Genomic DNA, 71,896 nt, shown 5'->3' with positions numbered 1-71,896 from the left:
GTCTTTTTAAGTTTTGGTTTTGGCTTCACACCCCCAACTTTACTGTTATGATGATTCACCCTCACGACACTCATCGACACAGTTTCCACCAGCAGCAGTTTTCAGATGCTCTGATAAACCCTGCTCAGAGCTGAACTAAAGTGAACTGCTAGCTGGTGAATATAGCAGACAGTTTAGCAGCTAAAGAGGCTTATTTCTCTCAGGAGGTGGTTTAAAGGAGTGTGAATATTGGACACCAAGTGGCCACAAACACGACTACACACATGAATGCTATTGTTTTTCCATTTCAGCTGGATGTGTAAATACTGGCTTTATTAAGGGAGAACTGGATTCAGTGTCGGGGGTGGCGCTCCCTTCATTCCTATGCAAGCTGCTCATTGGAATGTGTACAGTAAATAAGCACCTTAAAGGTAATAATGTGTTTGCGTTTACAGCTTGTTTCCTTCTGCCTCCAAGGGCCTAGGAATTCAATGACTAGTTCAGTATTCACTTTAGCGCTAATGTAGACAATTTAACAGTGAATTAGGTGCAAACTAGACCGTGAGATCATTGAGTTTAAATGGTTACACTGTTTCCAAATGTCAGCAATGAACTTCCATGCTTGAAGAAGTCTGACATTTTTGCCTTAAATTCAGAAATAAGTGCGTCAGAGGCATTTCAGCATTGAACAATAATGTTTATTTCTCAAGCAGTCCAGCTGCCATAAACTTCAATTCACATTCAACACATGCAATGTCACAATATTTACAACACATAACATTCTCATAGGGATTTCAGGCCAAGGTCTTCAGTTGGAACTGTTAATATTATAAATAAAAAATCCACTTTTTTGTGTAAACAGATGCAAATCCAGCAGGGGAACATGGCAGTGAAAACCAGTGTCACATAGGAAGTCCTGTGTTTATGACAGCTACAGGCTTACAAAGTCTTCAAGTGGATATCAGTGCAGAAATACATTCTAGCATTGCCGGTTAAAGTTAGTGTAAAGTGTTTAGACAGACAACAGTTTCCTCAGCTTTGAATGTATTTGCATTACAACAGCTTTTCTTGAACTGCATCATTGCTCAAAATACCAAATTCTAACAGCGTAGTAAAGAAAGTGCAGGTAATGGCCCAGTGAAGAAAATGTAACCTTAATCCCATCTGGTGGAAATGCTTTGTGTACCGCCTGCAGCAGCGTATAGCACCCATCCTAATCATCCCAGCTTCTTTGTTGAAAGCTCTCAGCAGGACGGAATAAAAATGGCTTCAGTTTTGCATTTTCCACACTCGCCAGTAATGTTTATGCTCAGGATTTGCATTCGGGTTTATTATCCCGAGGCGATGCCTGGAATGAAACATCATCAGTGGTCTATTCACACAGTCACAGCGGTAAACAAATGACTTCAGGACTGGGTGGCTAGTTTGACTAGGACTTAATGTGCTTGCCCTCTGCCCTCGCAGCTTTACACAGTTCTTTGTAGAGGTCGGAGTGGATAAACCTCGGGTAGGAGTTGTTCTCCATCAGGCTGTAGACTTTCCTCTGAGCTGCCAGGAAGCTAGTTGCAGTGGGTTCATGGAGGCTCTGGGTGATAGCATTTTTGGTGTGGAAATCGAGGTTTATCTGTGAGCAAAGAAACAGCCGTTATGAGCCTTTGACATCCATTTTTAATAATCTTTTGTGTATTGTGTATCCATGAAGCTAAAATCAGTTCAAATAAACTAATCAAATAACTGATTTATTTGGATTAAGAGCAAATGCATCTGTTAGCTGTTACCTCTTTGGGAGCTTCGCTTTTAATGAACTCCTCGTAAATGCTGTTGGCCTTGGACACCAGCTCTTTGTGCGACGTGTGGTTCCTGAAATCCTCACAGGCTGTCCAAAACTCAATGTTCTCTTCGCAGAACTCAGACTTCAGGAAGATACAAAAGGCAGCTTTCCCATCTGTGGGAGGGGGCGGGGAAGAGAAAGAGTAGTGTTAAAGACGAGGCCGGTAACATAAGCCCAGAGACACATTGCAGTTTGCCCATTAATGTTAAGTAAAGTAAGTGCAAAGTCATTACAGCCTGTGTTTTATTGAGGCCAATAAACAGCTTTCATTTAGCACACAGTTACCGTGTGACCTTTGAGACTCTTTTATGTAATCGAGCACCAATAGTGTGATGAATGGTACTCACATTTATGACTGAGTAGTGTGTCAAGTGACTGCGCCCATTGATTCACGTCATCAGCAGTTGGCCTGAGGGTAGAGAAGAAGAGGGATGAGGCACGGCGCTTTAAGATGCGAATTGGAAGTAACAATGCACAATCCTTGAATTGATTATCAAAATGCAAAGATAAAATATATATTGTAATAAAATAAGTTCAAGAAGATTTAAATAAATGAAACTTAAACAAACAATAACCAGCAAGAAACACAAACAATATGTGCATAAATGTGCATTATATGCATAAAAGTGAGATGTTATGTAATATATCCATAGCATTAGGTCTTACCTGTAAGGTCTGTTTCTCATTAGATGTAATATTGACTGGGAAGACTTTGTCTTCAAGAGAAATCCTATTCTGTTTCTCCAGTTTTTCCTCCTGGGAAAAAGAAAAAAATATTCATTAGTGTTTTATGGCAGAGTGTAATTCTGAGTAATATACTTTACAAGGTCATCATAAGCAGAAACATTCTTATAAAGCACCACATGAACTTACTTTATCCCCTTCTTCTCTGTGGACAGGTCAGTGGGTTTCATACAGTCAGTGAACGCCATGTTTTGGGATGACACACTAGCAAGGTTCTCTCTCATGGTTCAATCTCTTCTCCTTCTCCCTCTTGACTTGTCAGGCAAATTTATAGTTTCTCTCCAGGCACGATCCGGAGTGTGACAGTCGAAAGGCGGGCCTGGAATGACATGTCTTTAACGTGATTGGCTCTCGCTGTGTAAACAGTTCCTTGCCCTGGTATGACTCTCAGGGCCCGAGGCAATGATAGGCTGTCACTGCATAAACATTGCCTCCCTGAGTATCCTGCGGGATTTCATTTTTAAGCGTAAGGTCAAGATGTGAGGTACATGGCAGACTCAGTGCACTTATTCCTAAAATAAAGTTCTGTTCGGGAGGGAGGGATGGAACCTCTCTCTCCTTTTATTGTGTGTTTTTCTTTCTTCTTTTACATTTCAAGAGCATTTTTCAAAGTTGCAGCTGCTCTGATCGGAGTCCAGAAACATTCACAAAGCATTCAATGCAATACTTTGCACATTTTACAATTTCCAAACAAATATTATTCCTAAATAAAGAAAAAAACAAAACTACAGCAGCCACCACAGACACGAGCCATAAAAGTGGGTTTTCCTGTTGCCAGGAGCTGTTGTCACTCACATGTCACAACCTCTGATGAACAACTGATTCATTGTGCTCTGGTGACACTACCTGCACTGTTCATAATCAATGAATTACTCACAAGGGGTGTGAATCCACAAAGCACTACTCGACGTGATGGCATGTTGAGATATGACAGGTTGGTACAGAGATGATGACGCAATATCCTCTTATCTAAAAAAATAAATAGATATGTGCACTGCTGAATGCATTGTTTTACATTCCTTTGAGATTAACTTCAGTCTAAAAAAAACTTTCATAGTATCAGTTTGTTCATCAGTAGTTAAGTCTAGTGGTGATTTTAAGGTCAAAATATTGATAGATTTATTGGTAAAACTGGTTTCAGTTTGGTTTAAAAGTGAAGGTTTCTGTTTAAGGTTAACTTGTTTCAACAGCACCTCAGTAACTATATTTCAGAGGGTAGTAGAAAACCTGCTAAACACTGAAATGTGGTTCAGTCAGTCAGTAACACTTCAGTCAAGGAATTGACCATTTATAGCAAAGAGTTATACTGTTAGATTTGGCGGAAAAGGCTTTGCTCTTTGAGTGAGCTCAAAGAATCCGTTGCTGCTAGGAGAACTGATCCCCCTTCAACACACACATGCGTGAACATAAGATCTTATTAAAGTCAACAATACCAGAAGCTTCATCACCATAGGAGGAGGTTAGAGGGAGCTTCGGCAGCAAGTGCGTTGGCATGAGCAGTGATAGTGAGAAAATGTACACCTGTATGAATATAGCTACTCGTCAGCTGGTAGCCAAGCCGCTGATTATTGATAAAGCATGAATGAAGCAGTTGATACTGATCAGCTGACGCAAGCACAAGTTTATTGCTCTGTCAGAAATCTTTGTCATGTTAGTTTTACGTAACGTCCCAAAAATTGTTAACCAGTTCTCAGTTTCAACCGCATGTCACATGACATGAAAAAATTTCCTACTTCTACTTTCTCTGTAGGTTCAGCATGAGACGTGACTCCCCTGAATGACCCAGATCTATATAATGATATAGATGCATTATATATTGAATGCTGTAGCCTTCTTTTCGGGAACAAACTAAATAACTGCCAGCGTCCCAAAATGTATTCTTTTGGATTGATTATTGACCAGTTCATTTTGATTCAAGCACAGGTGAACAGTTTAACTACTAAAAGTGCCAGAAAGGGTGCAAGTTTAACACACCAGCAATTACCAGATGTGGTGGTTTTTGCGGAAAAATAAATTGGGATCACCAGCTAGGTGGCCGGTGAATATTGGCAGATAAGCTAAAACGTTCATTTTAATTTTGTACCCATGTACAGACCTGCTTATTCTCATATTTACTATACACAAGCACCCTGTTGCTTTTATTTTTTTAAATAGATGTAGCAGGATGTCATTAAATGCGTACTCACTGTGCTGCTAAACCTGCAGGACTGGTTTTTATGCACAGTAGATGAGTAACCCACACCATTTTTATTTGGCACCATCACTGCCATGTTTCCATTCAGTCACTGTTTGTATGCAAAACTGTGTTCATGGAAATGTTTGTCATTCTGTTAAAGGTACAATTTGTCTGTGTAAAATAAATGAATACGCTCTATGTTATGATGTATAATTTAGCAGCACTTAAGTAACAGAAGTGCAAAAATGTCAAAAACAAACATATGTCAAAACATATCTGCATATCATCTGGAAAGCATTGAAAGCAGTTTTGGAAGTAATTTCCTATCAGTCCCTGCTTGAGAATCTTACCATTTAAGCACTTTGAACCCCTTACTCCAGTAAAGACATCATATCCCAGAAACACTAAAAGGGCATTTGTTGAGGAACAGGACACGCGTGTATGTAAAGAACAATCACAATCTGTTCTCGATTATCTGAGCTTTAATGCATCTGCGTCACCTGCTGTGTTGTGATTACCACTGGCCTCCCTCTCTTTTGCACCAGTTTGAAGCTCTGCTGGGTGAAAACACAGCGTTCACCTCGTCTGTTTATTATGATGTGCAGACTGTGTGTAAGCAGCCGTCTGTTTAGAAGTGGATGAAGAGCAGAGCCAAGTTTCCATTAAGGCACGAGGTCTGTCCAGAGGGCCTTACGCAGAAGGTGATTCCCAGCACTGGCTTGCAGAGTTTGTCCTTTTTGTGTTTGGAAGTTGTGGTATTCACAAAGCACTCTTAAAACATTTATGGGCTTTGTTGTTTTTTTTGCTTAGTGGCAAAACCATGTGCCTAAAGGTAGCATGAAGCTTCAATTCAACATCATGGACGTCAAAGGAAGCCACCAGCATGGCTTTTAAAAGGACATATCTGTGTGTATAAAGTGTTATAGAAAATACCCAGTGCTACGTCAGATTACTTTGAAATGTAGTCAGTTATTGAATACAAATTACATGGTAATTTTTGAATTAGTAACGTAATACATTGGATTACATACAAAATGTAATGAATACTTTTGGATCACTTCAAAATCGATCCAAAAAAATGGACACTGTTTCATAATTTTAAAGATTATTATATATTGAAGACATAATCAAGTAATCTTTGATTATATTAATTACAATTTATTTTCAAACTTGAATATAGTTACTTATTGTAGTGTTAAAGTGCTTTGAGTGGTCGGAAGACTAGTAAGGCACTATACAAGTACAGTCCATTCACCATTTACTATTATTTTTTGTAATCTGATTACATCTAATCAGTTACTATCCAACACAAAAAACCCATATGAACCACTTTGGCTGCTGCACATTAACTCATCGCAATTAGGAGGTGAAGATAAATGGAAGAAAAGCAATGCTTTGTAACCACTGTGAAATTTACTTTTCATTCTGGCAGCAAAGTCTGTCACGATTAAAGTTCAACTAATAAACGTGGGATAAAACCCCGACAGGACAGCTGCTCCTGACCTCTGCACGTACATTCTGCAGAGCAATACAACTTCTTCTCACATGGAATCCAGGTCAGAGCTGGGTGGATTGGTTCAGAAACACCTTGTTAAACCTGACTTATCTATTAGGATTAACTGAGGGGACAGTGGAAATCTTAACAGAACTGTTATGTTTTAATGCAGGTGTTGAGAATGATGGTTCTGTTCCATTCTGGTCAAACAGAGTCAGGGTGCTGCTATTATGCATGATGGCTCACTGGAAAGGCTCTGCTACACTAAATGAAACAGAACCTTAATTGGCGTCATTGGTGACACCTGTGATTAACCTACTATGTCATGTAAAAATGGCTGCTGTGAAAAAGGTCTGACTGATGGGGATGCACACAGTTTGCACACAGTTGCACCATTCATTAACTTCCTGTGTCTCACATTTACATAGCCACAGAATACAGAGGGCACTGTGTTAGAGAAGGAACTGAGTGATCTTACTAGCTGTGTCCCAGTTGAGCAGTACAAGCAGGTTTTAGGTGTGTAGTGTATAAAAGAAATTGATAATTCTCAGAGAATTGTTACGCATAAAAAATCTGCTTCAGTGTGCTTCTCACTGACCCTGTTGTCCCATACTACAATGCACAAAGAAATGAAATGAAAACAAATCTTAGTGTGGAGAGCCAGCTCCAGGAAGAACACAGAAAACAAACAAGGAAAGTATATAGCAACTCTGAAGTTGCTTTATTGTTTTAACATTTATTGTGTCTTTCCAAAGTCGGAGTTTGATTGATGTGTGTCGTTTTAAACCATTTCCTGTTAGTACAAAATCTCGCCATGAACAAACCAAATGTACACTAGTTGACACAACAGTATACTATAAAAAAATTGCATGTATGGATCCTGAAGAAAATATGTAATTTTTCCAAAGAGCATACTGCCAGCACCTGCATTCTCATTTACATGACTGGTGAAGTGTGTAAGCTGCTTAAAACTGCTGTGAGGGTGTGTCTTTGTAATGGTCATATGTTGGTTGATACCCCAATAACCTAAGTGCTTTTTTCTTCTAGCTTCCTCCTGTGTACATGTATACTGAGACCGGCAGTGGTGAAAGATTGTGTGTTGACTGTGACCTTCCTTTCCTGTACTTTACAATGTTGGGCAGGCTAAGACAGGAACAGTACACACTGACTTTCCTGCCCAGGGCAATGCTTGGTCATGAGTTGGCAACACGTCCTTATGAAGACTAATACATGTTCTTTTATGTTGGGTTGTTTGGGTGTTTCAGCATGCACTACAGTAGCTGCCTTTGCCACTTTTCTAAGCACCCTGAGCCTTTTAGGGGCCAAAGTGAAATAGAGGTACAGTTACATACTGTGACAAGCACAGTGCTCTAAGCTTGTCACCATAATAGCTGACTAGGTGGAGGCTGAATCAGGTCCCGTCTCATATGAAGGTTCAACTGCAGAATAATACTTTTCCTGGCTGACTGAGAAGGTTTGCAAGTTTCAGCATGCTTTAAGCTTTACAGTGGAAATTTGTCTATCCTGATCCTTGTCATTTTTCATCCTCTTACATCATACAATGATAAAACTCATAGTTGGCCATGGACTGTGGTAAAACATAAACTTCACTGATCCACAGGGGGTCCTTTGGTCAGTCAACTACACATAAAGGACAGATCACACCCATAAAAACATACAGAAAAGGAAATACAAGAGGATATTATATTGCTCTGGGGCCAGCCAAAGCCAGTAAAAATGTACTGTTTACTACTCTACTCTACTTTTACACCCATAAATATACAGTACTAATAAACACAGAACATTTACTAAGTTAATACAATACAAGCCCCTATTTAGCCAGTCCAGAAATACAAAAAACTTCTCAGAAATACAAAAACAAGGCCTATACAGTCCATATCCACATGCATACGCAATGAAGTCAGCTGAAAGTGTAACCCACGTGTAGTTAACAGAATACTCAAATACACTTAGAACCAGTGTCCAGGCTCTTAGGAGGAGTTGAAAGAGTATGACAGACACAATAAGCAACTGGAGCCACAGGGTACAGTAACTTCAAATGTGAATGTATTGGAAGTTGTATAATGAAAAATAACAAAGGTTCCTTTCTTAACCAGGAACCTGGAACAAAAAAAGCTTCACAGTGTTTTAAGAAATTAACATAAACCACCTTAGAAATATAATACCCAACACAGCTCAAATCCACAAAAAAATTGGAGGAAATGTTCTCCTTCGTCAAGGAGAATCCAAAATCCAAATCTAAGGGTGTCTCCAGGGAATCTCAAAAACCTAGCCTGTATGGGAATAAGGCTATTACTACATTGAGTCAATGAAATCCCACTTCACTATGACAATGGTAAATGAAATCACATCAAAATACTACTGCACACAATAGTAATTAAATTAATGAAATATTTTTAACGGTACAGCATTTCTCCTATGGAGTACTTTATCATCCTCACACCACTCATGAACTATTTGTAGCTTTTTTAACCATGAATTATGATTATTTAATGTTTTAACCATCAAGTTAACGTAGGACTTCTTTTTTTTTTTTTTTTTAATGATAACATGCATATTTATGTATATAACAACTCTTTAAATTATGAAATAACCACATTAGGTATTTTACACACCTTATATTTTCTTATAAAAGGTGATACCTTAAATGCACATATCCAGTATTCTTAAACATTACCTATTATTATTAGCACTAGCAGTGAATAACAGTGTAAACAGTTAAGTACAAAAGTAATCTTATACACCAAAGTAAAAGACTGCTATAACTCATAATTTTAATATTTACTAACAGAGATATACTGCTTTAACTCTCAAAATCAATACATATACAATGTAAAGTTAACATAACACTCTTTGATTGACACATTTTTTAGCGAACAGAATGTAAGAATGAAAATAAAGCCAAACTTATAGTGTCTATCTATCTACTGGGTTACAAAAGCATATACGGCTGTGCATCCAATCCTATTTTTATTATTTATTATAATGCAGTCAAAAAAACAGTTAAGGAAATCCACTTATTTGCTTCCCTGCAGAGCGTTATTGATACCGCTCTCATATCTGTCTGTTAAGGATGAAGCTAGAGCCATAAGACGTTAAAGGACCAGTGTGTAGGATTTAGTGGCATCTAGTGGTGTACTTGTAGGTTGCAACTCTCTCGTGTCACCCTCCCCTTCTAAGCACAAAGGAGAAACTACGGTGGAAATGCGCAAAAAACACATCGGCCCTCTCAAGAGCCAATGATCCATTCTGGGCTACTATAGAAACACTGTTTAATAATTGGTTACCTGCATTCAATGTTTATGCAGAAGGCTATAGCGCTTTAGAAACTCTAAGACTGCTTTTTGTGTCATTACACACCCATAACACTGTACTGCTACTTGTATCACCATCACCCCCGCTGTTATCATCATTATTATCCTCTGGGCTTTATGCCACAGGTGTGACCTCAAAACCTTTCAATATGTTCGTAACATATTCATCCCCCTCTTTTGTTCTGTGCCTTTTGTGTTCTCCCCTGGTCCTGCCTCAAAGGATCATTATTATAAGTAGACTAATTGTATTATAAAACAAAGCTGAGCTCTTTCTATCGCATCCAGCAGTGTATAAGGGCAGAGTACCAGAAAGACAGCAGGGCCAGGAGAACGAGAAAACACACACACACACACAGCAAGTACAACAATGATTAATTACATTTTTTATATTTCGATTTCTGAATCATCGCTGGCTTGGATCCCCTCTGGCATCATCTAGGCATTTCAAATGGATGTTTTTCATTGTCAGCATCAGGAATGATGGACACGCATGGCTGCCAGGGATCTGTAAACTTTGGGAGTGACATTATGTTGGTTACACTTAAGCAAATTTAACTAAGGGCATAATTCCTCGCCACAAGGCACTTATCATGCACTGAAGACAGTTGCTCATTTAGCTGAAAACACTCTCAGACCCACCGAGTCATTTTTGGCCATCTCTCCTGGTGGCTTCAGCCAGTTGACTCACCAGTTGGCAAACCTCTTCACCTGCAGAACCATCAGCTGCTACAGTGTAATAATTGGATGGACAACAGGCTGCATTATTTATATGTTAGCCTTTCTTTTCCACTCCAGGAAGAGGTAAACGTGATCGATTTCCTCAAACAGCCAACAATGACAAGCAATTTGAAAAACGTACGTTTGACAGCGAAGCTGCGGTGCGTTCCAGAGAAACCTGATAGGGTTTTTCCAGGAAACAACATGTGCCAAAGCTGAAGCTATCAAATTACCCATTAAATGTGTTATATATTGGCTTCTTTGAAAATGAATGTAAGGTTTTCCAGGTTTAGTAGCTTCAAAGCTTAATTACTTTAATTGACACCTTGATGTTGGAGATTTGTGTAATTCACATATATTTAAAATAGCACATGGTTTCAAACAAACAGGGGCTATTTTCCATCATTTCCTAGGTTGGTAGGTAGGAAGGTGGTGTGCAAAGGGAGACTGTCAACAGCTATAAATCACTCTAAAGGCATTAAACACGTGGATTCTCCAGCTGCATCAATTGTGATCCAATTTTTGGAGATTATCAAATGAAAGCAACTAGCAATATTAACATTTACTTCATATTGTCAATTACTCATAAAAACATCAGCCGTCAGTGTCCCAGTTAACCTGTATATGTGTTTATATGAAGAACTGCAGCCAATCTAACATCTACCAGTTGTATTCTAACCATGTAAAGGTGTGCGTGTGCGTGTGCGTGTGTGTGTGCGTGTGTGTGTGTGTGTGTTGTATGTGGAAGTTGTTACAGAAGGTACACACACAGGGAACTAGCCTCCCTTTTAACAGAAGCTGACATTCAAGAATCCACACCACCTGTACAAGATAGAAAGATTAACACATATTAGGACCGGTTTATCTGTACATAGATGGAGGCTACACCCCATCACAAATGTAGAGACCTACTAATTACAAGAATGCACCATATAACAAGGATGTTTTTGCAACATTTTTGCTTATGTGAGGCGTTGTCCCCATTTTGTTGTGTTGTTTATGGGGGAGCAATTTCATCAATCACAGATTGTACCTGTACTACAGTAAATCACCTGCAGCTGTGCTGACAGCTGCTGTCCATCCCACATGTCGCGTGTGTTTGTACATACAGGCACGTTTGTGAGGAGAAAAAAGTAGTTACTGTTGCTTTCCTGCTGTTGTTTGCTTAAGCATGTGCAGAGGTTTACAAACTGTCAACACAAGCATGGGCTGTGTCTGTTTATGTTTTGATCCAATGGTGCACTATATACACACTTCTACCAATTTACTCTTTCTTTCTTTGAGCATTTAAAAGGTGGAGGTTAGGTCCAAATTCTGAAAATGTTTTAGTATTTTTGCAGAGTTGCCATTCAGTTTATACTGTGATGTAGGCAATGTAGCTACAGTTAGCCACATGAGCTAATGTTCACCAATGCATTGCTGTCTGTATTCTTAAAACATCAAACAGTACTCTCATTGAGCCTTGTCTTGCTAGCTACTTGACAGTTTTTGATGGAATAATATGAAAGTTGACGTGTGCCTGCTACTGATAATGCATTAAACATCCACTACCCTGAATCGTTTTTTGGAAGAGCTGGGAAATTGTGCAGTTTAAATAGACCGCCAGATTGAAATTGTGTGCTCGGTTAGTGATTATGGAGTGAGGCATGTCGTCTGTATAGCAGTGCAGCTCGAGTTGACTGCCTGACCTAGCTCGCAGGCTTCACTCCATTAGTTTTACTTTTAGATGAGTAAGTGTCAGTAATGTAACAATACTTCTACTTGAGTATATATTTCTGTTACTCTTTCCATCACTTGGTCTCCATCTCACCTTAGTCTTCTCTTTGGTAGTGTGGAGATTACCGTAAAACCTTAAAATGGGGGTTAACACAAGTTATATACTTTTTAAGAGATTCAAATCCACGTTTCAGAATAAGATACAATTTAGCATTTTGAAAAATTAAATGAGGCAGTGCTATAATTTGTTGATGTTTTGTAGTATTTTCTACCGCTGGAATGTATAATTTGCTTCACATAGTTCACATGCAGTCTGGAACCAGGCTGTGGATTTTTTTTGGTTAATCTGTTCGAATGGAGCCTGTTCAGCTGGACCGCATTCCAGTAAGTAACAGAGAAAGTACATTGTTCGGTTGTTTCACTCACATTTCAAATGTCGGAGTCTCTGTGTTTGTTTATTTGTGTAGTTTGTGAGGGACACTCAGAATGAGACCAAACAGTATTTAACAAGTTCTGTCATTACGTTCTTGTATGAGTGATCAGAAAATGGAGTCTGTCCATCCTCTTGCTTGTGATACCACTCCAATGTGCTGTACTGTTCAACAACAAAAAAACACTCATTGAAGCACTAATTGCGGGTTTCCCATTCTGTGCCAATCCTACAGCTTTGAGCCCAGTGAATTCTGGCTAATCACAAGTGCAATTTTGATTTCTTCCACTGTTTTTTTGACCCAAACGCAGACTGACTCACACACACAGTTATGTGCCCAAACTCATAACATTACTTTGTTCTCCCTTCTGTTACATTTGAATGACTGTAAGCTAAATAAACTAATAGCAAAAGCAAATCTTTTTAATACTTCTGTTCAAGAGCACAGTGTTTCATTATGCCATGTGATTGCATTTCAGAGAAAATCTCATTTCTCACAATGACTGATTTCATAAGAAACTGGAAGTCCAGCCCTTCCTGTTTCCAAAACAGCATGTATCACTTATGCACTTAATTTTCAAGTCAACAGATGCCTTTCAGTGATAAAAAAGGATAACAGAAAACTCCAGGCATCCAATAGCTTTAATATTACAAGGATCATTTTTATTTTAAATTCCACATTAAGTTTAAAAATAGAAGTTGAAATTCAAAGCCACAAGCTAATGTTGGATTTTACTGAGTGGATTATCTTTATCTTATTTGGTGTGAATGACCTGAACTCACTTTCACATATTGAACCTTCTTGATGATGGTAACCAATGCTGAAAATGTTTGATATGAGCAACCAGGAGCTCTATTTATAAAAAAAATATACTGTATATATACTCTGTCACTTAGGAAGATGGAGTGTTGTATCTTGCCAACAACTGCACTGTAGTTGCTTCTCCATAACTAAAAGATAAGTCTTCAGCCCACCAGAACTTGGCACAGCCTTTATGTTTCCAAACTTATGCGGTGGAGTATTGCTTCAAACATATAACAGACAATCATTATGCAAACATCCCATTCATTTTCTAATGCAGTGTTTTTAGAACTATTTCATTGCAAGTGTGTTGCTGTCTTCTTTAAACAGACCATGGGACTAAAAGCTGTACGGTGAAAAACCAGAGAGCAGAAACTACAGACTTTAGTGTGTGTGTGTGTGTGTGTGTGTGTGTGTGTGTGTGTGTGTGTGATACAAAAAAATTCAGTTTGTCCCAAGTTGGCAATTTAAATAATTTAATGTCATTCAAATCACTAACAGTTTAACAAGCACTTCAACACTGCAACAAACTTTGTACTCAAATGGTGATAATTAACAATAAATAAAACATTGTTTAACTTTTAAGTTAAATGAACTCCTAAGAATACCTAAGAATACATTCAAACAACATGCTTTAGAAAGCAGGAACAAGGCATATTCTCAGGGTACACAGAGTTTTAACATCCTACCATGCAAGGTGAAACATTCTATCTCTATGGTAATTCCACTCAAATAGTTTATTACATAAAATCACAACTCTTGACACTGCAGTGCTGTAAGAATTTGGTTTAGACTAAGAGGATGGCCGATAGTCATAGGAATTAAATTTGACGTCACCGGCCGTAAATGGGAACTTCTTGGTGCAGAACTTTGGTTTGGTTTCCACACAAAAAATATATTTATCCTAGAAAGTAAAATAAAAAACAAAAAATAAAGTACTTTTACTTTTTGTTTTAAAACGATAAATCTCACAGGTATTGAATATAGGCACAAAATATTATCCACAGGCAGCTTAAATCTAAAATGATCAGTATCAGTTTTTAAAACCCCATATTGATCAAATTTAAAAAATAAAAGTGTCTCAGAAGGCCTCTTCCAGAACTAAGTGGCCTGCTGCAACCCTTTACTCTGGATGACATATCACTATTGAGTCCTGTGTCTGCTATGGATTTGTTGGCTTCTTAAGTGCTGTCATTAGGTAATTGGTCAACTCTTATTGCGACAGCTTATTCTGTGTCAGTGACAATTAAAAGCTACAACTAAATTATCGCTCTCTCTCTCTCTCTCTCTCTCTCTCCCAGACGCACACACACACACACACACGCGCGCGCACACACACACACACACACACACACACACACACACACACAAAAAATCGAGTGTGGCTGTTGCATCTTACATCCTCTATCTTTATCTGCACAGGAAACACCTCTGCAAAGAAGGCCAAAGGAGGTCCGCTGCCTGGTTTGCTTACGCAGCTCCACCGTCAGCGCGGGCGTCAGTCACCCCATTGATTCATTCATTGTCAAAAGTGGTCAGTTCGCCTACGTACATGGACTTATCGTCCAGTGCAAACACACACTACAGGGTCATTATCATTAAGGCTGGTCTTGTTTCGTCCACGGGTGAAGTGCTCTGTGGGGGGATCCTCCTGTGATGGGACTAAGGCACAGTTTGCTTCTGGATCTAGTGATGCCGCTGATGTGTGAGGCCTCTGTATGTGTCCGTGTGGCGCGCAGGTCGACCCTCCTTCCTTCTTTGTTGTCAGTCCTTCCTCCTGAAGGAGCTCAAACATTCCAGTTATGGATTTTATGTCCTTTGTCTCTCCCCAGTGAGCACGCCTTCATCCCTTCGTGGCGTCAGCGGCGAGGTTTTCCAGGAGAGTTCTATAAATGTCCGAGCGGAGGAACCGTGGATACGAGTCTCTTTCCATTAGCCCGTAAACTATCTTCTGAGCATCGTCAAAGCAGTGCATGGTGGGAGTCTTGACGTTCCTTTTGATCTGCTCTCGGGTGTGATAGTCAATGTTGATCTGAAATGAGGCAGATGGATAGGAATGAGGGGATTTGAGCCAAGAGTGAGGATCTGAGATTCAACATTTGAGCAGGCACTTTTTCCCTTTTTGACACTCACACACTAATCTGATACAGCAGTATAAAGATGTAAGTATATGTATGAGGGACAGAGTGTCTGTGTCTGAATGTAAAAAAGTTGAATTTACCTCTTTAGGAGATTCTGCTTTGATGAACTGCTCATAAATCTTCTTGGCTCTTGAGGACATTCTGAATGAAGACTTGATCTTCTTGTAATCCTCACAGGTGAGCCAGAACTCAATATTCTCATCGCTGTATTCAGATTTGAGAAAGTTGCGAAAAGTAGCCAGTCCATCTGAGGAAAAGAGGAAACAGGCCAAGCATGAAGCACAGATAACACCCTCTTTCAGCTTTACTTAAAAAAACAATTATCCTCTTTAAAGTCTCATTCCAACAAACATAATTTACTGTTCTAGCAGTATTCTTATCTCGGGGGAAAAGCAACCTACATTTAGACTCGAGAAGCCTTTCCAGTGACTGTGACCATTGTTGGGTATCTTCTAAACTTAGCCTGCTGGGAGAGAATGCAAGTTAGATTACTCAACCAGAATCAAATTTGGGTAAAATAACGCAGGGGTGAATCGCAAGGGCTACAAAGACACAGAAGCAGTCTAATTTATAAAGCAAAGCAGATGTGCTTATCAAATTCATACAAAAATGTCAAACCATGGGATATGTTGGCGTGCGTGTGTGCTGTGCCAAAGCAAACATGGTGTCTCTAGTTCATTTGAATCCTTTCATGATGCCATAGATGGAAATGATAAGAGCAGGCTGGCTATTTTAAAACTGAAATGTATGCAAAACACTCCATAAGTCTCCTTACCTCTCTGAGCTTGATGAGTGTGAGAACATGCACTGGAGTCGGCACATAAAGTTCTTTCCACTGTGTAGAGATAAGAAATACATGAGTATATCCCTGATGGATTTACTGCTGTTAAATTAGCTTCAAGTGAATCGGTCAAAGCATGTTGGGCATGTTAGTAATTAGAAAAGAGAGCATGTGGTGTAGTAAAGCTAGATGACATTATTAACTCAAACTATTTTCAGGAGATACCATGAAGCATCCATAATATTCCTATGTGTGCTCTTGTGTCTGATAGGTTTGTCGTGAGAATTGATCTTAAAATCAAACAGATAACATTCACTAAGAAAGATTTTTCACCAAGCAGCATATTTACTGGAAACCCTGGCTTAGCGTTAAAGTAAAGGTTTCACTCACATGTTCTTGTTTCTCTTCCTGTCATCTCTGTCCATGATGAAGTGCTGTGTGTTGAGTGGTTCGACGATTAGGCTGGGCATTGTTTTGTTAAGTCCACACTCTCAGGCTCTCGGTCCTGGTCATGCTGTGGCTGAGAGACACTTAGGAGGGTTCCCCCTGCAATGAGGCTTTTTATACCAAGGTTTCCTGTTGCTACGGACCGGGGCTGCTGGGATACATCAGCAGCTCAGCCCAGACTGAAGAGGAAGCACCCCTTCCTCCTCCTTCTCCTGTTCCTCCTCTCCTCCTACCTCACTGTTAGAAACAACACATACTCACACTGTGCTGCATGCATGCGTCCCCTCTCTTAATGTCTTACTCCCTATTATGTCTCTCTGCTTCCTTTCTTTTTCTCTTTTCCTTCTGCTGTTGCAAATCCTTTCCTCCTCCTAACTGGATGAGCAAAATAATCAGCACTCTCTGTGGCTGAAAGCATGCTGTGTTCACGTTATTTTTATTCTGAGAGCACATATGCAAATTACAGTAACAGTGGCTGTGATAGGCAAATCATGACCTTTGCGAGCTGTATGTTTTGGTAGTTTGGAAAGTTAGGCCTGCTTCAGACAAATGGTAGGATTGTTCTTCTGTCTCGTGTTGATTTTTGTCTTTGTAAGGAAACAGTTATTTACTTCAACATTTATTGATTCCACAAAGGGAAATTCAAAAATGTGGCGTAAATTCATGCAACATGAAACTGCAGCCATACGTGAGAAAGAGGAAACAGCAAATCTATTGCAACAGAGAGGCTCTGCAAGGCGACAGGAAGTTGTCAGAATGTCATATCATGACCACTCTTTTGTCTCAACCACAAAGTTATTACTTTATTGTTAAAATTTGCTCAAACTGAAATCCTTATATGGAGGGTAACATATGCAAGTATGCGTGTTCAGTTTTTTTCAAATGCCAAAGTTTAGAAGTTAGTTAGTTAGTTTTGTGGCTTGGGAGGACATTTTGCAAACTTTCACATTCTCTGAGTGTAAGGTTTTTATATTATCGACACTAGGGTGTTAATAAAAAAATAAAAAAAATTGTGGATTTTATAAATATATTATTATACACCCTTAAGACTCATTTCTGTAAAACTAACTCACCTCAATTTGAAGAAATTGTGACATAAATGGGATGGCCGACAAGGTCAACTACTACAATAATGAACATGGATCCCAATGCCAATGTCAACACTGACTCATACACATTTGATGGACTACAGCCTTTTATATTTGAGCCTGTTAGATGTTTAAGGGACTGGGAGCAGACAGGGGTGAAGAGAAATAACCGAGTTTGGGCCAGAAATCGAGTTGTGGTGTGAGAACTTGTACTGAGCTGGACAGTTTCTTGGCAAGTGACTAGAGTTAGCTGAAATTAGCATTAGTAGCACTGACCCTTGACATTTTATGTTTCCTTCAAATCTGCCCTAAGACATATTTTGTCTGGCGTTGAAGTAGAGGCTGCCACAGATGATTGGAAGTGAAGAACCAGCTGTGGGAATTAATAGGCTTCAGCATCCGATCCTGAACTTCTATCTTATCTTAAAGGCGGGGGCAGATGTGAGAAACGTCCACATTTTGATAACGGCACACACTTTTCAGATAGTCTCTCCTCGAATGCATTCTTGGTGTTGCACTTGGTAGGACACACAAAAAGTGTTGTGTGAAGAATTAAAAAAGAAAAATGAAAGAGAAATTTAAACCCAGACGACTTTCACACCTCCGCACACCGAGCCAATCGATGCATTAAGTGGGTGTGAATGTCAGATTGTCCTTTTCAAGTTAAAGAAATAGTTGGAAGCAGTCCCCAAAATTCTGACACCGGAAATTGAACAAGCACTTCAGCTGAAGCATACTGACACACAATAATTTTGCATAAAGTCACTACATAAAAAAGCAGCAGTAAAATTTTGTCTTCTCACAACTCAAAATTGACTCTACAGATAGTGCCGTTATTTTGCCTCCTCCAGTTAGTAGATAATGACAGAGAACTGCGGCTGTGCTGATGAAGTGCTGCTCTCACTGCAGGGCCAATAAAGGTATCATGTTGAGGATTAAGGTTAAGGCTTGGGGCTAGGTGTTGAATCTAGGCAGCAAAAGGTCCTAAGTGTAGTAATACAGCTATAAATCCTCACATGGGAAACACCAGGGCTAAAGCTTTAACCCATGGCCTTCTGACTGTGTTGCGACAGTTACGCTGATAACTACTGAGCCAACATGGCCCCCACCAAATCAACCATTTTAGTCCAAAAGCAATTGCGTTAGAAACTCTTGCGCCGGTTGCAAAATGTCAATGTCAAAAAATCTTGGTAGTTTATTTGACTTGATCTGCTAGGGGCCCTGTACTGAACTGATAATCCAAGACTGCGCTGTTGACCTTTTGTTTCCTTCTATTAAAGAGTACCACAGCATACATGCATCCAATAGAGGTACAGTCACTTGGGGTAAAAATCATGTGTTTAATCTGCTATAAGTTTAGAAGGAAAGACTTCAAATCCCTGCAAATGTAACTACTTCTAGCCAAAGCTTAGAGTGGAGTGAGGAGAACAGAATCACACCATCTGCCTCTCACTTCACATTGGGCAGATGGGTTTCTGCAAATTTTACTGCGAGAAGCATCATTCTGCTCATTCTTGGCCACTTAACAGATCAATTTATTTTAATTTTTTCCAAATAAATGTCAAAGTCAATAAAAGCAGCTTTATAGGCTCACAAAGCAATCGTGTAGATAGACAAAAAAAGACAAGAATGGTGTCACTGTCTTGCTGTCATGTGTAATATTTGGTATTGTGAATAAATCTGAACATTTACCGCCAGAGGTGTGCAGGTCCTGTGCAAATGTAACATGTAAGTGTCACGCTCAGCCAGTTTCATGGTAGTGGTCATAGAAAACCACAAGGATTTAAGATCTATTACACTTGATCTAAATTATAGAAAGATAAAATACTTTGTTCAGTCTATTGCAGTAAAGATGACGTCTGATTCAAACATATTGCTTTTTTATATCCTCAAAGAGCTTCTTAAATTGACAAACCAAGAAGAGTAAATGCAATCCAACCTCACCTCTGTTATGTTTAATTTCCCTACCAATATAAGTTACAATAGGTTTAGAGAAGAGGGCAGATTCTGGCAGAAAACTGAACGAGAAGGAAAAGAAAAAAGGATTCAGAAGGTAATTAAAAATATTTCACAGGAGTTTTGTGATATGTTTTTAGTCTATTGCCTGTCACTCCTGCTCACCATCTGATGCCCCAGGCCATTCTGTTAAAATCAGTCCTTTGGCTTGGCTTCACTGATGCTGCTCTTCATCTTTTGCCCAAACACGGTTATAAGTACTGAGGCATTACGAACAGTCACCAAACACTGTGAACTGAAAGCTGTCCCTTTATATTTTATTGGGTTACTATATGGAGGAACAGCAGTATAGAAAACACCATGCAATACATGAGCCTGTAGTATCCAGATCTGGTAGCGAAGTTCCCCAAGTGTGACTGTCTTGACTAACACCGTGCCATCGACAGTACTCACTTCCTTTTCACTACCATGGTAACTGTGCTGGGTTGTGAGAAAACAGTGACAGATTGTGTGTGAAGAATAGTGAGCCATGTGATGTGAGACCTCTGTCATGTATCAGGAACAGCCCCTGACATCCCAGAGTACGCAGAGTTACTGACGTTTGACATTGAAATAACTGTGGGGCTCGGCATAATAAAAGCTCACATAGCTGTTTATTGTGATTCCTGCAAATAGTTCTAGCATGCACTCTTAAAAATGTGCATTTACATGTGACTGTTTTGCAACATTAAATGCCTGGATTACACTTTTCAATCAACATCATTTTGTTAAAAAAAAACAACTTTATCCTACAATACTCGCTCTTGCAATACAGTATCTGCCCATAGCAACTAAAATATTAAAATAAAAATTGAAAAAGCAAACTTGACTTGAGGTACAAGACTGAAGCAAAACCACATTCTCTCACTAATCTTAACCAAGGTCTGTTTGTCTGTCTGCCTATATCTCACCACACAATTCAGGATGCAGACCTCAGTCCCTGAGATTCACAAAAGATGTTTTTCATTGCCAGGAATTTCTGAATGAGTGAAGTTTTGGGAACATTAAGAAGAGATGGCAATGGGATGGCGCTAAAAAAGATTAGGATTTCCACCTCTTTCACATCCATTTTCTTTTATCTCTTCACCAGAGCAGGTTCAATAAATATTTTGAATTGCAGTATGTGGTGCTTACTTGTGCTCAAAATATCACTTATATTCCAATTTCACCAAATTCTGGAGTGATGCAGGGGAGTGTGTCATGGGCACAAAATGAGAATAAATGGTCTAAAGTACAATTTAAGCTTCCCTTATATTTCATTTTTGCAACATGCCATTCATTACGCCTGGATAGACTGCTTAGAGGTAAAAAAGCAAGCTTCCAAAGTTAGAACAAGATAGGGCAAGGTAACAACAATCCATACCATACATCAATCTTTATTTAGGTGAAATATAAAAAGCGTATTCTCCACTTTTCACATTTTTATTTGAATGTAAAGCCTCTACGTAAAGCAGTTGTGTATTCTCTGCCATCATTGTCTGTGGGTGATGAGATTATTCCCCTAACAAGGCAGCACATTCAGGCTGATCTGTTACGCATCAGGTTGTCTGATGACTCCAGTGTTGTCGTTTAAGCCCCTGAGTTATTATTAGCTGCCTCAGTACTCCTTTTTAAGGCACAATTTTTAGGAATAAGGCCATTTACAGAACCGAGCGGGATCAAGGGTTACCAAGGGGTTACTTTTTTCCAGTTTGGTAAACCCTATTGCTGGTGTGTGGAGTCATCTCTGCACCTAATTAGAGGATATATCAGACATGTGACCAAAAACAGAATCTCCTTGCTGGGTGAGTGGTGGAAACTTCTCTTTTTTTGTTTTTTTTGACCCATCCCCACGCCTTCAGTGAGACACTCAGTCAGATAAATATGAACTCAAAATATGACTATATGGAAATAGTCGGAAAATTAAGAATAGTCATAGACTATGAGTCGAAACTACCACAATCATATGCTCAAATATATCCATGTAAGTTAGTCAAGAACTTTGCATTTATTGCCCATTTATTAAAACTAGGTCATTTCATTCTGCATGTCAGAAACAATTTATCATTCCTCATTATTTATCATACTGTACACTCACTATCTTAACTTACAAAGACTTTCAGTTAACATTTATAGCATTTCAAACAACTCCAAACTCTGCACAATCAAAGTACATCACATACCAACAGCATTCTTTCTCCCCTACATTCATCTCTTTCCACTCACATTACTTTTCTCTCACGGTGTTCATCAAATTGCCCACAACATTTCATCAAGACATCATCTCCACCTCTCATACAGCGTGAAAGCAGCAGCATTGATGCAGTGTTTTGATGACCTTGTTTCTCAGCTAAATGTACCAAAGAGTCTTGGATTTGTGCTTGAGACTCAGGTAGGCATCTGACTGCAGGAATCTGGGGCAAGAGTCTCTCTCCATCAGCATGTAAACATGTTTCTGGGCCTCTTCAAAGCAGGAGAGGCTCGGCTCCTCCAGAGACTTCTTAATCTTCTCTCTAATGTGGTGGTCAACATTGATCTGGAGAGGAAACAAAGAGAAAGCATGCTGTAAATTGTGTAGAATACAGCGGAATTCACAGCAAATATATTATTCACACAATCACTCATTGTTTCAGTTTGCTTGGTCATTTGTGTACCAAGGAATTAGGAGCTCGAAATTTGTGGCTTTTCCTTCCAGAAAACTGCACTGTACCACAAGAGTGAACTAGAAAACATAACCCTTAATACACATAGAATGACTGACACCCTATAACAATGCTTATATTAACCTATTGCTTTTCGTAAACTGTAGAAAAATCTTAACTCAAGGTTTATTTACTAACGTTTTTTCTAGAGCTTTCAACCTTCCTTAGAAAATTTATGTGTTTAAAAGCTTTGAAAAAGCTGGTACAATTTGTTAAGAAGTGTTTCCAAAGTCAAGAATTAGCTTTCACGCACATATATTTTTGAGCCCTAGTGTTTCGTCAAAATTGGCTTCACGTCCTCACTGTTTGGGGTCCAGAGTATAACACAGCAGCATGTGTAACAATTGCTTTTTCCACTTCTTCTGACCTCATGAAAAAAACAATGAATAGGAAAGTGTTGAAGTAGTAATAAAAAATTCCCTTTGCCACAAACTGGACATCTGGTGATGTTACTTCTGATGTTACTTATGTTTCGGGTCAGTCTTAGACCTCTGTATTAGACCTCTGAACAAACTGTAACAAAACTCCCCTAACATAAATCCTTATTTGAGATCTCATGGGAGGGGAGCGCTGCATAAAAATGACTGTCAGCACCAATCACAGATATAGAGCTTATGAACATCCATTGTCTTTAACCCCCCAACAGCTAGGGTCTCTAAGGCCTCAACCAGAGCAGTACCTTTGATCATGTATGCATCATACACATATACTGCAGAAAAAGTATAAAATGCCAACAAGAAATTCATTGTAAAAATGGCACATTTTTGTTTAGCTTAATTTGTGCATTTTTAGTCACAGTCACTGGATGGGACCTTTAAAGTCACACTCACTGACCCTGTGTGTGTTTTGTTCAATTAGCATAGCATAATGTACAAAATATTCAGGTATCCTTTTAATATGCCTGAAAAAAAAACCCCAAAAAAACTTACAGCACAAAAGAGCTCTTAAATATGAAGTTACTTATCACCTTAGTTGCTTGAAATTGTTGAAATGTAAATGGATTTGATATATTCAAGGGATTTATATTTGAAAATTAGATTTCCCACAAGATTCAGGTTTGAAAATGCTATTGAACCCCACTCATCTTCACCTTAGTGCACCAACACTGAAGACTATACAGCACACAGCTCTATAAGCAGTGGAAGTTGTGACATTTAATAGTCATCCATATTACTTCATCAATGTTGAGAATCCTTTACTCATTCTTTTTGCTGATAATGAGGTACCATCTATTGTGCTGACACAATAATGCTTTACCCTGTTCTGTAATATCAGTTACGGGATGGTGTATAATTTTCTACTGTCTATTGGCTATTCATCCAGCTCTGTCTCTTTCCACGAGGAATCATCAACCCTGACAAACTCACCTCTCTGCAGGCTGTAGGCTGGATAAACTCCTGGTAGATCTCCCCAGCTTTCCAGCGAAGGTCATCCGGTGAGGTGGTCGACTTGTAGTCTTCACATGCGAGCCAGAACTCAATGTTTTCTTCACTGAACTCAGACTCCAGGAATGAGTGGAATGCTGCTAAATATTCTGTGGGAAAGATTTCAAAGTAATTATTCGTTGTTCAAATCTTATTATTTTAATTTTAATAATAAAGATATTATTTTCATTTAATTTGTGGTATTTTACTATCTGCAAATAAGCACCCAATTGTTTAAAAAAGGAACCGTTCCTACTTTTATCCTGTAGCAACTTTTCCAGAGTTGGGTGGAGTTTAGTCGGCCAACTGTAATAAAGAGACGTATTTGAGTATTCTTTTTCACCATAATGAACAGTGAGAGATTGAGATATCTATAATACTGGAACATACACTACCTGAGTTTTGAAGGATGTGTGTCATCATTTATTTTTTGTACCATGAGGCACTGGATGTCCTTCTTATGCCTTTTTCGATTAAGAACAATATCAATTCTGTAAAACAAATAGTTTACATGTTTTGCTACTTAATAATAATCAATGTAAAATAAGAAAAAGTAAGCCTGTTCACCTTACTGAAATCATTACGTAATATCATTAGTCTCTCTGGCTTACCTCCTTGGTCGCTTCACATTTTGCATCAGATCCTTTATTTCGTAGAAACGAATCTTTGAAAACAAAAGTTTTGGCATTTTAACATTCCTGGTTTTGTCCTCTGAGGAGTTACAATAGTCTGTAGTGGTGTCTGTAAACAGTATTCCCTCCAGCACTCGCCCTTAACATAGCAGGAAAGGTGTAATACCTATGACGCCTAGGACCTGCTGGTACAGGCATCTAAATGCCATTTGGATAAGCATACAGACTCAGCTACTGTTGTAGCTGACTCACAGCTGTAAAATTCCAGTGGAATAGGATTTGTGTGTTACTGTAAGATGTATATGGAGTTATAGATAGACTTAATGAGCAAAATTCTCATACTGTTAATCAATGGTGGTCTGACAATGATATAATCTGGGACAAAAGTAATGTGTTAGCTGTCAAAAGATTCATTCATTCATTCATATTCAGCAAGAATGAGAGTGATCTGATCTTACTTCCTAGTTAAAAGCTTAGCAGTATTCTGAATGAGCTGGCAGCTACTATTTCTCAATGTTTGAAACTGTTAAAAATTAATTGAATTTTAGCTACTGTCCTCAACTGATGAAAGCATGATTGTACCACCCTGGATACTTGGTTGTCAAACTATAGGTCATCATGTAACACTCAGATTGTGAGCAGAACCTTTGATAGTGGATGACAGAAAGCCAGAATAGAGGAACTGTCGAGGAATAGGGGATGAATAAAAGATAGATTCAGTTGCAGAAAACGCTGTGCCATCCAGCTCTTAAGATCAAAAAGACAGCTCAAGTGTTGAACACATTTGCAGTGTCACCATGTTTAAGTTTGAAATTGAAAAAGAAAACTCATGAACAACAATCTTAAAATCTATAAATAATGCGCGCACAGAAATTGAAACATGCAGTGAGTCATGTAAGGACAGACAGGAAGTTGACTGGGAAGTTTCTATATGCACTGAAACCAAGCGAGTGACCCAAACAGTTCTCAGAACAACTCCTGTAATGAGAATGTCCCTTTTCTTTCATGTCATACAGTTATAATTATTCTATGTATTCACTCATACATACACACACTTTTATCTTAACCTAATCATATGTGTAACATGACATAGTTCCTCTTGTCCGATGCCCCATGACACAGATTGCAACAGCGTAGGAAATTTTACCACTGAAGTGCTTCTGTGAATGCTTTGGTGCTTAGGTGTGGGTGTTTATGTGGTGCTTTTCAGGATTCCCTCAGGGGTCTCACCATTGTGTATAGTGGTATTTTTGTGGTTAAGAGAATGCTGAAGTGGGTTTATTTCAAACTTTCCACTCAAGAACTACAGAAGCTGCAGTAGATGCACGTGTGAGGCTAGGGAGTTGATTTCTCAGTGGCCGACACCCTTAATATTGCATGCTTGGTTGAACAGTACTTTCATAAGGGCCATGGGAAAGTTGAGAGAATGCAAAAATGCTCAGTGTTCAGCGTGTCATCATGACTGGTCCATTGAGCTTGTGAAACATTTCTTTGACATCTACATAATGTAAAAAGAGTGCAATTGTGGTTGATTTATGTATTCACATCATAATCATCACAGCTATAATCAATATTCAATATATGATGTGTGAATGACAATGTGAAAACAATGTGACAATGAAAAAGAGGTCACATGTAGTGACAGACTGCTAGTTTGCAGCTTCATTCAGCTTTACAGAGCTTTTCCAAGTTTGAACTCATTGTTTGGCTGGCCAGAACCACAACTCTACTGTTCTGATTCACTCTCACCGCTCTCATAGGGTTCTTTTTGACCACAGCAGGCAACAGAAATCCCACTGCATGCTACCTGCTCAGCACCATATGGCAGACAGTTAGCGACCAGTGTTGGACATTGTGGAGCATCAGAACTCTGGATTTGGTAGAAACAGAAATATTTGGACTTACATTCACCAGGTGGACAGCAACACGACTACAAATGATTGATAATGTTGCTCTACAGCTGCATTAGTAGTATTGCCCTTAAGTTCCCCTGTAGTAATGGCAATACTTGGCATCAAAGGAGTGTAGAGTATGGTTTTGAACCTGTAAAAAAAACTAAAACAGAAACAAAATACAAAAAATTGATTAAAGTGTGTATTTATCCTTTTGATCTGTTCAAAAATGCTCACTGTGAGTTATGTGGTTTATTCTGAATAACTCTGATACTGTTTCTAGAAAGACAATAGGCTTTGAGTGTTTTTTTTTTTTTTTTTTGAGTTCTTGTATTTCAACCCACTAAGGTACATTTTGTTCTTGTTAACAATAGTGCTATACTTCCTGGCAAGCATATATCAGGTGACTAATTTCATCAACATTTTTCCATCATGTTGCCTGTTTGTTACTGTAGGTCGACTACTTTAATATTGTTTTGACATGAGAATGTAAAAAAAAAAGGGCAACAGGGGCCAGAAGGAGAGCAGATAGAAGCAAAGTGCAACAGTCAACCGGCTTATCTCGGTGATCCACATCTGATGAGTCAGAAGGTGTTGTTTATAAAGTGTACACAGGATGTTGTTTGCCTCATATGTTTACTCTAATTTTAAACTGTACAGATGATTTCATCAGCATTCTTTAACTGTTTAAGCCTTTTTGGCTAGTGAGCCATGTCTTTCTGTCCTTTGACACAAGATGCATACGTGTCTTATCTGTGAGCAGTTCAACCAATCAGTGATGCTCCTTTTAGAGCCCTGTGGGATTTGAAGTAAAGTAGTAGAGACTTTCTTCTTCGTTCCTGTCTTTAATCATCTTGTGACTCCTCGAGGGGGCCTGACCCCAAGGTTGAAAGCACTACTTCTGAGGTCTGATGCATATTTTTAGTATTGTCTTGATGTAGACATAACGATCCACCATTTAGAGAAACTATTTTCCTTTTTAACGAGAACAAGAATTTCATTGGATAGATTCCTGGCGGTTTCTATACAGATGACATTAAAACTTGATCTTAAACTAAATTTATTCAAACACAAAGGGATGAGAGTTATCTTCACCACCCTGTACAGAAATAACTCAATCAAGCTGGATACAGAAAGAGGTAGGCCACTGACCATATTTGTGCCTTTAGTTGCAACACTGCAAAAATGCAGGGTAGGGCACTTCCACTTCAGTGGCAGCCAGTGACACTTACAAATCATTGTGGCGCCACAGCTTCGCCTTTTTTAGTTTAGTTTAGTTTAGTTTAAAAAAACCTTAACCACGCTGGCAGACACTTGAATCAAGGATGAAGGGCTGTATCTCATCACACTGTGGGTTGATTTCCTCCTCTATGGCGGATGGCAAAGTGGTGGAAAATAGTTGATGACTACCACTGATAGCAGATCACCAAGAGCACAACAAGAATCACTTAACGGAACAGTGGGCTTCTTGCAATACTACCCTTATATGACTACACATGACATTCAGGTGAACTTGGTGTAATGTTGTGAATGACACATTTTAATGGCAATGGTTCAACTAGACCTCAAGCCTACATACTATAGACAAAAAAACAACAACAAGAAAGTCAACGTTGTAGTGACACAGTGGCCAACTAAAAAAAAATAAATTGCCCAAGTTTAGCATCTACGATGTTTCACGGAAGAGAACGCAGATCTATTATTTCTAAAAATGAGACAGTCAATTACGCTTTTGTGTCTAAAAGTTCATATTATTCAAGATTGTAATTTTCCATGACAAATTTGTTTCAGATGGTATGGAAATGCACTGACCACTTTTACGAGCTATTGTTCTGGTCAGTTACCGAATGAATGGCATACTTTGTTCTGTGGTGACAACATGAAGTAAGGACAAAACCAAATGAGTCATCTCAGTGGTAAGAAATGAAATAAAGCATAACACTGTGGTAAAGAAAATAAAAGCAGTCATCTGACACGCATAAGCTGATGAACAGATAACTGAGCCATTTAACATTCTTTTCTCATCAGGGCGTGAAGAGAGTTATTTTTAGCCACATGTGTGATCATGTCTTCCTTGCTCTTCTGGATTACGCTTTGATTGTTTCATATTATATTTATATATTATATATCTGCTGTTAAAGAAAATGTGATATGGTTGAAAGCTCAACAAGTGTGGACAAGTGGACCTTTAGTGAAGACTGATCTGCTGCTGTTTAATATGTCAAGAATGAACTTGCAGTGGTGTTTCCTTTTACAGGAATTTAAATCAGTTTCACACACAAAGACTGACAGCAAATTCCCCAAACACCTATTTCATATTTGAATTTCACAGGTTTCCATCTGTTAGACCCACCACAGATACTTAGACAGAAGTATCTGCTTCTTAATTTTACAGCGTATTCAAAAGAACAGAATTTCCCCTGATTGCCAGGAATATTTCTCTTTCATCAGTATAACACCAACTTTTGGATGTTTTCAGAAGAGCTATTGTGAAATTCGTATTACAAAATAATGGAAAATCAGGAAATATTTCATCAGTCTAGACCTGACTGATTGACAGGAAGTGCGCTTTCTGAGATATGAATGCTTATAGCAGCAATAATATACTGCAGGCAAACTGCAGACCATGGAGAAGTATGGCACTTTCACTTTTGTTTGATTCATGACTGCTTAGCTCCACAGTAGAGGTCCATGGTTATCAAATAAAGAACAAGCAGCGTGTTAACATTCTGGCAGAACGTATTATTACCTATTGGAATGTGTGTGTTAGTGTAGGTGTGTGTTCTGCACTTGCTTGTCTGGGCAGTAGTTGTATATCTGATGTGACTGGCTTATGGTTTTGTCAAATTCAAGCACAGACTAGACACAAATTGGAACCGAGTGTTGCGTGTGTGAGTCAGTCAAAACCCACCTGTTATTCTCTCTGAAGAGGGTTTAGGGTGAAAGGAACAAGTTGTTGTTACTTCTTTTAAACAAGATGAATACCTATAACCCATAAAAAATGGTCTCTGCAATAATTAAACGATAACGACAACCCATCATGCTCAGTGTCAGTGCAGTGCAGTGAGAGGTGGGGAGAGAGAGCACACAGGGGAATGTCTGTTGATCCTGCTGAGCTTTCAGGAGGAATACTAGCCACAGTAACTAGTCTGTGTCTGTGTGACACTGTGTGGTCACGCCTGAGTCCCTCTGGTCCCTGAAATGAGCCTTTCCATCACACTGGGCAAAGTCAGACATTTCATCTATATGAGTGACAAGTGCAAGGCAGCTGAAGGGGAGGAAGCGAGGACTTCCAGTACTCTTTTCTGCATCAGGGCATCACATTTCCACTAAAATATACAGAAAGGAATTCTGTTGTACTTTTATTTCATTGTAGTATAGTTCCTATAACCGTTCTTACACTAAAACAGTTGAAAACAGGTGTCAGGCAGGAAAATATCCTACAGTCAGATGAATCATATGCCAAAGGAAGTCCTTGTCTAGGTTTTTGTTTTTCACGGATGAGAGGTCTGATGAGGGATGGCTGTTTTACAATGTGACGTTAATGTCAAATGGTTTAGGGCCATTAAACCATTTTAAGTGTGAGTTAAATGTTCATAAATCTTCTGTTATGAATTGACGCTATACAAATAAAATTGAATTGAATAAATACACTCTGTGTATGACTGTGATCAGACCTAGGTTATTTTAGGCAATTTTGCTTCAGAGAACTGGGTTTTATGAGCAAAGAAAATAACATAAGCTACCAGGCTGTCCCAGTTTGGAACTTTTAACCTAGTTGAGCACCAAATGGCAGATCTCTTGGTTAAAAAATTGCATAGCATTGCTGCAGTAGAGTTTAAGAATCATGTAGCTTTAGCTAAGCAGTGTGTCCCAAAGCTGTGGTGGCGGCCTAATTCCATAACATGATATTTTTTGGGGTATTTCTATTTTTGTGATTATTTTGTGATAACATGAAGTGGCCCATGCAAAACCAGACAAAAAGTGCATCTCAAGCATAATAAAATGTCACATGAAAGCAGTGGTGGAGGAAGCATTCAGATCTACATATTTAACTATAGTAAATGTACTCAATGCAGAAAAGGGGCCACCCTATGACTGTTATATATCATTAGATTGCTATTACATGTATATTAATGTAAAAGCAGGATTGTACACTGGGCGTCAAATACTAGTGTGGTTTAATACTGTGGGAAAATACAGATGAAGCTGTAGAATGACAAAGTTTGTATGGGGATGTCACGAATGCTCACTAACATGTAGCAAAACAGGATTTTCCTGCAATTCAAACAACAAATTGTGTTAAAGGTATCATACTGGGCCCTTAAAACCCCCCAACACACACATACACACACACACACACACACTACACATACCTTCTTATGCATGTGCCTGTGCATCCATATGTACATGCAGGCAGATTCAATTAGGTGCTATTTATATACTACAGATGTTTTGTCACACACCCTTTGGCATCTCATACAGACATACAAGATACCCTTTAGCACCTGTATGAGATGCACCTGCCTGTCATCTTACTCAGTGACGTAGTGTAGAGAGCAACAATGTCCATGTAAGGAGGTGGTTGGGGTGGACGGATGGGTCAAACAAACTTAGGAGTTTCACCAAGGAGACCATGGTTTGTGTCCTGCGTAACACCAAAAAGTCAATGTAGACTTATATAAAGTTTGAAGTTATTTAATGTGAGGAATGGCAACATGACTTTCATTATATAACGTGGGCTACTTATTTTAACTCCAATCATGATCTTTACCTAAACCTAACCAAATGAAGACTGTTTCACATGTTAAAAGGCTACTCATACAGATGCTAGAGGGTACCTAGAGCTTTGGTACATGATGCCGAGGGGCATGTCGTGACAAAGCAGCGTCTGTATTTGACGACCTGGGATGAGAAAGTGTTGGATTATTCTTTATGAAATGCTTCATATGTTGTTTTGTTTGCAAGACTAAACTAACAATTAAAGCTGTCAGATAATTGTAGTGATGTAAAATGTGCAATGTTTCCCACTGAAATGTAGTGCAGTAGAATTAGAAAATGGCATGAAAAAAGTAACTCAAATTTGTACACAAACCTACTACAAGGAGTGTTTAACTGGTTAGGAAACAAGGTGTTCACATGGGCCACCACAATCAACACAAAAGGAAAGTTCATGGTTGTTTGACATTATCAGCTACTACAAGTAGAAACTGTTGCCCTCAAAGTAGTATTGTCCTCAAAGATCGATCTATCTATCTATCTATCTATCTATCTATCTATCTATCTATCTATCTATCTATCTATCTATCTATCTATCTATCTATCTATCTATCTATCTATCTATCTATCTATCTATCTATCTATCTATCATCTGTGCTGGAAATGTTTTCACTTCTTTTTTTAGAAAGTCATTTTCTTGGCATGATGTCTTTCAGATTTGGTCATCAGTTGTTGAGGTTGCAGAGAACCACCACTGTCCGACAAGTCTGACAGGGTGGGGAATCAGTGTTGCAAGTGTTTCACCAGAAGACTGTGTGGAAGTGAAACAGCTTTCAGTAGCTCAGAGACATGAGGCCGGGGCAGATTCAGGGGAAGTCAGAGTGACAGGTTCCTATTATGCCGTCCACTGTCCCCAGACAGAAGTCCCTGCTTCGAACGTCACACTTCAATTCCTGATCTGTCTGACTGACCTGTTTGTCAGCAGGAACCTTTAACACACACTGTGCTGACCACATTTTCCTGTTTTTGTAGTGTTATAAAGGATGAAATGTGGATGACAAACCCTAGCAAATATGGAAATCCAGTATCCAGTGGTCAGTTCATACTTGCAGTGTTCTTACTCTTGAATGCCTATTTACAATTCAGCATATATAATTAGCTGAATTATTAGGCTATAGTTACAGTAATTACACCAAGAACATGTTAACATATGTTATTATAAGGTTTAGGTTCAAAGATACAAACAAAATACAAAACTACAATGTTAAATCATGTACAGTTTTGCTGGGTTTTCTTTTCAAATGAGGCCGTTATAGTACATAAGACCAGACATTTGTCTCCATCTAGTGGTCACGTGCACACACTCATTTATAAAAATGACGGACAGTGAAGAGTCAGTGAGGGCACTGCAGGTTCAGTGAGACGGCAAGGCTGAGAACCTGACCTGGTAAAGCTGTCAAAAAAAAGGAGACATCCCCCAGGACCCAGCACATCAGAGACCCCCAAGGCACAATTTGTTCCCTCAGTCACTTTTTTGTGGTTAGTTTGATTGAATGCACATCATAAAGATCCTGGAATTATGATCTACTCTTGAGGCCCCATCATGTTCCAGGGTCAAAATCAGGCTTTTGTGGTGCATAAGCAAATATATGTACATTGAGATAATCAATATGTAGCGTTCAGTGCCAGTGTTTGGTTCCTAGGGCATTTTCCAAATTAAAATTCAGGCGTGTACTCATCTGAAACTCATACATTTTACAAATATGTAGTATAATTACAGTTGCATCTAATTATTTTCACTATTGATTAGTCTCTTTTTTCAAATAAATTTGTTAAATCATCCCGCCTGGAGCCCAATGTCAGCTGGGATTGGTTCCCTCGACCTTCAGATGGATGAACAGTTATAGATAATGGATGGATTTAGTCTATAAAATGTCAGTAAATAAGGGAAAACACAATCTCCCAGAGAGTTTTGTAAAACTAAAACCCAAATCTATAAAATGCACCATAATATAAAACAGATACAAGCAGCAAATCCTAACATTTGAGAAGCAGGAACCAGAAAATGTTGATAAATGACTAAAACACACACATTTAATGGATTAAAGGTGCTTGGAATTGTTTCTTATAAATAAATTGAAATGTTGTTAACCTTCACTGTTTCTCACCAAAAGTAATTTTATGTATCCTTAAGGTCTACCAGACGTGTTGAATTCCTTCCTCTTAAAACATTTTCATGCCATTTTTTAAATAAATATTTAAAATCCTGCATTGTTTGCATTCTTCTTCCTTCTTACACATTGTGTCGCTTCTTTGCACTTTCCATCACCAACAGTTGATCAGTGGCAGGTGATCCATGTGGGCCGCGTTGCATGCATGTACATCTTTGTGCAAATGTAAAATACATAATGGGGACCTTATCATAAAAATATTGCTCCATAGCATTACTAGTAGTAAAAAAAATAAAATAATAAAATATATACGGGTACCTTTAATTGACTCATTATTTCATCATAAAGTATTCAGTATACTTACCTTAGTGGTTTAATGTGACCCTGCAATGAGGAAGATACATTGTAGTAATTCCATGTGATAATTAGTGTGCATCTTAACATATTTTCAGTCTTAAGCTTTGTTATTTTCTCTTTGCGTTTTTTTTTTCACGCAAACACATTCTCAGCACACCAGCTGGGAGGAAGCTGGAAGGGAAACTCTGTGGGGTCCTTAGTTTATAAGATAAAAAAAGGGAAAACGTATATGTGTATAAAAGCACTGGCAGTCTGCCACAGGAGGAATTAATCTTTAGGAGTTTCTGCAATAAGACAGTGTAAAGTTTTCTTCTCCCAGTCGGGAAGAAAGAACAGTTTGTGGCAGTCAGCAGCGACTCGGTTGCCTTATCTCCCACCCACTGTGAACTCTGCCACTCGCGTCTCCCCGTGCCCAAAGTCCTGGGGTATTATCTGAGCCACTGCTGCTCGCATTAGGTCAACCTGCTGGGGCTTCGCTCCCTTTACGCCCTCCCTTACTACCCCCTGTCCCTCCTTCCATCCATCCATTCCCCTTCCCCTCGTCCTGCTGCGCTTCTTCCTTCAATCACTTCCTGCTTCCCTGCCTCCCTTCTTCCCCCTGTAGTTTCCAACCTTTCCCCCATGGTGGTGCTCTGACTTAATTTCCTTCTTTCCTCCTTCCTTTCAATCATTTCCTTCCTGCCTCTCCTAATAACCTCACCTCCCTCACCCCTCATCTTGTTCCTTCTCGTTGTCACCTCTGTACAAATCCCTCTATTTCTCATTACTGACTCTATCCTTTCCTTCTTCTCCCTACTCCTAATACTCCCTTTACTTTTATTTGTCCCATCCTCTCCCTCTCTCTGGTTCTTTCCATCCAGCCTTTGCACTTTTTTTTTTTTGTAATTACAGATTCCTTATTTTCTTTCCTTCCTCTCTTTCCACATTCTGACCTTCCCCAACAAACTCTTCCTATCCTATCCCATCTCTCCTTAGTATTAAGCCCATGCTGAGTTCCAGCATGCCCAGAAATACAATCAGATAAAGCTGGACCTCCAATGAGACTGACAGAAGGTAGTTCTCTGCAGTATTGCTGGCACCAAGTGACTACACTCTGCAGATGCAGATGCAAAAATGTGTAAGGTCCAAGAAGGGTTTTATGCACGCAAGCAGGAACCATGCATACTAAAACCCACGTACAAGGTCAACAACATAACGCGATGAGTCTGCAAGCAGAAATGTGGGAAAAAAATGTCATAGCCTCATGTTCCTATTGTAAAAAAGGCATACGAAACAGTGAATTTTCCCCACCTCACTTTCATTTCATTTTTCACTATAAAAATACTGTCATAATTGTTCAAAGTGCACAGTGAGATATGTTGCCAGGAGATTAAAAAAAAGGTGGCTGCGCAAAGTGTTCATGTTTATTGCCAGAAATATGTTAACATTATTACACCTCCCCTGAAAGAGCGACTAACTGCATGAATATGTTTTTTTTTCTCTCCAATATACTGGCACAGAATACGTAAAAAGTCTTAATTCCCATATCATCCCATAGCTTTCGGGACGGTTTTATGTAAATTTCTCATGATGCTACTGTTTTCTGTGGGTATCAAACCAGACATTTTGGCTTTGCCTCAGTAACAATGATATGTTCACACATTCTGACTGCAATCACTCATGTTCTTTTGTTTACGATTTTCCTTTCATGTCTTCCATGGAGGACGTATGTCTGTGGAATTAGAGAACTTCCATTTAAGAATAAGGTTGTGGGGATAGTTTGACATTTTGGGAAATGTGCTTATTCACTTCCTTACCGTACCACTCCTATATCTGTCCACTCAGTATGAAGCTACAGCCAGCAGCTGTTTAGCTTAACTTAGCATAAAGACTGGAAAAAAACTGCATCTAATGTCATCTTCTTTGGCTTCTGATAAAATAAATAAAACCTGGTTTTGTGAACTAAATGTGCAGCAAGGTGGACTGTTTGTCAGCAGGGTTTGTCAGCTCTTTCCTTCTTCTTCCAGTCTTTAAGATAAGCTAAGATAAGTTGCTTCTGGCTGCCTCATACAGTATTTCAGGGAAATATATGAGAGTGGTGTCTCATCTAAGAAAGCAAATAAGTATATTTCTCAAAATGTACTACTATTACTTGTAATCTTAGGACAAATGCTATTCTCCAAGTGTCTAAAGCCAACAGGAATCAAACGTAAAAATTGCTTTAGAAACACACCGAAAAATTGCTTTCAAATGCTGAACAACAGGAAAATGATGAGGATTAGACTGCATAGGGATGGTGTTTGTGGTTGATTTTGATTTAAACATTATGCCATGAATACTGCTTGATAACCTCCTTCCTACCGGGTGTTTGCTGTTTGTGTGCCAACAAAAATGTAAGGAAGGGATGTCTACATTATCAGCAATGCACTGTTTCAAGACCCCCGTAGGTTTGGCGATATACTGTAGATGAGAATTGTTGCTGATTAGTGAAAGCCTTAAGTCAATCTTAAGAAACATCATATTACACTGATACCTAACTCACTTATAAGCTGGGACTCCTTGCTGGGATCTGTAGGCTGAATAACAGATCTTATTCTTAGACTCTGTGAAAACAGCCCCTGTAGTTATCCTGTATTTTTTGCAAGCGATAGAAAATGTTTTTTACTTTTCATAGCAGGCTGTGGTGCAGTGATTAGATGAGGGTTTAACAGCTAAATATAACATTAAAGACATCCCCAATCTCATCCCAGTACTTTAGCATTAAGTCATTCATGATAGAGCAGGATGCAGTTTTATCAGCTTTCAAACCGTTTTTTTCAATATTCTCTCTCCACAGCTTGAGTGTTGATGTCATTTACTCACCTAAAGGTTATATCAGGTTTAAAACGTTAATACTAAAGATATGGTGGAGTCATGGTTTCCTGAGCAGAGAATGATGTCACATGCACTTTGCCTGCCTCTCTGTGTGTTATAGCCCGTCTGCTCAGTGTGCAGCTGAGTAGAGTGACTGAAACATATTTCGACCAAAGCAGAGTTTGTGATTGTTTGAAGAGTGGGGAAGAATAACAAAGTTAGTGAGTTTTAGTTTGCTTCTGTCTACTTTGAATACAGTTATAGTGAAATGCAAGGTGAAATTATCTCAGGAGTATGGCGAGCGATAGCAATACAACAGCTGTTTCTGGTTAAACAAAAGATCTCTGCAGGGATCCTTTCCTCACACACTTAGAATAAAAATCTGAGCCTGCCAGTGGCAAAAAACAAGCACTTTCAGTACTTTGTCAGGCACATTTGTCCCCAAGAATTAACCTTGGCTCAAGTTGCGGCCATTGCAACCCTTTTTATGAATATTTTCACAGCTAACTCTGTGAAATAAGGGTTTATTTCGCATTGGTGATTGTTGGAAAGACTATGGAAAGAGGTGAGTTTTAGATGCTTTTCCAGTGAGACACCCAAGTGAACCTTCAAGCAGTGTTAGCTGCCCCCCCCCAACAGAGCAAACTGAAGAAATCAAAAAGGAATTGGTGAACTAAAAATGATCAAATGCATGTGTTGAGCGGGAGTTGAAAGTTAACCGACTAAGTCTGAGTAAGGAGTGGAAAGCCTAACTGTCGGCAAGGCAGGTATAGTGAAGAAAAGTGTAATATGTCAGTGTTAATGGCAAAGGAGCACACACAAGTAAATAATACAACGAAGGAATTTTATTGAGCTCCTTCAGTTTCAGGGTCATTTTATACTGCATTCTGGCTCACTGGGACAAATGAATAGAATGCAGCCATAGTTAATGTTATTAGTAACACCTGGGATAGGCCTCTAGATGAACTGGCAAAGTACTAGGGCTAGAAGGCTAACATACAGTATATAAGGGAAAGCTAATGAGGGAATGGGGAGCAGGTGTGCAGTTGTGATAAAGGATGGACCCCACTGGGAACAACTGGTGGATAGCGAGGGGAATGGCAGGATCTGAAATGACTCAGAGGGTAAATTAGTGGCTGGTAGAGAAAAAAAAAACAGGTGCAGAGAAACTATGAGTTTGTAATTACTGACAAGTTTTCAGTCTTATAAAACTTTTGTTGGTTATATTTCCTGTTTAGGATATAGTTTTTCCTTTGTTCTTCTGTTGGCTACCCATTTTATTACTGTGTTAGACTCCTCTGACTCTGGCATTCAATCCCATGTCCCAACACTAGTCTTACTCAGCTGAAATTTGCACAATAATAGTCTATCATTATGTCTTTTATATTGCAAATTCTGATTCAAATTATAGACTTTTCTTATTAGTAAATACCAAATTTACTGAAAATGTGGAAACTCACACACTGTCATCGTTATTTCTCTTTAGAGACTATACAAATCCCCCCCCTCCCCCCCACCCATGAGAAGATCCTCTCACAGATCATGGGGTTGTTCAGCTCAGACAGTTTGGTGTCACACTGGCTACCTCAGTTGCTTTGATTTTGCTCAGTCTGCCCCTCTTTCCCTGACTCCAGCCACTTCTTCATCCTCCCTGGTCCACTTTATTTTTGAGGAACTTTTCAGACCTGCCACTCATCACCTGAACCCCAGATGCCCTCTGACTTTCCCACCAATCCTGGTCACCTGACACCCACAGCCACCTGCTCACCTGTTCACATTCACAAACCATCCCCACATGCTCACACATCTGCCTCTCATTATCTCATCAGTTCCTCAGTGTATAAACCAGCTCTCTATTTCCTGTTCTTCATTTTCTGCTTGATATCTGCTACCAGTGTTTTGAGCTGCCTGCCCTCTTGCCTTAACCCTCTGGATTCATTTACTTGTTTGGACTGCTTTCTTGTGCCTGACATTAAGCCTGTCGATTTAAACACTGGTTCAGTAAATTCTCTTTTTCTTTTTTTCAAAACCTATTCTGCCACAGTGTCTGCATTTTCAATCTTATTGCCTCTACACACAGCTGTGACAGATGGTACTTAAGGTGGAACTGTAGTCTGCAAACAGGAATTGTGCCACAGATGCCAGTGCCCAGGTGTTCAGTTACACACCTATCTAACTACATTTGCTCTCAGCATCCTGAAATGTTGACAGAGGTTGTACAGTGACACATATGCAAAATCAACATTAGTGAATATTTGCCTCACATTCACTTTCACTCTTTACAAACCCAAACCTCATTCAGGTCAGCAGTTTCCATTGAGGTCATGTCCTGTGTTACTTTGAATTTGAGGGATTTAAATATCCTAAATTCTGCAAGATCCCTCCCTCCCTGCAAATTAAAAAAAGGAGTATCCTTTTAGAGGCGTGGCCTTGTGGCTACGGAGTGTGTAACTGAAGGTAACACCAGCCAGAGTGACACACTGACAATGCTGAAAACAGAGGCTGCTGGACCTTTTTGACAGTCACTAGAAGCACATTTCACATCATACTCTCTTTGTGGTAAGCTAGTGGTTCAGAGCAGCTAACTCTCCGGTGTCTGTGGGTGTGTGTCAGGCTACGTAGTGGGCCACAGTCTGCGAAGGTGTTGTAGGAGGACGTAACCTGCCTTCAGATCAGCCAATAGCGAAATTCAATTGCAATAGCCAGGTTTCATATAGTATAGGGAGGTCAGTGTGCATATTTATAACATAATATGTGGGATTCAAATACTTGATAGTATATATCAATGCCTGAATTAATCAACAACACTATTAAATAGGTTTTCATCTTAAAAAAGTGGTTTAGGGGTTCAGTTACGCTAGAACTACTCCTGGAAGAACTTTTACATAATTACAATTACATAAAGCACACATGATGGAGATTTTTGGAGCCTAGTCAGAACTTCTTCCCTGACCTTATTCTAGTCCTAATCTAAAAAAAAAAAACCTAAACTTAATAGAAAACATGTCTTAACTCTTAACTGGGAGATTTGCCCATAACACATCTATGCACAAACACACACACACACATTTGCATACATCTGTGCTCATACATACACCCATTTATTAATCATCATATTCAGCCACAACAGCTGCAGAACATGTCTAACAAAAACAGTTTTAATTCTAACCACAATATTTACTGTCAAAAATAACTTAAGATCAGGCAGTATGGGATGCTTTAAAGTAGCCATTATTATACTTTCATATGATGTATATCAAACAAAAAAATGGGTTCAATCACAGACTAAATACACTAATGTAACCGACTATTCAGGAATACAACAAGATAATAACAGGATTTTGGATGTTAAATATAATCAGAGGGTGGAATCACTCAGTCAATATACCGACAGACCAAAATAACGAGTCATTGGGGTCAAAAACCATACAGATCATCACAGGACAAAGAACTTTAAAAAAACTAAAAGCCCTTGATTAGAATTATTTTAATGGCACAAATTGGAAACATTTTACTCTTGACACTTGCCTTTTCAAACAACCTTTCAGAACTTGGTGTCAGTTTTTTTCTGAATTAGACCCTTTTTATGCAATAAAAAGCAATCCAAACAAGAATTGACATCAAAAGCTACGTAATACATTATTTAGATCATGTCTGGCTTTTAGATCCTGTCAGTCCCCATACCTACAGCTCTGTATCTCCTTTCACTTCTGCTTCCTCTGACAGACAAGCCTTTTTTGTTTTAAACTGCGATTCTAAGGAGAGTCGGCTGAAGTGCAGAATCAATCATTCGGGGAGGCGGTGGATGAGCTTCTTTTTTTCCCCCTCATGTTGCTTTCATTGCTGTTCCAGGAGAGATTGGTAGATTTCTGATTTCAGAAATCGCGGATAACAGTCGTTTTCCATCAGACCATATATCTGTCTCTGCGCCCTGTCGAAGCAATTTGTCCCCGGCTGAGAGATATTTTCACTGATTTCTTCTCTCGTCACACAGTCAATGTTTATCTGTGTTCAGAAAACAGCAACTTTTATTTTACTTATGACTTCTTTCTGTTTGGAGATATTTTACATTATCATGCCTGTTCAGAAAGTTAACTGTGTTCAAATAGTAAAAAGAAAAACAACTGTGCAGCACTGAGCAACAAATAAAGGAAAGGTGCCCTATAAACATTGTATTTCATTGTAAAAGTGAATGAAACCATGCAAGAGTGACAGTGACAACAAACAAGCCTGCAGTTGAGGCTGATTTGAAGTTGCACAGTTCTCACTTCATTCTCGTCTCACTAAACAAAAGCCATACCTGTCTGGGCGCATCAACTTGGACAAACTCTGCATAGATCCTTTTGGCAGCAAGCGTCATTTCTGTCTTGTTGGTAATTTTCCTGTAGTCCTTACAGGCCAGCCAAAATAGAAGGTTCTCCTCGCTGTATTCTGTCCTCAAGAAATCTTCAAACACCAACTGGCCAGCTGCACAGAGGAAGCACAAACTCTTTGAAACCTGGAGAGTTACATTTCAATTATTCAGCAGACATTGAATTAGCCTATGAGGATTTTAAGGACCTGGCCAAACTCTCTGGCTGGGCTAGCCATATAATATCATTATCCTGTGATATGAAGACAGTTGGCCTCATAGAAGAACACTTTTGTATTCTTATCCATACTTTTCAGATGAGGTTTTCCAAGTCTGATTCACTCTCTTAACTGCACAAACTTGTCTTACATTGCTTGTTTCAGCCCAATGAATGCAAGCTGTTCATGAGGAGGTAGTTTGTGTGATTTCAGCTTTTGCATGATACTCATCAAGTACAGCTATTCGGTCAGTGGCCCTATGCTTCAAAGTATGACAATGTAAGTACCCCTCTAGCATCAGTTTTGCATGTGCAGGGCTTAAGTCAGCAATAGTAAATATGCAATATTCGGTTAGACTTTCAAAATAAAGCTTTAGGAAAAGTTTGTGGTTCTGGTTAAAAGAAGTATGTTAGTTACATAAGTTAAACATACTACATGGGATTTTTAACTGATTATGAAATTTCAATTTAATAGTGATGCCTCTATATGACTGACATTATTCCTCTTGAAATCAATAAAATGAGGCAGTAGAAACATTACCACTACATGTTCCTTGTAGGGGCTGTAAGTTGAGTTATGTTACATAATGTGAAGTAATACTTTTGGTTTTACAGGGGACACAAACAGCCCTGTGTTTGTTTTATCTATCCACCCCAACGCCCCCCAAACAAAGACATTCTCACTCTATCACTTCCAATCATCATTAAAACATTGCGCTAAATGAGCGTGTCCAGAAATGACACTAATGGGGTACTTACAGCATCACAGTTTGAGACATAGGGCCACTGACCAAGCTGCAGTATTTGACTGGTTGGGCGTGAGAACGGGCTGTCGACATCTCAAAAATGTTCATATAAGGGTTTCCTTTTGCATTCCGTTTGTGGCCAAATTTCATTCACAACAATGTTACCATAGAGTATTGAGACTTTCACACTGCACTGAAATCAGCAGACAAGTTTAGCAGTGTCAGTAGTGGTATTAGATGACCCAGAACAATTAGAAAATATAAGTAGGAAAGATTTCAACAATGTGTCATCAGAGCAGCGCTGTACTGTGACAGTCACACTCATAAAGACAAAGTGGTTTGAGGAGGATTTTCTAATAACTACGGAACTGTAAAAACTGCTGTTGAAATAAGCCAATAAAAATCACAAAATCTGTCGATGACGATGATCTTGTCAACAGAATATTAAGCTTTATCTGACCTTTCAAATGCAATGGAATGACCTTGCTTTGCTGTCTTCTTTGTCTTGTCTTTATCAGCTAATGGACGTAACTCAAGTGTCATCATGTGTACAGTAAGTTCATCCCTGATTGAAATGTGGCTGGAAGTTGAGATAATTTTGTCAGACACACTGATCCCAAGCCATGCTAAAAACTTGTTTTCAACTCCAGGAGGCAGCTCATTTGTGTTTTCTCCGTATTTTGTCTCCAGTTTGTTTTACCATAAGATCTCTGACCTTGTGCTTGTTAAAGGAGGACCTTGTTTACTCTAAACTGTCTTCTCGCGGCTGGAAACATAACACATTTGTGTGCATGGGGACATAAAATCATGTGGCAGTAGGTTTAAACTAACCTGCTCGTTTTTAAAAAGTCTCCGGTATTTTAGGAGAAAAACATAATAATAAAGGTTAAGCCATTCTGTTATCTTTCACTCACATTCTCGCTTCCTCAACATAGTCCTTGTTAGCTCAAAGAAGCAAGTGAACAAAGAGATGATGCAGCAAACTGCCAGGTATTGTGGTGCATGTCTGGAGGCGCTTTTAACTTCAAAACCTTCAAAACCAAACCCTGCATCCCAATGTGCGCTGCCTCAACATCATATAATTGCACACACCTATATATTTCTTGTTATCTTGTCCTCACACCCATTACCTTTTTGTTATGGGAGTATTCATGGAGCTGTGATTCTAATGCAGGTGTAAAATACTTAGAACGTCTTCTGGGAGCACAAACAAACAGCTAACTGCGAGCACCAGTGTTATTCACACAAATTGTTTCACATAAATCACAGCAGGTTCTCTGACAGTAATTGACAGGAAACAAAATATTGTCCAGAGGCCGCTTGTTCCCGTCTATGAATCACGCTCAGCCCATATCTGAGCTTTCAATCATAACAGTGGTGACTCTTTAAAATCGCACGAGATGTAAAGGTATATGAATGGCATCAGATTGCAACTGCCACGTGCGCAATTTATTATTTGCTACTGTTTACCGATTTGTCATATGTGTCACTGCATTCCTTTCAAAGGGAAATGGAGCAACTGGGATGCGGGACAAAATGTATCTTCTGGAGGACAGTTAATCTTGACGCAGGAGACAACAGGCTGAAATATTACAGATCAGCTGAATTCATTTCAGTAAAGTAATGAGAGAGGAAAGAGAGAGAAAGAACCCATCTGCCCCTTTTAGTCATTTTCAAATAGAGGCCGGGACAGGTAAAAAGCCATCAGTGAGTGCCGGCTTTATAAATGAATACGTGCAGACTGGAATCACCCTATCTACACTGGCAGCCCAGATTAGGCCTCTTATCTCTGCCAGTGTCATCCTCCTTAAATATATCTCTAAATGGTTTTGATGAACTTGAAGGAAGAATATATCCTCCATCCTCCCAAAGAACCCCATGGGCAATTCAAGATGATGTGCGGGGCCGAACAGCAGAGAATTGTGAGGGTGAAAAGAGAGGACGGAGAATTGAGAGAGGAGCGTTTGACAAAAGAGTGAGAGGAGTAAATCCACAAGTGAGCTTACTTTTACACTCAAGAAGATGGTCGAGTGACTCTCCCCATGCCACAACATCATCAACAGGAGTCCTGCAAGGCAAAAACGTTTAAAAAAAAAGTCCATCTTGTCAAACAGGTGATGCACATAGTGTGTAAATGAGTTAGTCTTAACTTCACCTTAAAATCCAAAATTGTATCTACTTATTACATCAGAGAAACTGATGATTAATGGTTCATCTGTTGAAGTTTTAGTTAAATGTCATTTTTTATGAACTGCTATAAATCAATCATCTTGTGAATTTATTAAAAATACGGACAGCTACCTAATTTTGTCAGATTTACAATCCTGGAGAATGAAATTAATGACAACTCACATCCTAACTGATATTGGCTTCTAATTGAATACCAGGTTACCCGACCTCGGTCACGTGAAAATAGATCATAAAAATTGCAATGAAAATATATTTTCTTTTACATTAAGAGGTGTAGTGCTATTACCAGAGCGCAAGTTGAAGCTTGTTGCAAATGTAATGTAACCACTGTTGCTACAGTGGCAAGTTTACATACATTAGTCATCATGAATAGTTTCATCATTGTGAGAATATTATGTGTCAGTAAGCCAAACATATACCTTATTAGCACTAGGCGATAGCATGGATGTATAGGTTGTAATTAGTGTGGGATTTAGAAATAGGTGAAAATACACAAGTAGTTTGTGTTTTGAATGATTTCATTTATTTTTCTTGTGCCGAGCAAATTAAGCTGCATTAGAAACATCAATCCTGAGAAAAAGTTGCAGTGCAGGAAGAGGTCGAGCTCATCTAATGGGCTAGGAAAACACAGCTGAGCCAGCTTTCATTTACTGCATTGATTGTGGATGTAGCACAAGGTAGTTTTAAATTTTACAGGCTGTTTTTTTTCTTTGCTAATGCATCACAAATAATGAACATTCAGAAGAGTGAATGAGTGAGTGAAAGGATATTTCACTGCCCTTTTGTCTTTACTACAATTCTCTGTGCTGCTCAAAGGCTCCTGGCAGCTACCTCAACTTTTAAGGTATAATGTTTTTTTGCATGAGTTGGATAAGTCGAATCAACACAGCTTAAATGTCAACATGACAACTTTGACCATTACATTTGTTTTCACTGGGTCTCTTTCATACCATGTGCTTTAGTAATAATTTGATCTTCAAGTGCTTAAAAAATAATCATGTATTTCAGTTTAAATATATTTATGTATTATACAAACTGCGAATATTCTATTTTCTCACTTGGACAAAAAAATATTAATAATAATATTTCTATATTGGTTGAACCAAAAATGATCACCCCTTCACCTCTACAGAGTGTTTTAGTATCTTTCAGTTTATTGTTTGGGTTTTACAGCCACTGTTTTGCTTCAGTCTCACTATAGTCTCAAGGTGGAGACCAAAGCAGAACAGAAAGAAGAGTGAATACTGAACGTTGGACATTTACCCATCTCCAGATAACTGCTAGTGTTGCTAGGTAATAACGTATCAATGCTGTGTTTACATTTTGTTCTGCTTCCTCCAAGTGGTTAAAAATTAAGAATTAATGCAGTTTTAAGTCAAATTAACGTAATAAACAGCTATATTACAAGTAAAAGGTCTGCCTTCAAAGTCTTATTTCAGGAATAGTACAGAAGTATAATCTGCCAAATGTACTTGATTTTCAAAAGTAAAAGTAATCATAGAATTCTCTTTTTTGTCAAGCTTTATTATTACATGCAATTGGGTTATAATTTTGTACTATCGACACATTAAACAGCATAATGTTGTACTTGGTTGAGGTGGCATTGATATTAAGTGCAAACACATGTAGTGGTATAAAAAGTGCAGTAATTTCCTTTGAGATAGTAGTACATGAGTAAATGTACTTGGTTACTTCCCGCAACTGTACATAAGACCATAATTAAACGTTTGTCTTTCAAAGGGCACATACAGTAATTTGATGGTTAGTTGATGGTATAATAAGGTTATATTATCATAATCATCATAATAATCCACTATATTACAATAAACAACTGTGGGGACTGGGTTCTATACTGAAAATCATAATTCTGTATATGTAATTATAGCTTGTCTGGGATGAGTTAGATTTATGTGAGCATGGTAGCCAAACTAGCAGTATCATCTTGTCATTAGTTTACTTGTTTTCAGGAAATCCTAAATTAGATGGAAATGTAATGATCCCTGTAGGGAAACTGGGTTGTGGCAGCAGCGGAGAATCAGATAAGAATAAGTCAGAGCAGTGAACGTAATACAAGGAATTACAGCAAGTGAACATGCTGAAAAGTGGAGCAGAGAAATAAGCATCTGCACTGACAGACTCACAGGCTGGAGTGGCTGTGTAAGAGCTATTCACATTATCTGATGTGTCAATGAGATAACTACTGTACAGAATATGTCTATGACACACACACATATATATATATATATATATATATATATATATATGCATTGTATGCAGGAAGATACAGCAGCTTATAAATGTAGAGAAGTATGTCATTTTTATCTCAAAATTGTGGTACCTTCACAGAATTCTGCCAAATCGTACTTTTAAACTGTGTGGATGGATTTAATGATAATCACATGGCAGGAATTTTTAAAGAATACATGTTTTTATCTTATCTTCATAAATACATCCCCAAAAAAATAGACCTGTAGACCTAAAGCTGTCCGTGTGGTGTTGTAGTCACATGGACATGAATGACTACAGTAGTTATCCCCAATGCCAAGCCAAACCAAAAAGTGAGAGCTCAGGTTGCAGCTAAGCCTTGCCAATAAGGAATTAAGTAATGCTAGTGTTGTAGATAATGTTTTACCATGCTTTTAAAATCTGTATCTATCTTGGGAAACACCTTGCTCCACTTAAGACAGTTTTACACATTCACAAGCTGTTAATTTAACTGTTTATGTAGTCGTGGTCTACCAAAAACACACATACCAAAAGGAAAAATAATCCCATGCCAATATCAGGAAGTGTTATGACATTGAGCCAGCAGCAATGGGCTGACCTTGCCAGCTAGTCATCAGCACCAGTACCTGGAACATGACTGCTCGAGGCAGCACAGTCCAGCAGCCTGCCTCATCAAACAAACACTGCTGACTGGGTGTCACACAGTTCTTTCTGCTGTGACAGCTGTCCAACTGACTAAGAAGAACTGACTAGTGTTGATGTGTGCATGGCTACACAGTCTCAGTGATAAAAAATATCTTTTACAGACACTAAGCCATAACTTCATCAACAGATTTCCTGTTTTTTTTTTTTTTCACCAGATTTGAATGTACAGAATCCCATTCACTTTTCTAATTATGTTGCTCATTCGGTGTTAGTTTGTGTGCGACAAAGTGGCTTAAAATGTCCTTGAAAAATAAAGATGAGCAATAAGATATGCATTTACTAGCCCTTACTTGACCTGTGTGTGAGTGTGTTTTATTTTCAATTAAATTATGTGCTTACTACCTTTTAAGAAATGACTTAAAGACTGAAAGTGTTACCTTTAAACTTTTTCCCGAAGACAGTCGGGAGAAGAACGAAAACATTGAGAAAAGTTCTGATATAACTGATGCCAGCAGCGTCTACACTAACCTTTATGGGATCCACCATAATTGTTTAACCAACACTGTCTTCTCGCTGCATCACGCCTAGCGTCCACCCCCGTAGCTGCCAGAACTTCCTCAAAAGACACTGATTGGTCTGGTTCCACTCTACTGGCTACAAACAAGACTGCAGCCGGGCAAGATGAATTCTCACGTGAATCTCTGATTTTGTGATGTTGCGAGCCCAGCTGCCTCGCAAGGTTAAGCTACTCCATGTCCTTGTGGAAAGCCTTGTTGGTTACTAAACGAGGCCGATGTGGCTATTAACAGTTGTAGGGCGCATTCATGTATCATGTAATCAGTATGGAAGCTGTAAAGAGGGAACATTCAGTGATACAGATGACTAGGGAAGCACACATTGGCATGATCAGCGTAGGCTACTATTTTATTGTGTGATTTTTTTTTAACGATTTTAGATATTGTTCAAAGCCAGAGAACTGACAGTCTAAATGTCTAAATGGCTTTGAACAGATTTAGCTTACTTGCCCATGTACTGTCCTCCTACATCATGGAATTCCTAAAAAAAAAAAAAAAAAAAGGTTTGATGTTCCTCTTGATACGAAAAAACTAATTGCTTGAAAGTACATCGACTAACAAAGCTGTATAAAAAAAGAAAAAAAAAAGTTCTGACAGCTTTAACAGTGCAGCTTTGAACTGTACTTTTAAGTGATGCGTTATCAAAAAGTCCCTCAGAAGTAGGGAACAAGGCATCAGGGCAAAGGCTATCCTAATGCTCATTTTTTGGATTGCATCATATAGAGTGCAGAGCACATTCAGCTCAAAGAATTCTCACTCGTATTTGGACCTTTTTTCATGTTTTCTTAGGGAGGAAAGGAAGGAAGGGAAAGAGAGCTGGAGGCATACTGAGAAGCACAGAGAAACACACTAGCACAGAGGGAGAAACTTCCAATAAAAACTGCAGAGATCACAGGAGCCCCATCAGAAACACTTGCTCACACACTCGCAGACAAGAGAGAACCATCCGCAAAACACATCCCAGTTTTATTTTAGCAACATGCTTCTTGGCTGTGCAAGATCAGAGAAAGTCAGTCATTACTGAAGAACAAGGCAGACCGGAGGGGAAGTAAAACATTCAAAATGTTCAACAGTATCAAAATCGTCAGTGCCAGACAACTAGTTTGTCCAAAGTCTCAAAGCTTGAAGACAATTTGGAGCTCATACTTACAACATGTGTTTTCTGTTTCCAAAGAAGATTGAAGTATGTTTCGTAACTGGAAGTTGTTGAGCGAAAGTGTGCTAAACAGCAAACTCTGATCCTTAGCTGTTCAGGCTTCTTTTCCCCTACCTGACAAACCCTACAGGTACAAGCCCATACATGTTGGGTTTTAAGACAGGCAGGCCCAGGGTTTACACAAATGTCAACTTCCACTCTACTTATTTAACCTTCCTCCATCGAAACTAAGTTTCACGTCAGCATTTTGGCTGTGAAAAGCCTTATTTGTTTCTTTTCACGGTTGGAAGACTGTCGTTTCTGGAGCTAAGGACTGCACATCTTAATTAACAAGGCTTTAAGCAAATAATTAATTTACATTGCAAAGTAGAAGGAGATGGGAAGGCAAGTCTGTGACTAACCTTGCTCTGTTAATACTGCTGTGGTCAAAGATAATCATGCATCGCAATCGAGATGTGCAGCTCTCAGAGAACTGCGATCATTAATTTATGACAACAAATCAAGAATTCAACAGTTTTTCCTTAGCCAAATTGATTATCTAAGGACAAAGGGTGTTGTGTGCTGTACAGACTGAGGAGCTTCCTGAGGCAAATTGTGATTTGTGATTTTGGACTATATAAATACAATTTTAATTAACTTTGCTTGAATTCTGAGTTGGACAAAAGGTATAGTTGAAATGAGTTACTAGGATACAGTAATGTGGAAACTGGATTCACAAAGGGAAGAGTGAAGGAACATATCTCTAGCTAAAGAGTCCAATAATAATTCAACAACTACTTGAAGGTTGCATTAAGCCCAATTCAGACCAAAGACGACAAGACGAAACGTTGCAGGTAAAAGTGTGAATCGGCTGGCTCGGCTGACGCCTTTGATTGCAACTCAGTTTGTCAAATCTCCAGTGGCTGGTTTTAGAATGTAAAAAGGCATGCCAATTGGCTCACTGCGAAGTCAGCTGGAGGAGGGACGAAAGAGAGGATCACTTCATCAATTTGATAGTTTTCATAATTTCATCAATAAAATGCAACTGTAGCAAATAAGTCACAGTAGACAAACCTGAAAAGCCGGTAGGTGAAATGGAAGAACAGACATTTTTTGCTATGGAGACGATACACTATCTCATCTAGTTGTTTTGATGTGAACTGGCAGGGTTTCACAATGTTGCAGACCAGTTTCAACTTGTCTTTTTTGCACATCTTTGATCTGAACTGGGCTTTAGAAACATACTAGCCCTAGACAGCTAACTACTGGCTAGCTTGGTGAACAGTAAGCTGATCATAAAGTTATATAAATTCTACTAAATCACAAATTACCAAGCACAAAACAGCTGTAATAAAAAGCATACAGGCAGATACAAATATTTGGGGAGTAGATAAAAGAAGCATGTCAATATGGATGTAACAACATCAGTTAACTACTAGGTTATGATACTGTTCCAGTAGTGGTTGCTATAGCAACACAATGTTCAGATGACACTAACTGGAACTTGTCTATTTCTTGTCATTATTTGACTTGGACTGACATTGAATTTCATTTAGGTGGTTGTGAATAAAGCTCTTTTACTGCTTTTATTTTAAATAAGGTAAGCAGGCAACACTGGCACAATTACAAGGATAAGAAACACAATAGAGTAAGTGCTACTTAAATCTGATAATTATTAAAAAGCAGGCGCTCCAGAAACACAGGCAGGTAATGTGAATTTGGGGGGGGGGTTCTGCAAAATTCAAGGCACACTGCTTTGTAAAAGTAAAAAAAGGACCATGAGCACATTTAATCACATGGCTTCATGATTAAAAATTAGGCCGAGCATATTAGAAAACATCACTGGTATTTCTCAGGATTAACCATAATTATTCTTTTGTGATTTAATTATTATTTTTTTTATTTCATTAAAGGTCCCATTAAATTGCTATCATAATATAATAGGATCGGTTCCCTGTTGAAGCAGAACAGTGTGGGATCAATCTCAATCGAACGTATGGGCTATGGATTATGGAGAGAAAGGCAGTTTGATTTGAAAGGTATGATTGTTGAGAAATGTGTGATGACATTACTGGTCAGACGAAGGACAAAATTGTGGTTATGGGAAATGATGTATGATTAAGGGAAGGATTAAGTAACTTATAAACTTCAGTAAAGTTAAGGGAAGATCGAGGTATGGGTTAATAAAAAGGCAAACGCTGAACGCAGGTCTTTGACAGCGTGTGCATCCTGCATGAAAGTCAGGCGTGAAACGCACCGACCCAACAAGTCGACCTCGACTACATAATGGGCACACAACTTTCTGCACTGACACTTAAGTAGGGCTGTCCTGATTATCATTTTGTTGTTTGAAGCTTAAGTGACAATGACCCGTGAATATTCGAAGCTCCGAAGGTCTCCAGTCTGGAGTTCATTTGAGAAAAGTATGTGCTCTGAAGGGGTTGATCTCTCTCTCTCTCTCTCTCTCTCTCTCTCTCTCTCTGCACCGCTCTGCATGCACACTGGCTTGTCCTGCCCCACCTCTTTTCTGTCTCTCTCCCTGTCTGTTGACTTTCTTTGCCCAAAACACAAAACTCATGTCTTGTATTTTTCACACGTGATTCCGTGTTCACAACAGCATGTGAGTCGTGTATGGAGAAAGCCAGTTGTTAACCATGTTTCACCTGTGCTTGTAAAATAGGCTATCCACCATGTTTGCATCGTCTGTAATGCCAGATCATGTCTCTCTCTCTCTCTCTCTCTCTCTCTCTCTCTCTCTCTCTCTCTCTCTGTGTTTTTGTTATTACTATACCTGGGTGGCCTGCTCAAGTAAAGTCTATGAGGAAAACATTGCAAGTTCAGGTTTCGGCGGTAAAAGCTTTGAAGCATCTGGGTCAGCTTATACTCAAAGTTGGGTGCAGATTTGAAAGAATTCCAAAATAGATGTAATTCCTAGCTTTACTTTCCTGAATTGTACTGTATCAAGTTTTCCCACTTGTGTCCATAAATAGGGTAAATCTATGTCATCTCACATTGGACCTTTATCACTGTTGCAACCTCACTTTTAGATTCAGGCAGATAGCAGTGGTGTAGGGCTATTTATACATACAATGACTGCCTTGTAGACCTCTAAATGTATCTTACATGCAGTGCTTGGCAGGTATTGCAGGATTCTTCAGCATTTCAGAGTTGCACTACTAACCTCTGGTTATGGCACAATATTTCCTCAACATGTTATTAGAACCTATTTCCTTTGCATGAACCAGACATCTGTACAGGAATGAGGAAGCTTTTTGACCCAGTTCACACAGAACCCCCATAAGCATCAAACTCTCCGGAGACAACAAGTGGCAGAAGGAAGCAGATGCTCAAGTATCAGGGAGAGGTGGGGTGCAATGTCCTCATCTAACATTGAGAGAGAGAGAAGAGGAGAGGGATGGGGCTATGAAAATGACTGATGGGAACACAAATGGCAGAGCTGTGATCGGGAGGAAAGGCGAGGGGGGGGAGTGAAGGTAGACAAGGGACAGCGCTGACAGCTGAGCGGGCCTACCTGTCCGCCCATCTCTCGTTTTCCGTCTTGATTTGCAAGTCCTCGACGGGACACTTGCCGGGGCCGTCCTGGAAAACAAGAACAGGTGTCATAAAACACCGCTGCGACTGGGATTTGCATCTGTAATGACCCCACTGGAGATGCTGAGAGTATGATGTTCACAACAAAAACCTGTCAGATACACGCTCGGAGTGGTATTCATCACCAACTCAGCTGCAACCTATCCACGCACTATCGCTTAACGATGATGGAAAACAGCTTTTTTTGTCTTCTCAACACAATAACATGTTGTTCATCTTTCCTCAGTGTCCAACTTTGGGTTCATTTGTGGCAGAATCAGACTTACATGTTTAATGATTTTGAAACAGAATTTTACACAATACACCTGGTTAATACACTACGTAGGTATAGTTGGAAAAGATGTTCCTGAATGTGAGGTTTAGAAATTCAAACAGTCCCAGCCTGAGATACTCGCACATCTGAGCTGCCCTGATAACATCAAACATGTTTCATATTGCATCTGCAGGGTACCGAACAAGTCCTTTAGTAAGTGCAGATCACAGATTCAGCTCAAGAGCAACAGTCAATGAAAGCCCAGGTAACAGCGAGATGAAGTGGAATTGTAACAGTCTAGGACTATGCATGCTCTGCTTATTAAATATACAATAGGCTGTACTCTGTGTTATCTCACACTTATCAAAGTTGCAGCCTTTATTATACAATGTGCATGGAAAATGTCTGATCTGTCTTATACTGCAGGTCTCCTATTTGTCCACTGTTCAAAAAGTAAATTACACCGTATAATAACCATACCAACAGTACTTTAGCTTTATGCTACTCTCTCACTGGTGAAACAAACTTAACCATGGGTTAAATAGACAAACTATAAAACTTTAAAGGTCCAGTGTAGGTAACATGTATGATCTATTGGCACTACTTGAAAATGATATGTTTTCATTTGTGTATTATCACCCCTTAAAATAAGAATTAGCTGTTTCTATCTACAGAGGGAGCTCTTCTACAAAGCCATGTTGAACCACCATGTTTCTACAGTTGCCTAGAACAAATAAACCCAACACTGGCTCTAGATAGGGCTTTTCATGTTTTTCACAGCCTCTTTAGTATCACCTTAGCACTTGGATCAGTTGTTTGAATCTGCAGTTTCACCGCTAGATGCCACTAAATCCTACACACAATTGTTGACAATTTGAACAGAACTCTCCTGTGGTGCCTGTGGTAAGCCGCCATGGTAAAAGTCCAAAAGTGCTTTCTTAGTTGTTCTAATATACAAATATAAAAAAGGCAAAGCTACATTCAGTATCAGGCTAATAAACTTTTGCTTTACCATAAGCAGCCACAATTTACCATTCAGTTAATCGATAATTGATAGTTTCTCAATTTCCAACAGAAGCTGTTTTTGGCAAAAAGAAAAAAAAGTGAATCCATTGTATGCTACCTGCCCAACACTAAAAGGCAGATTGAGGAGGAGGTTGAGCCTTCAGCAGCATTTAGCTTGTGGAGACCAAAACAGAATAAAGAGAGTGAATATTGGACTTCCATTCGTCGGGTCATTTTTATACCTCAAAATGAATTCTAATGTTGGCCTGGTCTGCAGGATGCTTAAATAGGCAAATGTGTGCTAACATGCTTATCATTATAAGATAATAAATCAGTGTTGTATTTGCAGCTTGTTCTGCTGTCCCCATATATCCAAATATCCAATTAATGTAGCTTTAAATCCATGCATTATTGCAAATTGCATATAATGACAGTAAATTCTTAAGAGTAACTAATAGAATATATTCTTCTTTTCAAGCTCTGGACCTGAGTGGCTAACCTTGGGTTAAGTAATGAATCAGGACCGCTGTGAAATGTATTCACAACAATTTTCCCTACATTAAAATGTAGTACATGAATGCTACATTTTGCGTTTTAGATACAGCCAAGGACTTTAAATGTATTTTTGTTTTGTTTTTCCCGCGTGTGCGAGCTGCTGAAGGACATTTCCTCTCATCCGGCTTATGAGACAATGTACGATGGGAATATGATATAGCAGTAGTGGAAGGGGAGGACATCTGTTTAAAAATAATACATCAAGGTCTGTCTTAAATGACCCACCTTTGCTTAGAAGACCTTGATAATTAAACTACACACAAATGTTCATTTACATAAACCATTATTGTAAGATGCCAATAATTTGGTTGGTGAAGGCCATGGGAGGGCCATACACAGCATAATGACAACCTTGGTTCACAACAAGCTATTAAAAGCAATTTCACTTCATTACTTATTCAGGTACGGTAGCATTGACAATGTGAATGCAGCTGGTCATGGTTTCTCATGATGAAGTGCATCATGTTGACTTTCACTTGTGTAAGCTAATTAAGAGCACATACTGTATACTGGGACTCGCTATACAAAGAGCAAAAGTCAATTTATTTTACAGCCTAATGATGTGCATGATCAGAAAAGATACTAAAAATGAATACAAAGCAATATAATTAATGTTTTACATTACAGTCTTATGTGATAACACCAGTGACCCCACATTCATTCAAACACACAAAAAAAGGTCCAGTGTATAAAGTCTACTGTATAACCAAAGGATTAGAAAAGACCCATTTACAAATATTTGAACTGGCAACAGAGACTCACAGAAACAGGCTAGCTTACTGCATTTTAACCAATGGCAGTTCTTATTTGAATAATGCCAATGCAGCTCATGCATACATATTAGATGATTGACTATTCTCCACACATTCTTCTGACTTTGCTTGTCCCATCTGTGGGATTAAATACACACATACATACACCCATGGTATCTGTCACAGAGCCTGTGCTAACTCAGAAGTATTTGGACAGTATGTGTACTTTTAGCTTTGGGCAGTTTTTCAACGGTATGGGCTAGGCCCTTTTGTTTCAATTTAGAAAAACCTTAATGTTACAGCATAGTATAATATTTGAGGAAATAATGTGCTTCCAACTTTGTGCCAACCATTAGGGGAAGGCCTTTTCATGTTTTAACATGATCTCTGTGCACAATAGGAAGTACTTGAAGAAATAGTTTTCCTAGTTTGGTGTGGAAGAACTTGGGTGGGGTTGAGGTCAGAGCTCTGTGCGGGCCAGCCAGCACCTTTTGGATGAACTGGAACACTTACTGCAAGCCAGTGGCCTGTTTCACAAAAGTGATTTGTGAGCACTGCTTACACATCACAAATCGTAGCAACATCACGTTTCACAAATTATGGTTGCTCATATATTGCAGATAAATTATTTTACTATCCTGCAAATTTGGTGAAAAAGGTCCCAGGTCTTATTGCCCAATGTGCTCTTGTGGCTGAATGGGGCCAAATTATTGCATCTTGTGTAAAAGCTGAAACTGAAAGACTGGAGGCTGTTAAAACAGCAGTTAAATACCCATGGTAGTTGAACAATCACTATGGGTTTCATTTTTAAGTGTCTAGACTGTCCAAGTACTTTTGGCCAAGATATGTGCCTCATTAAGTAGTTTTGACAAAGTTCACTCATAGATGACATCAAGGAGAAGTAAATGTAGAGACTAGGGAAATTAAGGCAGCAAAATTTTAATAAAATGATCAATTTAATTGTAATTAACTTCTTTTAGAACATATTTGGTCTGGGATTTCAATTTCTAATCAATTTAATCTCCCTCTGTCTGTGTCTCTTTTGCTGTCTCTCTCTTGTTCTCTCTCTGATTACAGATGGAGAGTGACTCAGAGAGTTGATTAGCCTTCCTCACCCCTGTTTGACTGTGTCGACCCTATTCTCTAATTACATTACGTTTGGCGCAAAGCTCACAGGGCATGCCCTATTCACAGCTGAATTGCAAATATACCACCGCCATACACACAGCATTTGATTTGATATAAGAAGTCAAGACAATAACAAAAACAGGAAGCAACACACAGATATAAAAACTTCAAATTTAATAATGTACTTTTGGGAGGGAAATCTTGATGCCGCTGGCTCTGAAAGTGCATCTCAGGGGCCCACATATGTCCTAAAAAGCTTTTTTTTTTTTTCTTTGAGTTGTAATGCCATTCTGTTGTAATGCAATAAATAACACCTATGTGGAGCATTAAAGGGGTCTAACTGAACTACAGCTGCTGCTGTGAGGAGGAGTGAAACCTGATTTGTAGGTGGTGTAAATAAAGCTCTATGCTTGGGCTGATGCTTGTATGTCTTTTTTTTATGTTTCCTGTGGCCTTCTGTAGACTGTACAATACAGCTCCACTGTGGGGAGCTGTGTCTCTGTGTCTGCTCTCTCTCTCTCTCTCTTCGCTTCCTTTGTTTCCTTCTGTCTGTCTGTCTTTCTGTTTGTCTTTCTCTCTCTGGCACATATCATCATATGCAGTGGCTGTGGGTCGTTGTTGTGCATGTTAAAAGCTCAGCTGGGAAGTCAGAATCCCTTGGACTGATGCTCTGTGGCCTCAGTGTTTCACAGCTCTGTAGCTTGGACCGACCATCTGGGTTGGGGGGGCGGGGTTGGTTGGGGGGGTGTGATGTGAGTGATAGAGTGTAGGTGGTGGGCAGGCAGGCGTGTGTATGTAGGTCTATTTGTGTGTCTGTTCCTGTGCATGCATGTGTGTTAATTCTTTAATTTACATTCATCATGCAGAGCTGTAAGACAGCCATCAAAGTGAGTCTGCACTGTACAGGTGTGTATGGTGGGAGTTGTGTAGTAGAGGTATGTGTGTCTGTGTGTGTGTGTGTGGGGTAATCTCTCTGTTGATCTTTATGCATATGCAGTGATCTTCTACTCTGTGGGCAGCACTTGAATTGGGATGAAAAAGGTTCTGCAACTACAAATTAGCAACTGCACGGCATGCAGCTTTTATGGGTAAGGAGTGTTTTTGTCTAGTTTACGAAGATGAATGGCTGAATGCAAGAACTATACACTATATATACTATTGTATTATACAATGTTATTTACAGACACACCTTTCTCTAAGTAAGTGGAATTACGTCTTGGACTTTATTGTCTTATCCCTGACGTTTTTGTAGTTGTGCATGATTTAATGTCCTACTTCTCATAATGTCACATAAATTCAACTCAGTTCTGTTTAAAACAACAGATATCTCCATATAAAGTGATACAACTTCAACAATAAGCCCTGATTTGGTCAAACTTAAAGACCTATAAAACATTAACATACATCTTCAAGATTTATCAAAATCATAACAAACTGAGAATGCATGTCATTAAGATTTAGGACAGATTCAAACGTTGACACTGTAGCAGGGCATTCATGGGGTTTCAGAGACAATTGGCAAGATTTTTGTCCAGCAGCTGTCTGGCAAAACTCACACAACTGGTTTGTTTGGGCAGGAAACAGAAGGATCTGAGCCTGACAATGAAGAGAGTACTCCAGCAAGTAGGCATTGCACATGTTTGGGTGACCAAAAGAGGCAGATTGAAAAGAAAAGAGGCAAAGATTTCCTGACTTTCGGTCCCTGATTTCCACTAAACACTGAATCCTGCATTTCCCATAATGGATTGTGATAAGCTCGATAGCAGTTTTCATTAGACTTTTCTTACCGATATCTTTTAAACTCCAAACTCCTGCATAAAATGTTCAGCTTCTAAGCCCACGCAGTGACACCTCAATAATGAGTATTGAGGGTTTTTTTTAATTATATCTAATATAACCACAATTTTGGTTAGTCCTACTGAATTAATAGCATTTTACAAAAGGGAAATATCTTAAGGTATTTACTTTCAATTCCCCTCTGCCAGAATGTCATTTAGGAGTCCAGGTTTGCAGTCACATGGACTTATTTTTCTTGAATCACATGACTGACACAGTGTTACTTAACAGGACAAAGAATCCATCCAGGCATCATGGTATCACACTATTCCACCAGTCTAAAAGGTGATGGTAAAGCAGCAGGAAACATGGATGTAGGAACAGTAGGTTTAACACAAATCAGCTTTGCAAGTTTTTAATGTGGAAAGAAATGCATTCATCACGCTTGTTAGGCACTGAACACACTGAACACTGAAACTTTGATTGTTGATTGTGATTTGAAGTCCACAGGGAATCTTTCAATGTTGGTGTCTGGAATTCTCCAATCCTGAATCTGAGCATTAGATTAGCCTTCTCTGTCTATATTTGTGAACCCTAATAAAAAGAAAGAAAAACAACTGAAAATTATAATTCAAACTTAACAAACAAAATACGACTATTTGAATTTCAACATCTCAGTATTGATACAGTTCTTAATTAGCTGTTTAGTTGCATAATAGATTCAAATCCTTTAGGCCCTTTTCTATTCAACATAGACTCCCACAGAACCACAGAAGACAACTGTTTGTTACAGGCTGAATAGACCTCCCCCAGACTACTGAACTGGCTTACTGACTTACATCCAGTTGGGCAAATTAAAAAAAATGTTTAATGCAAAAAAACACTATATAAATGTACACATAAACTGTACAGATCTGTGATCTAACAGACATACATGTGCATACATATACTGCAATTAAACAAATAAAATCCACCGGACATATATGTGTAATTTTCAAGGCAGCAACGTGTGCACACGCATTGATACTCAAAACATTGACTCACTGAGTGTTCAACTACATCACACACACAATACAATATTCCTCTGCAGTGCTTCCCTCATTATGTCTTCTCAGCAGCTAACGATCTTCACTTTCTTTACCCAACAAAGAGGAATGCCACTCTGCAGACAAAGTCTTACAGGCTAAAACACAAGACAAAAGCATCGACTTTGTTGTTCACTTTCCTTTTTTTCCCACAAGAAAAGAAGAAAGAAAGGGAAGAAAGAAAAATTGGGCCAGCAGCAATTAAATAGCCACATTTCAGGGTTTGTTAAAGCTGAAGAAGTGTGTTCGTGGGGGAGCAGGGCAGGAAGAGGAGTCAGGGCCTTGTTCTTCAGTCAGACAACAAGGACTCCCCGCCCTCTTTTGCATTTTTTTGCATCTCTCCAGCCTGAAGATGCAGATCAAGACTAGGTAATTATCCTCTGATTGAGTATTCATAAACGATTATGCTATTGTTTTGTCTTTAATGATGCAAATTACGACTAATTACCTCACGTTAATGGATACTGAGAGTCTTTATGAGCTGTGGAATAGTGCAATTAGGAAACTGTTTATCTAACAGCACCACGTGTAAATATTAGTTGAAGGTGTCTTATGTATAGTTAATGTAAGCGTGTCCATTTGTCTTACTCATCATCTGCATGAGTTTGATGGATGTGTAAGAGAAAAAGCCCTGACTACGCATTAAGGAAACTAATTCCATTAGCAGCCACATGAATAATACAGCAGCATAAATAGAAGAAACCCTTATGGTGGTTTTGTACATTTGTAAAGAGTCCTTGAAAATTCAAAACCTTTACTTTTTAAAAGCCCCCCTGGAATCATTAAAGGCACAAATTAAGTTGCGTGAGAGTTTATTTAATAAGTTGCCAAGATCCTTTATTTCCTTCTTCCATTCTGAGTACAAATCTGTTGCCTGACTTGAATCGGTCTATTCCTTCTTTTTTTCTGATGGTTGTCTCATCTGTCAAAATGCCTCTTGCAGACTCCAGTGAATCATGTCGCAATTTGCTGCTGGCACTTTCATCATTAAAACTTTTGTACCACCCTACGATGCTACAACTTTCCCCAGATAAGACTTTCTTGAGTGTGTGAATAGAAAATTAGTTCAGTAACAACTGAACAGGGAGACGAGACAAGGCAGGGCTATTATTCTGAAGGCTATAGCCAAAACACGAACCTACTGCCATACATAAAAATCCCTCTGACTGGTGAGAAATGAGATGAGGACATTTTAGCCTGTAGTGCGGCTAAATTAATTAATGATGCAACCAGAATTAGTCGTTACTGTTCTGTTTTGCATACAAATTGTGCAGTTTCAGCCATTTAAGTTTTATCTTCTAATGGTGGCATAAATCTCCTCGGGACACAAGTTAATTTAAGGTAGTCTCATCTCTCATTTCTTGCTTTTTATATATTATGAGCTCAGAGTTGAAAGCAGCCAGTCATAAGGCTAGATTGAAGTAATATACTGTAGTTACAGAGAAGCAGAACATACAACAGAAAGAAGACCAGATTCTCTTCCATCTTTTTTATGAAGATAAGAACAATTAATCCAAGCCAAGACATCACAAACATATTGTTTAAGGAACCTGTGGGCATTAATAAATTCATCATTGTTTTCTGATGTCAGTTTTACTCATGATTTATTTATTCTGCCTCTGGGCACAAAGAGTTTCTTATGCTGCTGTTCAAACACTCTACCTTAAAATAATTGAGTAGGTGTAGGGAATTGTTGAGTTTTTCACCAATGCCCATTATTGAGCACGATTTATGAGATCACACTCTACATCCAGGCTCCCTGAGTAAACTATTTTTTTATCCCCAAATATCAACCATTTTAAAAAACATAATAGAAAAAAATACAATTTCCATTTGTGTTCAATACAATGCAGTAAAGTCCTCCTTCGTAATGGAGGTCACGCAGAAGAATGATGAGCTCAGAACTGTTAACTGTATTGAAATTCCAGACTGGCTCATTAAAAATAGATAAATGTATGTTCACATATTGTGAAATGTTCTGTACAGTTTAATTTGGAGTTAAATGCTTTGGAGCTGCTTGTATTAATAGGGGAATTTCTATACAATATGTGGAGCCTATTGTTATTTTGAATTGTTGTCTCACTGTGTTCACTCAATAACGGACTCATTTTGCATGCAGTAAGAATGTAAGCTTCTAAGTTCATGTTGTGGTTCATATAAAGTATATACATATATATTCTCCCCATTATTTTCTTCACTTTCCATTATCAGAAGCATATTGTGAACAAGACCTAGTTTACTGTGTCTTCTTGCAGCAAGAAACACTAAAATGTTGGATGCATGCATGGGGACATAAAATCTAGGTGAAACCCACTTTAAACTGAACTAATACTTCTAAATATTCCTTATTTTTTTCAGTGAAAAAACAAAAAACAAAAACATATTTTCCCATGTGTCCCAGTTTGGCTCTAGCACTCATGCTAAAACTTCTGCATACACAAAGTTGGAGCTTAGCTGCTGTAAAACTAAATGGATAGTTGACTACAGTAAATCAGCAACATTAGTAACATGATTTCAGAAATTACATTAAGAAATACTATAAAACAACTCACCTCGTTTGTTCAGTGCGGGTGGTGGGTGATGTCTGAGTGTATGCCTTTAAAAATGATTGCATTTAGGATAAATCGTTTGAAGTAGTGATGGATAAATTTGAGGTGAATTTATATTTTTTAGAAATCACAAGTCAAAATTAAATCAACATACAACATGAATGTTGTGACCTACAATGATGTAACAAACACAGGTAGAGTCTGCCGCCAGGGATTTTCCTTTTCCTGTTTAAAGCAAGGTAGCTAGCTGTAGCTATTTGATATACAGTATCTGGTGGCATTTGGCCATTGTAGGGGAAATTGCAATATTGTAATATAGGAATAATGCCTTTTTTTTTTTTCAGGTTGACTATAGTTTAGCCAAAACCAACTTTCTCATCTGCTAATTTTACCTCTAAACAGTTTTCTCAATTGGATTTCTTTACAATGTGTATTGAAATCACAATAATAAATGATGCATTATGGGGTGAGAAAAACTGTATCCATATCACGCTCCTCCAACATAATGATCTTCTGTGAATTTATTTGATGGTGTCCATTTCTCATCACATCAACTCACATTGCATGATCATTTTCTCAACTAGCTAATTTTCCATCTCAGTATGGATTACTGATGAACTGAAAATATATTATTATTTTTTTCTATTATTATTTCCTTTTAAATTCTTTTGTGATCATTGATCAAAGTTCCTTTTTACTTCCTGGACCCAATTCCACCCCTGTGCACCAGTGGGCATGTGCAGTAGAAATTCCAACCAATGCAACATTTTATTATTTTTTTTTACTTTTCTGCAACTACACCTCATTTCACTGATATGTATGACTGATATCACTTAAAGATGATTGTGCATCAGTATGTCTCGCATCACTATCTTGTTTCTCTCCATGGCGTTATTGTGCCTTAAGTGGGTACGTTTATTAGCTTTCCAGTCTTTCAAACTTTTTGTATTCTCTGAAGTGCATTTAGTTTGGAAGCCAGCACCAGTGAGTGTGTGCCAGTATCCCTTTATGACTGCCTGCCCTCAATCCTGACAAATATTTTTTTCCTTTAGGTGGTCTCTCTTTCCCCTATGCACACATAACAACCAGACATTAAATTCAAAGTACACTTTTGATAAACAGATTCTGCTTTTCTCACATGCCCTCTCAGGTAACCATGACAATGATCGTTAGTTTGTATATACAAAGAGAACATTGTATTTTTACATGTTGAATGGCTTATGCTGGCTTTTCGCTCATGCAGCAATTGAGTGTTGTCCATGAATAAGTCAGGAGCACAAGTCTCTCTTTCTCTTGTGCAGCTATTTCTTCTTTTTTTTCTCCCCATACTGCCCAGAGTAAGCACTGCAGTAGCAGCAGCTCTCTCAGAGGATGGAAACGTAGGGGTGAGCAGTCCCTTCCACATCTTTCAGTGCTCCACTCGGGCTAAATTACATGTCATTGCAGCCCAATTTCATCACAGCTACTTGTTTTGTCTTCTTTTGATTTGTTTATTTGCCAGGGTGTTATAGCCTTACACAAAACAATATGAATTTTGCAGAGGGGCCACGTTGCTTCCAATGCTTCCCCACAATATTTGAAGATTTTTTTTCTTTTTGTCACTTGTGCTGCTGAAGACCCTCTTTTCCAAGGGTATAGCATCCTTGTGCTGCTATTTATAGCCAAAGTGTGCACACCACAGGGAGAAGGAAGTGTGCATGAGTGTGTGCTTTGGGGGCTGATTAGATTTTTGAATTGATGGGTCATTTAATGAAGAAAAAAATAGTGAAGAGGAATGAAATGAGACCCGTAATTTTCTATCTAAATAAATACACTTAATACCCAGTTGTGTTTGGTTAAACATAACATGCAGTGAGTCATCCAACTTTCACCTCGCTATTATGCTAAGTACTGGTATCATTCCTAGTTGGACAAATTAGCTGTTTGCTGCTGACAGTGGATTGATGGGTGGGTGGATGCTGTACAGAATGACCTGTTTAAGTTCCCCACCAAACTTTACTCTCTGTGAACTGCAAATAGAGCTTGCATGTTGAGCGCCTGTTTGTCCTTATTATCTTCCCAGAATGCCATTTTGCAGGTTGGCCCTTATTTGCAGTGCATTGTTTGGTGCCTCTTCTGAAAAGCTGCATGTGCTAGTTGAAGAATGTGACACATGGCGCCTAATGGCATGCATCAATGACATGCCGGCAGGAGAGCGAGAGGCTTCCTTCCTTCCTGCCAAGCTTTGCTAAACTTGGAGTCTCACCCCAAACAACAGACCAGAATAAGTCCTCAGATAGGGATTAGTATGAGAATGAACCACAATGGGGGAAAACACAAATAAACAAACACTTTCTGTTGGATTTGGTTTAGCCTGTGTTGGACACACAGGCTAAAAACACATGCAAATACCCTCTGTGCACAATTACATTCACAGTATGCACACTCACACTCTCTCTCTCTCTCTCTCTCTCACACACACACACACACACACACACACACACACACACACACACACACACACACACACACACACACACACACACACACACAGACAGACAAACACAATTACATGCACTCCTCTCAACATGTGTGTCGGGCGATGAACTCACTGAAGCTGAAATGTTTATGAATGTGCAGGGTTTATGTAGTACCATTATTTATTTGTGAAACGGGTAAATTGGCCAACCTTTGGGTATTCGACGAGATCTTCAGGCTGTATAACAAACATAGAAAAGGCTCAACATTTTTCTCTACGTAATCGTTGCGGAAAACAGTGCATGCTTGATTGACAGAGCTTGTTAGAGGGCTCTTATTTTTCCAATCAGTAAAGTAATTATAAAGGCAGCCTCTTGGGTTCCTCCCATGTAATCTGGTCACAGTGGCTAGATCACCCCCTGATAGGAGAGTGATTGCCGAACTCCCTCGGATACGCTGGCTATAAGCTCGCTAACCCCTCGCCCTGCTGTCTTCATTAATGAAAATATCCCAAATGTTCTATAACATGTTCTTACAGTAATTTATGTATACACAGGCTTTCATTGTTTTCAGCTAACAAGCTACAGGAGGCAGAAAAACGTAAACACCTTATGGAAAATGATAAAACCCAGAGGTAACTTACATACAGTGCTGCATTTGAAGGTCATGTTATGGGTGAATACCAATTACTGTAGCAGCATTTGTCAGAGAAAAAAAAGATAGGGCTGACGCCACTTTGATTTGTTTTTCGAAAGAAACATGAAATAATTGGATCGTTACCTAAAGTGACCCAGTGTAGCAGCTATATTTGCAAGAGTGATTCATTCATTCCCGAGTTAAAGATCTTCGTGATTCAAACATTTCCAGACTTTTAAGGTAACTTGGTGTTAACCTTGATTCTAACAGAATCCACCACCCAGCACCTCAAAAGCCCACTAATTAACAGAGGTGTAAAAATGACATGTTGTGGTTTTATTGATGGTATTTTACCAGACTGTTTCTTGGCCTAGAGTCTAAAATAACAATCTTCTGGCTCCAGCTTGATATTTAACAACCAGATAAGAGGGAGGGTGATCGATTGTCTCATCTAACACTCGGCAAGAAAGTGAATAAGTGTATTTCCTATAACATGTTTGTTTTGACCTTAATTTTCCATCAGACTGAATGAAAGTTTTTGTCAATTTTCATTTTTTTTAAATTAAAACAATATAATATTTTCATCATTCTTCCGATTTCCAATTTTAGGAATGCCTGAATGACTGATATGCTTGGGTTCCCTTTGATTGCCCTTTTTGGCCAAATATCAACTAGTTAATATTCAACATTATGAACAGTCTGACATTTATCATGACATAGCATTTTGTTACCCAGCAGAGACTGTTGTATGTTTCCAGCAGCAGCATGCATGGATGATATGAATACATATATTCATCAAAATATGGGCTGTGGATAGTGTGAAGCGTGGAGGATAGCTTTCTCAGTGGCAGTGAGATTGGTGTGGGTACAGGGAGCTGAGCTGTGGGAAGCCAAATTGTCACGTTTGTAATGGTAATGCTGACCAAAGCAAACTGATGGCACAGCCAGCCGTGGCTTGAGCTCTGCAACCTTTTAAGATGCTGAAAGCGTTCACACCACGGCAAATGCTGTGCTGATCATAATGCATTGTGGAAACCTACTTTTTTAAACCAGCTGTCAAAAGGCGCTAGAATCAGATCTTACTATGTTTTTGAAGGTGCAAGGTGTCCTGACAGCCAAGAAGTCGAATGTGTTTTTAATTGGATGTAAGAGCGGTATGGCAGCACAGTTCCTGACTCAGGATGTGACCAAATGGATGAATACTGCTTTTTGTTCTGAAGCTGCTCAGTATGCTAGAGAGACTTGCTTTCAAAGCTTTTTTAAAAGGCTATTGTGTCACCTCTGCGCTCGTCTTCTCATCACTGATGGAGTACCGATGATGTGCTGAGGATGTAAGCCCCCTTAAGCTACAGTGATTGGACCTATCACGCTCTGCAAAATACATGAGGTGATACCCATAATACTAATCTTTGTCACCACCTTTAATGACACCACTCACTTAGCCACAGGTCTATTGTCGAGACTACGTCTCCGCTCTGAAAATGAAGAAAACATTGATTTCCTCAGTCTTTTAAAATTGGACCAAATCCCACAAAACACACTGACACAATTCACTCGCTGTTTCGCTGCTGACCCGGCAAGCAGTTGAGGCAGACAAATGAAGCCACAGTTATCAATTCTGCATGCTGAGCTCAGAGGGAAAAAAACAACAGCGAGGCTGTGTGATATTAATGCACACGTCACAGCGACAGGAGGGACCACGGCGATAAACATTGAAATTCTCTCAGATACATCAAAGCTGGTGCGTAATGAACCCCTGTATCTTTAGGGCATGGAAACATATACTGTATGCCTCTAATGTGATATTTCCCATTTCAGTGTGAGCATTCAAATCATATTTCATCCACGACACCTCCTCCAGTCTGCCTGAGTCCGGCCGACTCCCAGGGGCCGATGTTTGCACAGCAGCAGTCCTCGTCAAGAGCCGGGACAGCACAGGTTGGCCTGCTCGACAACACAGAAACACATACACACACACACACACACACACACATAAAACCTTGGCACTGACGCTGTACTTAGGGCGAACATTTGATCCCTTCAGGATGTATGGAAATTAAAGAGGTTCATAGGTTGGTGTAGCAATTACCAGGGACCTACAGTTGCTTTTTCACAGTGGCTTCCGAGCAGCGAAATGGATTCTAAACGTGCTGGCCTTTCTCCACGCTCACCGGCCTATGGTAAATTATGTCCCCAGGAAGTGTTTTAATAACAGTTTTTTGCCGAGTTTACACCATGCTGCATAAGAAGCAGCGAGATGAATAAGTACCCCACCACCTGGGTTCTGGGTCATCTTGGTTAATAGGGTGTGATATAGTCACTGTATGACTGCAATAGCGGGTTCTGGTGGGAAGAGAGCCATGTTACTGATTACTCCTGCAAACATTTCAGCCTGTTTCATTATTCCAGTAGAGAAGCTCTCAAGAATACAATGAAAACATATTTATGATCTACTAAAGATATTTAATTAGGCATGTTCATTTTGCTTTTGTTATGTTAATATTCCTTATATAATCCCACTTAACTGTTGTTACTGTACATTTTGTTTATAGATCCCTTTCAGGTGTTTATTAAGACTTAATACAAGAAGTCTGCTTGAAACAATAATGTGTTTCTAATATGTTTTTTATGCACAAATAGTATAATTTCCCCATTAAAATCCTTAAAAAGGTATCTACCCCTTCTATCTCATTAAAAATTCCAGACTCTATGAATATGCAAATAATGTTCATTTATTAAGTTTACCTGCTGGACAAAATATGTCTGCCACTTAACTGTAAAGTCAATTTTAAGTGTATGTGCACTGGTTGCTTCAAATCACACTTGATGAATTAATTGAATTGCATACTGGACCAGGGTTGACTTCCGGACATATTGCTAATGTTAATGCAGGTTCAGCTCCCTTCAGTTGGCTGTGATTCAGCTTAAATTGACATTTCAAAAACCCACATTGATGACAGAAATAATAATTAGAATGAATGGTTATCTGGAAATAAGTGAATAAATTGACAGGTGTGTTTATTTATTAAATGGTTGGTGCTAATAGGGTTGTTACTGAATTGTTTTTATGCTGTAATCACATTAATTAGAAGTTATCATTTTGACACTCGTAAGAAGCCTTAAAGGAACAACTAGTTATCTTCCTCTTGCGCTCTTGCCTTTCTCATAGAAAATGTCCTGCTTTAGGAATTGTCCACTGAACACTGCTGTCTTTTGTCTCCATTAGGCAGTTGTGTACAGAAAACAACCCAGTATTATTTAGATTTTTTATAAACCTGCCCCCTCTGCTGTCATTTCTGTGGTGGTGGGAGGGCAAGCGCAGACTGAATAGTAACTCATTGTATATGTTCTTCTCAAAATGATAACCATCAACTATCTTCCTATGATGCATAAACTCCCTGCTGCTCCTATGGCTGTATTTTGTTTTATAGCATTATATTATAGTGACTGCCGACAGCCAGGAATAATACAATCAATTTGTCTCGCTCACCGGGGAGGGCATAAGAGATATTCTGTCTTCCTTGGTCTTGCTTTCTATGTTTTCCTCTCTTTCTGCTTCTTCAAACTTGAAGTAAGATGAGTTCTGACTTGCACAGTGGCTGAATATATGAAAATATGAATTCCTAATCAATTTCCCGCCATGTCAACACTCTTCTGCAAATCGTTATAACGTCTCAGCAGGATCCCTCAGCTTCAGGAGGGAACGTTTGGCAACTTATCACAACGATTTCCACATCCGAAAACTGAAAATAATGAGAGAATAATTACTTTCTTCTGATAAGTCCTCATCATGTAGGAGTTGCCTGTCTGTGCTTGTTTAACAGTATCTAACAGAATGTCTCAGCTCTACATCCATTGATATTTTCACGCTGTTGGTGGGAAACCAGCAGTGAAAACTCTTTAATATGTTTTATCAGAATGACAAGTTACACTTTGAAAGTCTTCAAGTGACTCTACAGGAGGCACAAAAGCTTTCCTTGCTGCTTGTTTGTATTTATGAATAGCAAAAAAAAACAAATAATACAATAATTACTACTGTAAATACCAACAGCGCTGTTACTATGCTACAATTGATCCACCTTAGGGAACATAACCACAGCCATTGCTTAAGTAAAAATAAGTTTTAATATAGCATCTTCTTTAGATTTTTCTTCATTATTCTATCCCTATGCCAATGTAAATGGTATGAAATTATATTGTCATCACAACATTGTCTGTCTGTGTGGATATCCTTAAACGTAATAAAGCAAGAACAATTGAGACCACCTATAGAGAACATGGGCATTAAGATGTTGGAGCGCTAAGCTGCATTATTTTGGATATTAATGGTAAAATGATTTTTCAGGAAACATCTAAAGTATGCTAATGCATTAAAGGATAAATCTCACATTTACAGAGCTTTGACAGTTTTCAGTATAAACAAAATAGACAGGGATATTCACGAAATGAATACATTTGAAACTGACCATAGTCTTTGGAAATGTTTGGCTAACTGCTATCCGTACTTACTCTAGCTACCATTTGTGTGCACCCAGAGATGTATGATTCTACTTTATAAGCTCTGTTAAAAAACAACAACAAGCATTTTTGTTTTTTTTACTTCTTGTGGACAGACCTGACAACGTATGAATTCAGATGTTTTACAAATTGGCATCGTGACGTAGTTATTTTGGCAATCTTTTGATCTATTTATTGCAATTAAATTACACCAAAAACTGTATATGTTGGGCTCATACCACCAAACTAGATATGTTGGTGAAAAACTAATGTTAGCAGTGTTAGCAATGCTTACACCTGTTGGTAAAGTCTTCTGAAAGGTTCAGTGTGTAGGATCTTGGGTTCCGGATCTTATTTGCTTTTATGTTTTTATTGTAAAACACTTTGTAACTTTGTTTTTGAAATGTGCTGTGTAAATAAAGTTAGTATTATTAAAGGTGTTATTATTTGGCAAGCTACAGTTATGGCATTAGACTGGTATGTGTGGGACTGAATCAAAATAAAATACAGCCATGTGTCTTAATGGTAACAGAGGAGCATGTCATCCAGTGTGAGAGTGTGGCTCATTTAGATTTTGTATCACAACTATACAATACTTAGTTACTAGGATCATTTCATTCTGCTTTTTTGGAATTTGTCGACAGTGAGAAAAATATAGAAATTTGCCTTAAAGTACAGAGTTCATAAAGTTTGTTTCTTTGTGTGTGTTTTTGTTGAGTAAAACCTGAAACATATCATTTTTGGTTGTATCACCTCTGTCACTCATCAGTACAATAACCATGTTTTTGCTGACAGGTATCCTGGAGAAGCGTGTCTACTGTTACCTGGTTTTCAGTCTATGGTCAGATTGAAGAACCACTGGAGCTCACAGTGAAAACAATGATTATTCTTTAAAGATCATGTCATGTTACATGGGCTCCTAAAAAAGATTTTCACATGCTCAGGTTAATTTGTATAGCAACAAAGTGTTTTGCATAAAAAGGACAAAACGTTTAACAACACAGAGAAACAAATTAGAATACAATATATTTAACATAACAGACAAAAGACTGCAGCAGCAAGAAAAAAAAAAAGAGAAAAAAGAACTCCCAGATTAATGAAAGAAATAAAAGTGCAGTAGAAAATTAATCAATCAAAACACAGGAAAACAAGAATTAATTCAAGTTTGACAAAGCAAAATGTATTAGCTGAAAAAACATGATGAGAAAATTAAATGCACAGTACTTGAGGCTTATAACAGGGTTGCTTTTTCAGCCAGTGATGCATGCATGGAGGAAAATCCATATGACCACAAAACAGAGCTGCACCTCACCTTTTTACCTTTTTACTCTGTGCTCCTTTCAGACAAACAAATGCACAAGTGCTGCCACCTCTAAGCTGTTATTGTCACTACGGGCTGCTTCACATTGATAAGGGTCACTGGAGCCATTTCCTACTTGTATACTTACAGTAATAGCCATCACTAAATCATTGATTACTCCTTCGCCCCTATAAATTGGTTTCATTGAACTGAGCATTTGATGATGTTGTAACCAGTGAAATGGCCGTGCCCTGAAGCTTTCATATTCTTTCACAAATATTTGCCTATTTTCCAATTTGCCAAGAGATTTTCTGCAAGCCATGGCTCAGAGCAAACCTTTTGACATTTGCCAGGATTGCCAGATGGCCTGTGTATGTGTATGTGAGTATGTGGCATCAGGCGTGTGTGTGTGTGTGTGTGTGTGTGTGTGTGTGTGTGTGTGTGTGTGTGTGTGTGTGTGTGTGTGTGTTTGTGTACACCATCTTGCATGCATGCACACATTAATAATATATCATTAAGGGACATATTAATTAAAAACACTTGGAACGTGTTAAATGTCATTTGTAGAAATGACATTTAACATGCAATGACGCCTTTTATAATGAAAAGTTCATCTATAAGAGCAAGGATGCTTTTTCTTTATTGCAAAACACCAAGTTACATGCAGAATGTTGATCTGTTGGGTTAGGAGGCATATAATGGGTTATCACAGAGATTTATTTAAAAGCAAAAAAGGCATTACCTTTGCCTGAATCAGTCTGGTTTCTCAATAAAGAAGGTCCACAAGGTCAAGGTTTCTTTTTTCATACCCAAGGAAGGCAAACAATTAATCATTCAAAGACAACAACAAAGCAGACACATCAGAACATCCCAACAATAGAAAATATATAAAAAAATAATCTTTAAACATTTTAGAACATCTTAAATATTCATACAATTGTCATCATGAAGAACTGTGCTATAGTGCAGAGGTAAGGAGTGAAGAATTGTTAGGCTGAGCTGATATTCACCACAAACATACTAACCCCCATAACAAGGGAAATTCAAGAAAAATAAATATATTAGATGAATTAAAAACAAAAAAGGGTAATTTTTAAAAAAAGAAAAAAGTTAAGATAAGTATAAGTATAATAAGTATAATTAGATTATGCCTGTTCTTTTCAAGGGTGGTGGGGGTTTACATTTTCAACAGTCTATATTTGTTCAGTCCGCGTATGTGCTGCCCACATAATCATATTAGAAGAGACGATAAAAATGCTGATATGCTAATCTAGGTCCCCTTTGGTTATTACCCTGCATTGGTGGCAGTTGGGGCAGCTTTATGGGCATTGGAGAGAGCCATAACTTTTTGTTCCTGGCTTTCGTTTCTTAGACGACAGCAGGTTGCTGTAACACTCTGGTCTCTAATCCATAATACTACTACTCTTTCCAAGCAGGTTGTGAGGATGTAGTGTGTTCATACTGGAAAAATGACAAAATAAATTATGCGTTAAATAGTATGCATACTAAAACCCCTTTGTATTTTAGATTTTTGAGTTTTTCCACAATGCAATGGACAGAGGACATAGAGGAGGTGCTCACAGATGGGACAAATAACTCCAGGAACACTTCAGAAACATAGACATTTTTGGGGGAAAAACATTGTACTTAAATTTAATCATGTATTGTTTCCAAATTTAAAGTTTGAATGACCTAAGATAGAGCATTTATTGTACCTGTTAGCATAAACCGATAGAGTATGTTGATTTCTTGTATACTGACTGCAAAAACAGTATACCATAAAGATTAGTATAGTTCTGTGTAAAATTGTATGAAGTATGT

The 71,896-nt window shown here is 38.7% G+C and overlaps 4 protein-coding genes across 6 annotated transcripts; all 4 read right to left on the bottom strand.

Annotated features, from left to right (window-relative positions):
• Positions 1-655: 655 nt before the first annotated feature.
• Positions 656-2,837, bottom strand: rgs2 (regulator of G protein signaling 2). Its single transcript, XM_051377512.1, has 5 exons — positions 2,684-2,837; positions 2,477-2,566; positions 2,158-2,219; positions 1,758-1,924; positions 656-1,603 (listed from the first exon to the last, which is right to left on the bottom strand). Exons 1-5 carry the CDS (start codon positions 2,776-2,778, stop codon positions 1,409-1,411), a joined length of 609 nt encoding a protein of 202 aa, XP_051233472.1. The 5' UTR covers positions 2,779-2,837; the 3' UTR covers positions 656-1,408.
• A 10,847-nt stretch (positions 2,838-13,684) lies between these two features.
• Positions 13,685-16,962, bottom strand: LOC127350688 (regulator of G-protein signaling 21). 2 transcript variants are annotated; one of them, XM_051377519.1, is made up of 5 exons: positions 16,538-16,962; positions 16,142-16,201; positions 15,768-15,829; positions 15,447-15,613; positions 13,685-15,257 (listed from the first exon to the last, which is right to left on the bottom strand). In XM_051377519.1, exons 1-5 carry the CDS (start codon positions 16,615-16,617, stop codon positions 15,069-15,071), a joined length of 558 nt encoding a protein of 185 aa, XP_051233479.1. In that variant the 5' UTR covers positions 16,618-16,962; the 3' UTR covers positions 13,685-15,068. The 2 variants fall into 2 exon arrangements, with proteins under 2 accessions (XP_051233479.1, XP_051233478.1); XM_051377518.1 differs by having other exon boundaries at positions 15,768-15,832; positions 16,538-16,950.
• Positions 16,963-21,641: 4,679 nt separating this feature from the next.
• si:ch211-117l17.6 (regulator of G-protein signaling 21) lies at positions 21,642-24,609 on the bottom strand. The gene is made up of 5 exons (XM_051377513.1): positions 24,394-24,609; positions 24,178-24,273; positions 24,039-24,088; positions 23,726-23,892; positions 21,642-22,192 (listed from the first exon to the last, which is right to left on the bottom strand). Exons 1-5 carry the CDS (start codon positions 24,468-24,470, stop codon positions 22,007-22,009), a joined length of 576 nt encoding a protein of 191 aa, XP_051233473.1. The 5' UTR covers positions 24,471-24,609; the 3' UTR covers positions 21,642-22,006.
• Positions 24,610-39,459: 14,850 nt separating this feature from the next.
• Positions 39,460-48,649, bottom strand: LOC127350692 (regulator of G-protein signaling 21). 2 transcript variants are annotated; one of them, XM_051377524.1, is made up of 5 exons: positions 48,486-48,621; positions 47,782-47,816; positions 43,706-43,767; positions 40,686-40,852; positions 39,460-40,390 (listed from the first exon to the last, which is right to left on the bottom strand). In XM_051377524.1, the coding sequence occupies exons 2-5, from the start codon at positions 47,787-47,789 to the stop codon at positions 40,223-40,225; spliced, it is 405 nt and encodes a 134-aa protein (XP_051233484.1). In that variant the 5' UTR covers positions 47,790-47,816; positions 48,486-48,621; the 3' UTR covers positions 39,460-40,222. The 2 variants fall into 2 exon arrangements, with proteins under 2 accessions (XP_051233484.1, XP_051233485.1); XM_051377525.1 differs by lacking the exon at positions 47,782-47,816 and having other exon boundaries at positions 48,486-48,649.
• Between the last annotated feature and the right edge of the window lie 23,247 nt (positions 48,650-71,896).

Source organism: Dicentrarchus labrax, unplaced genomic scaffold (genome assembly GCF_905237075.1).
Source record: "Dicentrarchus labrax unplaced genomic scaffold, dlabrax2021, whole genome shotgun sequence".
Taxonomy (NCBI): Eukaryota; Metazoa; Chordata; class Actinopteri; family Moronidae; genus Dicentrarchus; species Dicentrarchus labrax.
Note: the sequence above shows the minus strand (reverse complement) of the source record. Positions and strands in the feature narration are given on the sequence as shown.

What these genes read in the sequence shown, in the direction of transcription:
- rgs2 (XM_051377512.1), bottom strand. Translation starts at nt 2,778, where the DNA reads ATGAGAGAGAACCTTGCTAGTGTGTCATCCCAAAACATGGCGTTCACT. An exon ending in ATGAGAAACAGACCTTACAG is followed by an intron (nt 2,220 to 2,476) that starts GTAAGACCTAAT and finishes CTCTACCCTCAG; the next exon opens with GCCAACTGCTGATGACGTGA. An exon ending in CACACTACTCAGTCATAAAT is followed by an intron (nt 1,925 to 2,157) that starts GTGAGTACCATT and finishes CCCCTCCCACAG; the next exon opens with ATGGGAAAGCTGCCTTTTGT.
- LOC127350688 (XM_051377518.1), bottom strand. Translation starts at nt 16,617, where the DNA reads ATGCCCAGCCTAATCGTCGAACCACTCAACACACAGCACTTCATCATG. An exon ending in AGGAAGAGAAACAAGAACAT is followed by an intron (nt 16,202 to 16,537) that starts GTGAGTGAAACC and finishes ATCTCTACACAG; the next exon opens with TGGAAAGAACTTTATGTGCC. An exon ending in AAGGCTTCTCGAGTCTAAAT is followed by an intron (nt 15,614 to 15,767) that starts GTAGGTTGCTTT and finishes TCTTTTCCTCAG; the next exon opens with ATGGACTGGCTACTTTTCGC.
- si:ch211-117l17.6 (XM_051377513.1), bottom strand. Translation starts at nt 24,470, where the DNA reads ATGCCAAAACTTTTGTTTTCAAAGATTCGTTTCTACGAAATAAAGGAT. An exon ending in AATGTGAAGCGACCAAGGAG is followed by an intron (nt 24,274 to 24,393) that starts GTAAGCCAGAGA and finishes TTTGTTTTACAG; the next exon opens with AATTGATATTGTTCTTAATC. An exon ending in AAAGTTGCTACAGGATAAAA is followed by an intron (nt 23,893 to 24,038) that starts GTAGGAACGGTT and finishes TCTTTCCCACAG; the next exon opens with AATATTTAGCAGCATTCCAC.
- LOC127350692 (XM_051377524.1), bottom strand. An exon ending in CCATCTTCTTGAGTGTAAAA is followed by an intron (nt 40,853 to 43,705) that starts GTAAGCTCACTT and finishes TCCTCTGTGCAG; the next exon opens with CTGGCCAGTTGGTGTTTGAA. An exon ending in AAGTTGATGCGCCCAGACAG is followed by an intron (nt 40,391 to 40,685) that starts GTATGGCTTTTG and finishes TTCTGAACACAG; the next exon opens with ATAAACATTGACTGTGTGAC.